The sequence below is a fragment of the Eptesicus fuscus genome, chromosome 14, assembly GCF_027574615.1.
Source record: "Eptesicus fuscus isolate TK198812 chromosome 14, DD_ASM_mEF_20220401, whole genome shotgun sequence".
Classification (NCBI taxonomy): domain Eukaryota; kingdom Metazoa; phylum Chordata; class Mammalia; order Chiroptera; family Vespertilionidae; genus Eptesicus; species Eptesicus fuscus.
This window is the reverse complement of record NC_072486.1, coordinates 77,208,587-77,270,661: the sequence shown is the minus strand read 5'-3', so window position 1 is coordinate 77,270,661 and position 62,075 is coordinate 77,208,587. Positions and strand designations below refer to the sequence as shown.

Sequence of the window (62,075 nt, the reverse complement as noted above, 5' to 3'; positions counted from 1 at the left end):
AGAGATATCAGGGGAGATATTCTGGTATCAGAAACACTAGAGGAAATTTTTAAAAGAAACAATAATAAAGATCAGGGCATTTCTGAAAGACAAAAGAGAGTGATTATCATTAAGATTTCTCAATCAGGATTCTAGCAGCAGAGATGGCCCACTCTAATTCGGTAATTGGGGGAGAGTCGAGTATATGGTTTCCTACAAGCTGCAGACTCAGGGATGCAAATGACAAGGGAGACTACTGGCAACAGTGAGGAAATTACACGCTAACCCTAAGGGGGTGAGCCCTGGAACCCACACCTTAGAGAAGGTGTGATCTTCAATTTAGCGTTGCAGCTGGTCAGAGATTAACTTGCAGGGAGAGAGGCAAGAGAACAAATACCCCAACCTTGATTTTCTACCCAGAAGAGATCTCCTGCTTGAACTTCCCGTGGGCAGAAGTCAAGAATAAATCAGAGATCCAGAGATTCCACTGATGTTGTTAGATAGGACATGGGTCTCGATGTATGGGCCATTCTTACTAAATGCTACTCTTGTTAAACGTTAAATTTATGATACCAACTGGAAACAAGATGAGCTTGACAAGAACTCAACAGGACAAAAGTAGCCAACAGAAAAAGAAAGAAATGTGTAATTGACCAAATAGTGTAAAGAATGGCTAAGCCTTTCCCTCTGGGGAGACAGAGCTTTTTATATGAATCCCCTGTTTCCTTAACTTGCTACAAGTAAATAAAACTACCCTGTGACAACCATGTCTCCTTCTGGAATAGGACACCCCAAGTGGAGAAGCTCTTGAGTTTGGTAACAATATGATCCACATCGATCAGCCTCCTGGGACAAAGAGCCAGGCTAAAGGAGGGCAAAGTCTGGATCTACAGATGCAAGTGAAAAATATTTAGAACATTAGATATTTTTAAGTTACAGTCAAGGACATTTTAGGACCGTACCAAAAAAAGAAGAGAGAACATCAAGAAGAGAATTTAGCAACTTACAAACATCCATGTATTACCAGACAGGGACTGGCCCATAGTGTGTGAGTTCTTGACTTGGTGCAGGAAAGAGGATGTTCATTAAAGCTGGGGACAGTGAAATAAAAGAAAGGTTTAGGGTAGAAGAAACAACAGCAGAGAGCCTAGGTGGGGCTGCTTTGGCTCTAGAAATGTTATAGGAAAGAAGTGAGCCAAGGTGGGACTGCTTCAGCTCAGTGGGAAGTCAGGGAAAAGGGGGCCTTGGAGACAGGGTCAGGGGCTGAGGCTGGGTGCCACTGCCCACTGCTCTCCTGGTTGCAAGTCCCTCATGGGGATCCACAGAGTTTAGGGAGAAATAAAAAGTTCATGCCTGGTATAGGGCATGGCCCTGTGCTAGAGCGAGTTTTTGTCTTGAGGACGTTTTACCTTTTTCTTCCAATCAGATTTCCAGGTGCATTTTTAATATGCTGATGCATCAAGATAAGTGTATAGGGGAGTTTTGGATTATTCCTTTGTCTGTTTCACTGTTTTATTTTATCTTAATTATGCCTGTTTTTGATGTGGTTTTTGATATTTTTCCCTGACTTCATCTGCCTTTGGGTTTAGCTGGCACAAATGGCATGAATTGGGTCTTTGTGCTCTACTTCCCAGACCAGACTGATTTAAGCTATGTATTCTTTGGTTAGGGATGAGACGTATAAACCATTTGCTCCCAAGTGCCCCTGGTTGGAGAAGATAAGATTTTGTGATTAACAAACTGGCTATAATCTGCCCATCTTCTCATCTCAGTTTTCTTATTCCATTCATCCAGGAATTTTCCTAGCTTCTTACTATCCTGCCTCACATGGACCACAGAATCATCTTGCTGGAGAAACCAACTGCTTCACTAACAAGGTGCTCAGAGGCGTGGCCTGAAGAAATGTGCGTGTTAACACTTGACACATGAAGGATTTCTCATTTGAATTTTCCTAAATTGAGTCTGTGAACTCTTCATTATATATTATTGCCTGATTATGCCAATTCTGTAACTTCTTCCATTTGTTAGCATTGTGGGTATTGGTGGTGAGTGAGCAGGGAAGGTGCTGGTGGTTACTATCACAGCATAACAAACCATCCCAAAGCCTAGTAGTTTAAATCAACAAACTTTATTTTTCTCATGAATCTGCAATCGGGGCAGGATGCAGTGGGGGTGACCCATCTTTGCTCTTTGTAGCTTCACCAGAGGTGGCTCAGTTGGAAGCTGGAGAATCTGCTTCCATATTGCCTCACTTGCATGGCTGGCAAGTTGGTCCTGCTGGCAGATGAAAGACCAGCCAGGGAAGTGGGCCAGTGACTTCAAATCCTCTTCACATGGTCTCTCAATAAGCACCTTGGGCTTCCTCACCACATGGTGCCCACTTGCCAAGCCCACAAACCCTAGGGAACAAAGAGGCATTTTTCCTATCTCACTTTTGAAGTCACAACCACACACTGGTTGTCAAAACAGTCACAAAGTCCATTGAATTTCAAGGTAGGGGACAAAGCCTATAGTTCAACAGAAGGAAAAATAAATTCAGATTACAAGAAGAATGGGTGGGATAGAATACATTGTTGTAGTCATCTTTGGAAAATACAATTAACCACATTAACAAATCATACTATATTAAGAAATAAAATGTACATTATTTCCAAAACATATTCCATACTTTTGAAAGTGAATTCCAAATCCCACTTACAACATCTTTAAATATATTTCTTCCAGCTTCTTCCCTAATATTTTTAATTTTTTCATTATAGTTCTCCAATATTTTTATTTTCCTCTCCTTCATTGCTTGCTCTGTTATTTTTCCCTGAGCACATTGCTCTTCAAGTAGTTTAGTTTCCTTCTCAAATTGATCAGCATAGATTATCTTCAAGGCCTCTTCCTGACTTTTCAGCTTTTCCCCTATGTCCTTGTAGATGGCATCAGAAAAGTAACCCCCTCCGTTCTTCCGTACCATTTCCTCTATCAGCTTCATCAGCTCCTGCAGTTGAGCTTCCTTCTCAGCCTCATCTGCACTTTGCTTGTTATTGAAGGCACAGTAGCGGTTCCCACACTCCTTGATGATGCTTTGCAGGTTTACATCTGATGCTGCTATAAACTCAGCCAGTGGCTGATCACCCAAATCATCTTTGCGAGTGAACAAGACGATCATGTGCTTCATGGCTGGCTCCCCAAAGAGGGTCTTGATCAATGCAACTGTTTTCTGCTCCTCCTCCGTGTAGCGGCCCAGCTGTAGAACCAGGATGATAGCGTGGGGCCCCGGGTAGGAGAAGAGGACACACCTACTGATTTCCTCACAGGTGGTCATCAGTGTCTCCTTGGTGTCAAAGAGCCCTGGGGTGTCCACAAGAATAAGTTTCCTCCCCTTCCAGTGTTGCGTTGCTATATTACATTTCTTGGTAACAGCATGGTCAGCAAGTTTAGATTCAAATGCTTCTCTCCCAAGGATGGTGTTTCCTGTTGCACTTTTTCCACTTCCGGTTTTCCCCACCAGAACAATCCTCAGAGTGTTGTCCTGAAGGCCAGCCATCTTCTTTCAAGAGGCTCTGGGGTGTAGGCACCAACAAGACCTCAACAAAGGGAAGGAGAAGGAAAAAGGATACTTAGGTAAGTGGGGACCATTCTCAAACCTATTTTCTTTGTTCTTGTCCTCCATGAAAATTTGTAATCATCTATTACTCATCTGGAGGAATTAATAAAGCAGAGTTTTCCCCACAAAAGAGTACAGTGTCCAGGTGCGTTCACAGGAGAATTCACTTAAACCTCTACAAACTGATCATCTCAATATTATGCGAGATATTCCTGATCATATAAAAAAGGAGGAAAATCTTTCAATTCTTTTAAGAATCAAGTGTGATGTTGATTCTAAAGGCTAACAGAGATTTGACCAATAAATAAAGCTATAGACCTATCTCATTTGGAAATATTCATACCAAAATTTGTTGTTAAAACACATCTTATTAATAGATGAAGTAGAAAATTACCTAGTGCAGTCAAGACATTTGACCGAATTAAAAACTGATTCATGTTTAAAACATTTTATACATTGGAATTATAGATAAGTATATAACATGATCTTATATAACTATAAATTTAAATTTTTTACCATAACTTTTTCCCCTAGTTGAGAAAGAGTGGGTTATAAAGTTTAAAATAATGAGTTATAAAGTTTTCAGATGAAGAAAAGTAGATATTTCTCTAACATAATTTTATAGTAGAGGCCTGGCGCACAAAATTTGTGCACTGAGGGGGGGATCTCTCAGCCCAGCCTGCACCCTCTCGCAGTCTGTGGGCCCTTGGGGGATGTCTGCCCACCTGCCCACTGCTCCTTATCACTTGGTGTGTTGGTCCTTAGCACTGCCATGGAGGCAGGAGAGGCTCCCACCACTGCTGCTGTGCTCTCCAGCCAAGAGTCCAGCTTCTGGCTGAGCGGCACTCCCCCTGTGGGAGCACAGTGACCACCAAGTGGCAGCTCCTATATTAAGCATCTGCCTCCTGGTGGTCAGTGCACATCATAGCAACCAGTCATTCCACTGATAGTTCCACTGTTTGGTTGATTTACATATTAGGCTTTTATTATATAGGACTAGAGGCCCAGTGCATGAAATTCATACAAGGCAGGGTATGGCCCTCAGCCCAGCCTGCACTCTCTCCAATCTGGGACCCCTCGAGGGATGTCTGACTGCCCGTCAGACATCCCTCTCACAATCCAGGACTGCTGGCTCCCAACTGCTCACCTGCCTGCCTTCCTGATTGCCCCTAACCACTTCTGCCTGCCAGCCTGATCATACACTAACCACTCCCCTGCCAGCCTGATTGATACCTAACTGCTCTCCTGCCAGCCTGTTTGCCCCTAACTGCCCTCTCCTGCAGGCCTGGTCCCCACAACTGCTCTCCCCTGCAGGCCTGGGTCCCTCCCAACTGCCCTTCCCTGCAGGCCCAGTCACCCCCAACTTTCCTCCTCTGCCAGCCTGGTCACCCCTAACTGCCCTCCCCTGCAGGCTTGATCGCCCCCAACTGCCCTCCCTTGCAGGCCTGGTCCTTCCAAACTGTCCTCCCCTGCTGGCCATCAGCCATATTGTGTCCACATGGGGGCAGGATCTTTGACCACTTGGGGTCAGCCATCTTGTGTGTTGGAGTGATTGTCAATTTGCATATTACCCTTTTATTAAATAGGATAGAGGCCTGGTACATGGGTGGGGGCCAGCTGGTTTTCCCTGAAGGGTGTCCCGGATCAGGGTGGGGTTCCTTTGGGGAGTGGGGCAGCCTGGACAAGGTGCCTGTGGTGGTTTGCAGGCCACCCATACCCCCTGGCAACCCAAGCAGAGACCCTGGTATCTGGAATTTATTTATCTTCTACAATTGAAACTTTGTAGCCTGTAGAGAAGGCCTGGGCCAGCCAAGATGTGTGGGAAGCTTGGCTTCCTCCATTGCTGGGGGCAACCCTAGCCTTCTGCTCTTTCCAGCTCCGTGGCCACCATTTCTGTTTGGATTTATGTATCTTCTATCATTGAAACTTTGTAGACTTGAGAGGAGGCCTAGGCCGGCAAGGGCAGGTGGAAAGCTTGGCTTCCTCCATTGCCAGGTTAACCCAAACCTCCCTCCTGCTCTCTGTGGCTGTAGCCATCTTGGTTGGGTTTATTTGCATAATTGCTCCTGATAGGCTAGGTGGCATAGCTGGTGGGTGTGGCTTGTGGGTGTAGCGGAGTGATGGTTAATTTGCATATTACTCTTTTATTAGATAGGATAACCGTAAAGTTAAAATTTTTGTCATCATCATTGTTTTAGGCAGGGAAAAAATAATGGATTATAAAGTTAAATGGTGGATTATAAAGTTCATTCAGATGAAGAATAAAAGAAAGTTATTCAGCACCATGAAGGAAAAGAACAAGGAGGAAGGGCTAGCTCTGCCAGGAGCCAAGCATTATAATTTCTATGATTAAAGAAGTGTGATATTGTTGTACCAATAGAGAAACCAATGAACCAAAAACAGAAAATTCAGAAACAGACCAAATTAATCATTCCTTATTCATTTATATTCAATTCAATTACACTATATTACAGTTAGATTTAATAAGACAGCATACCACATCAAGGGGGCTAACGATGTTATAATAAAGCAACTTTGGGATAACTGTATAACAATACAGAAAAAATATATAAAATTGCATCCATTGCCTCATGCCATTCAAATTACAAGCAGATTAGAAGTTTGAATGTAAAAAAGGGGGGGAAATCCTATCTAATAAAAGAGTAATATGCAGATTGACCATCACTCCAACACACAATATGTCTGCCCCCATGTGGTCAAATATCTTGCCCCCATATGGACACAAGATGGCCACTACAAGATGGCCAACAGGAGAGGGCAGTTGGGAGGCACCCGGCCTGCAAGGGAGGGCAGTTGTGAGGGACCAGGCCTGCAAGGGAGGGAAGTTGAGAGGGGCCAGGCTTGCAAGGGAGGGCAGTTGGAGGTGATCAACCCTGCAGGAGAGGGAAGTTAGGGGTGACCAGGCCAGCAGAGGAGGGAAGTTGGGGGCAAACAGGCTGGCAGGGGAGCAGTTAAGCATCAACCAGGTTGGCAGCGGAGTGGTTAGGGGGTGATCAGGCTGGCAGGCAGAAGCGGTTAGGGGCAATCAGGAAGGCAGGCAGGCAAGCAGTTGGGAGCCAGTAGTCCTGGATTGTGAGAAGGATGTCCAACTGCCCATAAACGAGCAGTCAGACATCCCTCCAGGAGTCCCAGATTGGAAAGGGTACAGGCTGGGCTGAGGGACAACCCCCCTCCATGCACGAATTTCGTGCACCAGGCTTCTAGTCATATAAAAAAAAAATACATGGGAAACTTACTGTATTTGTAACCTAGAGGTAAGGAAAATATTTCTGAGACTTGAAATAGAGTAAAGAAAAGGATGAGTAAAGTGATAACATAAAAAAATGACAGATAATGTGGGATAAAAAACACCTTTGAAAAATTAAAGCAAAAATGTCAAATTAGGGGCAGTAATATTTTTCAGCTTACAAAAAAGGGAGTAAATGTTCCTGTTATACACAGAAAATTAAAAGGTACAGAACCAAATACCAATAACTTGATAGAAAATGGAGCAAGAGATGGGAATAAACATTCAGAGAAAAATGAATTTAAATGTACTTTGAATATATCAAAAGACACTAACATACACTCGGAGAAAAATAAATCAAAACAAAAATAAAAAATAAAAATATTAATTAAAGTACACCTCTATTTCTGAAATGAGATACTATTTAACACCTCCATGTTTGGAAAAAATTCAACATTTGCTAGCATAATCTGTTGGCAAAGGTATGAGGGAAACAGGTCCACTCCTGCATGGCTGGTGAGAATGGAAAAACAGTCCAAACCCTACAGAAGGGCAGTCAGCACTATGCTGCCAACGTACATATGCATTTTCTCATTCATTGTCAATTTCCCATTTTAATATCTATTCCTTAACTACACTGATAAAGATGCAGAAAAATGACACATCAGGCTATTTATTGCATCATTATTTGTATTAGCAAAAGAACAAAAACCTATCAAATGGCTATCAGTAGGGACTGGTTGTTTACCTAAGATACAGTCACACAGTGAAGGACTATCCAACTGTGAAAAGGAATGTGTCTCTCTATAAAAGCATGGAGAGGTCTCCAGGATACATCATTAAGTGGGGAAAAAATACTCCCAAAACAGTGAATAAAATAATGAGAAAATAATGTAGAGTTTACCTACCATTTCTCTAATAAGAAAGAATGTGCACTGCATCTATAAAATATAAAACATATCTTTTTCATATATATGAAAAGGCAATAGCAGGATACTCTGAAATATAAACCAACAGAAATTTACTTACATGGGGATGGGAGAAGCAGGGTGGAGGGAACAAGGACAGAAGCTAGAAACTGGTTACACTAAGATTTCAAATATTTGATCTTGTACATAATTATACAAAAAAATATATATTTTAAAATTCTAAAACCAAAATGAAATGGCAAACTAATTGTATATTATGGGGTGGATGAATTGATCTAAGACACTTAAAAAAGCAATAATTTCATTGTCCATCTTTAGTGTTATTAACTTAAGTTTTAAAAAATAAAATAGTTTTCAAAAATCCTATTCTTGTGTGTGCGTGTGTGTGTGTGTGTGTGTGTGTGTGTGCAGTTTTGAAGTCCATTGAAAAGGAATAGAGATAATAATGAGCCCAGGGCCAATGACCACCCTTAGTGCCTAGAGTGTGGTTTTCAAATGCTATTTTCCACCAAAATTAGAGTTTTATAAATAAACTACTTATTCTAGGAATAAGTAGAAAATGCTTCAGTTGAGCCTTCACTCTCTTGTCAACAAGAAAGCAAAGATGCTCTCAAAAATCACTGGGATCTTATGGAAAGGACTTAAGAGCCAACCTCAAGAGAATGCACCTGGACATTGATGGGGCAATGTGAGCATCGATAATAACTCAAATGAATCAAAATATATCAAGTAAATCAAATAAATGAGTTCATAACATAGTCAATCGCCCCCTTGGAAGTGTGCTAGGAAAGCATCTTCTTGTTATGAACATTGACAAAAAAAAAAAAAAAGGAAAGAATTGAGCATTTATCTTGTCTTTCAGATACAACTGTACTTTGTGGAAATGAGAGAATGGTTGGAGGGAACTTTTTTTTTAATAAGACTTTTTCCATCTAATAAATAAGGTAAGAATGATAGAATTTGATATAATCACTTTTAGTTTTAATTGAGTAATTAAATCAATACTCCTCCCCTGGGAACTGGCTTTTCAAGCTATTTCACTATGGAAATTCCCTTTGCTGAGACCACATTTCACTTGTGGTGACCACATTCCATTCTCTCCCCTCTGGGTATACATAAAGAAGTCTCTGCCCAGAAAATGCCTGCCAAAAATCCTTTAAAAGCCTCTGACTCCAGTCACTGGGGGCTGGAGCCATCAAGGCTCAGCCACTTCCTGTGCGGATGATCGAATAAATTCATAATCCCTCACCACTCTGGCCTCGTGCATTCCTCCTTTGGCAACATAACAATCACTTCTGACCCTCAATGAAATATAGGCCATCGTTAATGTCGATTAATGTCAAAGAAAGTGAGACAACTAAACATTATATGTCTTCTGAGGGAAGTTTACAGCTGAATCTATGATGTATTTCCACCAAATAGTCAAACCTGAGTCAGATCAAGCCTCTCCTTAAATATAACTTCACCCAAAACACTGGAACTAGAAGAGTGGGTGAAATGACACCATGAGAATGTTAATCAACAAAATGTAAACTGTCCAGTTCTTTTGGGAAAAAGACTTCCTCCTTCTTACACAGAGAAATTTTCGAGAAGGAAACAGGAAAGATTAGAAAGCCATATATTAAATTAAATATAAGAGAAACCAAACAATTGCAATTTATGAATCTTAATCGGATCCAACTTCAAAAAGTATTTTAAATTATGAGACAATCAGGGAAATCTGAAGGCAACAGTTAACTTTGTAAAAAAAGTCTATTTGCTTTTTGAAGTCTGATTATGATCATATTTTTAAATGGCTTCAAATATTTACTGATAAAATGAAACAATGATATTTGCTTCAAAATAATGTGGTGTGGCTTGGGAGTAGTGATTATATAAAATCTATATATTATATTATAGATGAAATAAGATTGGCATCACTTAATAATTGTGGAAGCTTGGTCTAGGTACATGAAGGTTCCTTGTAATGTTCATTTATCTTTGAATAAATTAACATTTTTCAACAATAAAAATTTGATATGTGTGTAATATAACCACTGCTAACATTCTAAAACAAGCACTCTGATAATTTTTTGTACATTATCTCACCTACTCCTCTGTAATAGCCTGCAAAAAGCTAATTTTATTATTCTAACTTTTTAAATAAAGACATTGATGTGGCTTGAAAATGCTGAAACACTTGCCCAAGGTCACAGTGCTAACAGGTATTGGGCAGAGCAGAGATCAAATTCAAAGTCTGTCTGACTACCACCTTCCCTCCTAACCACTGCACACAATGGCCTCCTTCAGTGTCTTCTCAGGATTCTAAAATTACATCGAATCAGAGCTAGATCAAGAAAGGGCAGGGAGGAGAGTCCACACTCTTTCCAGAACAGAACACTTTTAGGAAACTTATAACTAGGGCCATTAAGTGGAGGGTTTCATATGCATTGTTCTTGCAGAATAGCCAAACCTTTATCAATGAAACCCCCTCCTCATCTCACATGTCACATTACTCAGGTTAGAGTTTCTCTCTGCTGAATGATGAAAATGATACAGCAAACTACAGTCCAGATTTCCTCTGCCCTTAGTGATGTGGGCAACCCCTCGAGTCACCACACTCTCCAGGATCCTGCTTCTTTTTCAGTAAAAAGAGGGAGTTGGACAGGTCAGTCTCTAAATTGCCTTCAAGCTCTAAAGACCTGCCTTGGGGACACTCATTTCCTATCCAGGGAAAAGGCAGGCTTGTCAGGCAGCCCTCGGTGTTTTTCAGAGCAGCAAATGCATGAAGGTTCACCAGTCAGCACAAATGTGTTCTGTTCAATACGAGACATGTAACATCTATAATAATAAAAGGGTAATATACTAATTAGACCAGACGTCCTTCCTGACCAAGCCGGGGCCTGAGGGAAGCCAGCCCAAGTCCCAGATGCCTGCCCAGCAGCCAGAGGAGGGAAGCCAGGGTCCCAGGTGCTGGAGGGAAGCTGGTGCTGGCAGCCCAGGGAAGGAAGGCCTACTCTTGCAGAAATTTTCATGCACAAAACCTCTAGTTGTACTAATAAAGCTCCTGACCCCCTCCTTACCCTCCTTCACTACCCTCTGACAGCAACCCCCTGCTCTGCTTCTGGCACAGAACCTGATCCTTCCTGCAACCAGAACTCACACCATGTACACTCCATGGACCTACTGCCCAAACAACTCTAGTGCTGAGAAGCAGTGAGTCTGCTTCTCAGCCAGACTCACCTTCTTTTCAACCAGTTGATGAGTTCTCAAATTTTCTCCAAAGACACTCTGCCAGCTGGTGCTTTCCTTTTAACTGTGAAGAAAAATTGTTCACACCCTCTGAAACCACTGAGTCAGAAAGCATAGATTGGGTGGAGCCAGTGGAGGAACTGTTTGCTTTTAAAGAGACAGCAGTATTTCCCCTAATTTGGTGGGTGCTCTCATTTTGCCAAGTTGAAAACTTTTCCTCCATGTATTTGCTCTTGTATCAAAATTACCAAAGCTATATTTGTGATTTGGGTTATAGTAATGGATCCAAAGACCCTTATTAAATGACATAAATATTTCCCAAAAAAGCCAGGCACAGTGTCTGCCACCTTCCTTGGTGCAGTGGGATACTGTGGGGTCATCTGGAAGAAGAAAGTTGGACATGGGACTTGGTGTATCCTCGGGTCTTGCTAGTGATGGTACAATATGGGTTTTGAGTCTGTTCTCTCAGGAAGGTCTCGAGTTACTCATTCAGAAATTATCAAAACTCAGGTACAAAGCCAAAGGGGCATAAACCATTGGGAGCCAAGTGGAAAAGAGAAAGGAGAGGCCTGGGAAAAGTCTTCCAATGATCATAATCTCTCTGTGTTAGTTTTGTTTTTGTTTTTTTGTTTTTTTTTAGTGTGGTTCTTGCATGGTTGAAAGTCTACATTACGTGACATATAAAGATGTACCCAGGGAGTAAATGCAACCTCCCTCTCACCCTTCCTACCTTCTCCCTCTCTAGGCCCAGACAGAGGCAGCTTATCCTAGATTTACCATGGATGGATCCCAAAGGATCTATAACTTGTTTTAAGGTGAGAGGCAGGCTGTTGAATCTCTCATGGTTGACAAGATGTTCTAGTTGTCTGTTGCATCACCACAAATGGATTAAATTTTGATTACACATTTTGCTTCACTAGATTGAGAAAGTGGGTTAGTCAATGCTTAAACTTGAGGGTAGGTACTAAAAGGGCCAAATGTGACAGAAGTGACAATAGGGTTGCTACCCATGGAGGGAAGCAGATATATTTGGAAATGATGGTGTAAATGGTCATATTATTGGACCAATTATTGGTATTGATGATTTCGGTAACCTTGAAGGAACCCAGGTAATAGTTTTTCTATTTACAATAAAGACACAGATCAGGGCCAGCTATCTAATTCACAAGGTCTGGCACAAAAGGAAAACACCAAGCCCATTGTTTGAAATCATGATTAAAAATTATACACTCTAAGCACAGGTCCTTGGGCAACCCTATAAGTCACACATAGAGGAAGCTCACCTTCACAGGCTGCATATATATGAGTCCAGAGCAGAGCCAGAACTGCATCTCCTGCTCAAAATATCTCCACCACTGCCCCAGTTTCACTTCATTCTCCATATTCCCTGAATGAAACTTGTCCATCCAGAAGCTGCCTTTTATGTTTTTTGGACAACTAATTGCCTCTCCAGGCACACTCATAGGTTCCCAAAAGGGAAGAGGGATGTGGGCGAAATAGAATCCATAGATGCTATAGGGAATAGGATGTGGTCTTGAATGGTCATAGCCCTGAGGTCCATGGCCATGGAGGAGCATCTGGAACACAGCTCCCATCCCTGTACCCTCTCTTAGAAGTGACCTCCCTCTAGGAGACTTTTGATAGAAGGAATTTTGCCTCATGTCTCTCCTGTGCTGTTCAGTTGGCCATGCTTCTCATCCTTAGGAGCTTCTTTTCACATCTAGCTCTGCTGTGAGCCACCTGTCTCTCTGCTGCTGGTCCCCACCTGCAACTTCATGAAGGTGCTCTCCCCACTCCCAGGATGCTGCTCCTTCCACATAGTCAGAACGAAAGAGATGAATGTAGAGAAAGACATGGCTTCCTATTTTAAATTTTCCTATTATTCCTTTTGCCTTTATACTTTACATCATAGACATACATGTCAAATATGTGTGTGTGTTTTTAAAGATTGGGGTTATAAAATACATTTCTGTAACTTCTATCAGAGTATGCCTTGTGGAGTTCAAGGCTCTTTCTTCTGCTCAAAATTATTACAACTTTGCAAAAATAATAACAGGAGATAAAAGGAATGGTTTCTTGAACTGTCCTGACACTTCCATAATGAACAATTAACTTGGTATATCAGTTGCCTATTGTTGCCATAACAAATTACCAAAAAATTAGTTTTCTGAAACAATGCAAATTAATTTTCTTAGTGTTCTAAAGGTCAGGAGCCTGAAATTAGTCTTATGCAGATAAAATGAAGGTATCCTCAGGGCTGAGGGTATCTCTAGGAGAGAATCTATCACTTGCTTCTTCCAGCTTCTAGAAGCTTCCAGAATCACTTGTTTTGTGATCACATCACTCCAATCTCTGCTGCCATCATCACATTGTCTTTTTCCTCCTTTGATCTTGCCTCCCTCTTCTGAGGGCCTTTGTGATTACATGTAGGACCCACTTAGATAATCCAAGACAATCTCCCATCTCAAAATCATTAACTTCATCACTTCTGCAATGAGGTAACATTTATATGTTCTGGATTAGGACATGATTATCCTGGGTTTAGGGAGGGTGTAATTTTCAGCCTACCACATGTGGATAAGTTAACCTCTCTGTAACTCCCTTTAGTGATCTTTAAAAAGGAGTATTGACTTCATAGTGTCAGTGTGTATACCAGGAAGTGGGGTTCTGCTGTAAAAGAAATGCTTAATAAGGACACATATGTAACAGCTTAATCAATAAAGAAATTTAAAAGTGCTTAAAATATGATTGTGGTTGGGGAATTGGGAAATGCACAGATACTAGGAGCATTCTGGGGCACTTGATAGGAAATGCCTAGATATCCTTGATGAGTCTGTTGCTGGGAATTTGAATATTAAAGGTGAGATCTCAGTTCAAATTGAGGACTGTGGTATTGGACACTGGAAGAAAGGTGATTCTTGTTACAAAGTGGGGGAGAAGTCGCTGAGTTATGTTCTCCTACTGGGTGCAAAGAAAAGCTTGAAAGCAATACACTTGAGTTTCCAAAGACAGTTTGGGGGGTACAGCCTGGGTTCTCCTTTTAAAATGCAACAGTCAAGAAAAGAGAGCAATGCATCTGTCAGCCAAGGACTTCCAAGGGTTGTCAGCAGCCACAAGGAGCTGGGAACCAGCAAGGATCCTCCCCAGCACCTTCAGAGAGACCATGGCTCTGCCAACCTTTTGATCCTGGACCCCTAGAACTATGGGACCATAAGTTTCTGTGGCTTTAAGCTACACAGTTTGGGATACTGTGTTACATCAGCCCTAGGAATCTCACACAACACCTTTCTCCTTCCCTGTTCATGTTTCCTAAGCTCAGCATCCCAGAGATTTCCCCTTCTGCATGAGCTTGTGTTTACTACAGTAGTCTTTCCCACCCCCACGTGCATATCTGGCCCAGGTGGACCACAGAGGCTGCTGGTGAGTGAAGTGCTGGCTTTCTCAGAAAGGCCTTTAAACTCTGCCTGACTCTGTCTCTCAGCAACGCCTCACTGACCCTATAATCAGCACCACCCCATACTCCTTACTTTTACAGTGTCTGAACTCAGCCCTTTACTGCAGAATTTAGTAAATATATGCAGCACCAAAACAAAACCCCAAATTCTTTCTTTTTGAGAGAGAAAGTGGAAATGAAGGGCTCCTGGACTCTTACCAGAGTGGGCAGACTACCAAACTGGTGTGAGCACAGCAGGTCCTGAGATCACCTCTGCCTGAGAGCATGCTCCAGGCCCACTGGCAAGAGCCGACCTCACACTCCAACAGTACAACCAAGTCACACAAAAGAATAAATAGTTTCACAAAAAGTCAGAGACAAAGACAACAATATGGTGGTTACTAGCATAAAGGAGGATGGGTATTTGTAAGGGGTAAATGGAGTCAAATATATGGAGAGGAAAGAGACCAGAATTCTGGTGGTGGGTACACCATGTAATATACAAATAATGACCATAGGATTTCACACTAGAAATATGCATATTATTAATAACCAATGTCACCCCAATAAATTTTAATTTTAAAAATTATAAATAGTTTCACCTAAAAAAACATAGTAGCGCCTCATTCTTTGCAAAGTAAAACAAAAAGTGTGTCCGTGCATTTAAATACACAGGAGCCACCTTGCTCGGCTGGCAGCACACAATGCTAATGTATCTGACAGTGTGTCCCCTTCTGTTAACATCAGTGACACTGGTTTTGTTCCATGAGCGACAGAGCAGATTGTCATATGAACACATCAGCACTAGTGTCTGCCTTTAACACATGAAATGCAGTCAGGAAAGCTGTATTGTTCTGGTTCTGCCACTAGCAGAATCTATAGCTTTGGACAAAATGATAACCTCTCTGAGGCCTGGAATCTCTACAGAGAAGAAGATAGATTAAGTGTCAGATCATCTAAGTCTGATGCCTTCCAAGGAATTACACCATACACCAATATCTGGGCCTTGCCCCATGAGAACAAGTCCTCAGACTCTCCCACTAGTTTGAATCCTGAGCCATGACTGTTTACTCACACTTCTCGGATGTTGGTTGGTTGTAGTGATAAACATGTGACAGCGAACAGGGTTCCTCATGGAAGACCATTGGAGGGACCGTCCTGGGACTCTTGGCTTGAGGGTCTGTGTGAAGGAGCAATATCACTGCGGGCCTCGGCTCCCATGCTTTGAGTGCCTGCAGTCATCAGAGTCATGTGTAGTTACAGACAGTGACAGATCCTAGCCCCATTACCATGTGGCACCAATAGCTAAGAAGGCTGGAAGCAGGGAAGCAAGTCTGCTTCTCCCACAATTCTCTGCCACTCTCAGCACACCTTCCACTCCCTTCATTACTCATCTGCCAAAACTTTTTAGTCACCTTACTTCATAACCCTTTGTTTGCTTGGACAACCCTGAATTCTTAGCCCTTCCATGACCATAGGGGCAGAAGAATAGGCTGCTTAGAACAGGAACCCAGAAAGAATTCAGAGGCTGCTGGATCGATCTGTTAACATTCAGTCATTTGCCTCCTTTCTGGGATTTTCATTTTGGTTTGCATAATTTCTGCTGTTATCTATATTTCTTCATTTTGGGTTTAAATTGACTTTTTTTTTTTTTTTCTTCACTCCAGTTCTCCCATAAACATATGTCCTTAGGTGCTTTATTACTACTGATAAATGCTGTAAGTACATCTTTACCAAGGGACAAAGGTGTAATTTTAATGTGTATCCAAGTGTATCACAGCACAGAATGTTTTATTGTTTCTCATAATCCACTCTATTTCCAAAAAATGAGCTACAGGATGATTTATTGTAAATTCACTTGTGCAGAGGAAAGCATGCATCCTGCCTCCACCGCAGCACTTTACAGCCCTTACTTCCTCCTTGTTCTGTTTAACTCATCACTTGAAGTTTTGGTCACAGCACAGGCTAGAAAGGCTAGGTTACAGGGCCCATGCCCTCTTATCTGTACCTGCTGAAGTGTTCAGAGGGGTGAGAGGAGAAACCTGGGCCAAGAAAAAACTTCACCATAAAGATCACCCTGAACTGTGTTCAGGGTCACTTTGGACCCCTCCTAGGTTGGTGCTGTCCTGAGCATGAAATGGAGGAGTTTTCCTGTGAGTCTCCAAACCTTCACCTGCTCCTCCTTCAGAGCAGGCACAACACTTAGCACTTTGACTCTGACATGAGCCAAACAAAATAAATTCTACTCTGAATTGAACCAGTGCTCATGAATGTTGCCATCTTTCAAATTCTAACAATTATATTCTCAAAGCTTAACTGGTGAATAAACAGCTGATGCAGCCTCATCGTTTTGGAATATTTCTTGAAGAAATATCACTTGAAAATATCACTTAAAATTAGAATTAGGGAACTTATTTATGAGCTGTGAAAGACCACAAATAAGTATTTGGAAATATAAGGAGATACCAGCATTTCTCCTATCCTTTGCAAGTATAATGCATCTGCATTGATTGGAAAGCCAAGGACCCCAGATAAACATAGCAATCTGGAAGGCAAGGGAGCTTTCACCTAGGCCCCATTTAGCAATAGTTCATTCTACTCCACTAAAGAACAACAAAAATGGAACACTAAATTATACAAAATCCATGCACTCAACAGGAAGGAAGATGAGGGGAGCTAGCAGAGTAACCAACATTGAATCTGAAACTACTGACTGGGTTTCCATTTTCAGACAGGATTTTGAGGGGCCCTGCAGAGTTATAGCTGGTGGAACAACCATATATGGTGACATTTTTTACAATTAAAGTCTCTAAAACTGCCCTAAGGTAACATAGCAAATGAAGAAATGTTAATTTTTTATAATGTACCAAATTTTAATAACAAGAGTGAGAATCTTAACTACCTTCTCTGCAGGCCTGGTCCTCCCCAACTGCCCTCCCCTGAAGGCCTGGGTGCTCCCACAGCTGCCCTTCCCTGCAGGCCTGGTTGCCCCCAACTGCCCTCCCTTGTAGACCTGGTCCCTCCCAACTGCCCTCTCCTGCTGGCGTGATTGCCCACAACTGCCCTCCCTTGCAAACCTGGTCTTTCCCAACTCCCCTCCCTTGCTGGCCATCTTGTGGCAGCCATCTTGTGTCCATATAGGGGCAGCCATCTTTGACCACATGGCGTCAGCCATCTTGTGTGTTGGAGTAATGGTCAATTTGCATATTACTCTTTTATTAGATAGAATAGAGGCCTGGTGCATGGGTGGGGGCCAGCTGGTTTGCCTTGAAGATTGTCCCGGATCAGGGTGGGGGGTTCCCTTGGGGCATGGGGCAGCCTGGGTGAGGGGCCTGTGATGGTTTGCAGGCCATCCACGGCCCCTGGCATCCCACGCGGAGGCCCTGGGATCTGGAATTTATTTATCTTCTATAATTGAAACTTTGTAGCCTTTGAGCAGAGGCCAGGGCCAGCCAGGAAGCTTGGCTTCCTCTATCACCAGGGAAACCCAAGCCTCCTGCTTGGTCCATCTTGGTTGGGTTAATTTGCATACTCACTCCTGATTGACTTGTGAGCATGGCTTGTGGGTGTAGGGCAAGTACGGTCAATTTGCATGTTTCTCTTTTATTAGTGTAGATCAGTGATGGCGAACCTATGACACGCGTGTCAGCACTGACACGCATAGCCATTTCTGATAACACGCGGCCACATGCCGAGGATGAAACATTTGCTGCTCCTGAGGATGAAACATTTGCGACTAGAGTCTTGGAGTTAGTTTTTTCCTCAAAGTGACACACTACCCTAGTTATGCTCAGTTTTTTGGCACAGTTTCACACACCAAGATCAAAAGGTTGCCCATCACTGGTGTAGATGAATGTGGGAGAAAACTAGGTGGAGTTAGTGGGAGTTGCATTCTTCACTAGAGATAAGGAGCTGGCAAGAATGTGTGAAAATCAGACCCCAGCCCATTAGTCACATTAAGTAAAACCCCTCACTATATATAGGAAAAGTCAACTCAGAGAGTGTGAGTTAGACTTGGTCACATCCTGGTTAATGACCTAATCTGGTCAGGCCCCCTATCAGCATAATCCTGTTATAGCTTCCCACTCTCCCACTACTCAGTAACTGGCTATTTTCCTCAACTTTCTCAGGACCCTCTGGGGAAAGAGACCTTCAGAGATGGCTAGAGTAAGCCCTGAATGACAGTTTTCATCCTCTCCCTATTCTCCCATTTTTAATAGTGAAAACACCTTCATTTCCTATGAGAACCAGGAGACTTTGCAGGTGATTCCTGGCACCAGGACCACCTTGGTGGCACTGTCCGAGGGAAGAGGCTCTCAAGAGGACATTTTATAGGAAAATATTAAAGACAAAAGGAGTTAAAATTTGTCATCAAGTCTAGAAGTGAAAACAGGCCTCACAAACCTAAAATGCTCTTCTATCCTGAGGCTATAGCCCCTGAGGGGACAAGTGCTAGTGTGACAGAGAGCTTCTGAGAACATCACTGCAGTCCAAAGCTGTGTTTCCCAGTGGAAAGTGCCCATCCCACTGCCTCAGTGGTGAATGTTCCTTTCTTTTTAAGATGTCACCTTTGGGCGCCCCTCCCTGGGCTTCCTGCCTCCGAGTTCTGAGAGTCGGGACACTTCCCCATGTGCTGGGAGGAAAAGCATGCTGCACTCACAACTGGAGAACAGCAGTAGGTCAGGGCCTTCTGGGCCAGCCTCAGAGCCTGTCACTGATTCTGTAGGAAAGGTGAATGCCAGCAGAGGAAGAGAGCAGGCCAGCGAGTAGGATCTTTGAGGACGTGGAAGAATGCAGTGCCTGCAAGAAGCTCACTGAGTGAGCACCTCTATTCTAGTAGATACCAGGAAGGGGCATGTGATCTAGAAAGAGTAACTTCACACTCCCGGGTGCATAAAGATGCCTGAGTTTCACACAGCAGCTTCAGGAGCAGTGGCAAGAATCTCCTCCAGCCTAGATGCACAGGCTCTTGCTTGGGCTAAGCCCTCTCCTAACCTACTCCCCTAACAAGGAAGGAAGGGGTCTACTCACTCTCCTACAAGGATCAAAACATGCTTTAGAAGGCAGAAAAGACTCCCCATGTGCATATCAAGTAAGGCAAAGAGATTTCTGAGGACATATAACTGAGTCTAAACTCAGAACATGTTAAATTGAAAATCCTCTGTATATCTGGGCTGAACCGCCTAAAACACTCCACTCTCCTCCAAGTGCCCAGAAAGCAACATGCTAGAGACTGCAAAGGTCATGACCATGGTCTTCCAACACTTGCCCTACTTGTGTCCTTAAACACTGCTCCCCAACACAAGCTGCCCAGGACTGTGTGGGTGGCTGTGCCCTCTGAACTCCCTCCCCTTCTCTGCATGATGAGGGGCTGGACTAGGAAATCTGATTCAGACACTGAGATCAGCACTGAGTGCATCACAATCACTAGCTGGGGTGTGGGGGTGCTTATATTCTGAAATTATAGGTATGTGAACAAAAATCTTTGAGAAATACACATTTGACAGAATCCCCTAGATAATTCTCAGAGAAAGGTGGTTCAGGAAGCCCTGGACTAGGTGAATAGACTCAGTTCCTTGGAGGTTTAACATATAAAATTCCCCATGGTTTCCATTCCTCTATGACAGAATGTGTATGTAACCCCAGATTTCAGCTCTCTGGATCTGTTCAGGAACTTTTGAAATCCCAGCTTACCCACGGTACTGTCAGTTCCCTGAACCTTCTCATCTCCACCTTTGGCCAGGATTCCTTGCATTAGCAAAATTCCTGGCCTTTGCATCTCTGGCTCTTTCTCCATTTCAGCTCTGGTGTCAGTCATGGGAGTGTATTGATTTCCATGGGGGTGAACAGTATGAAGGTTTTGGGTGTGGGGGGAGTTCCTGCAGAAATATGAACACCTTTATATTGAGGACCAGGCCAGCCCATCATCTAAGTCCTTTGGTGAGAGACAAGTTATTCAGCTAGCCTCTCCCTTGGCTTCTCATTGTGTGGTGCCAACTGGAGAGAAGAGTCACCTGTGGTAACCAGGACAACATGAAGAGGTGGAAATAGAAATGGAAGCTGAAGCACAGACAGGACTCAGGCAGAGTGTGGTGGAGGCTGGAACAGTCACAGGCCTGAGGGCACAAGGAAGCTGGGAAAGCCCCAACATCTGCTCTCTGGGGATCATGTGAGTGAGGGGCTTCCTTGTCCTGAGGCTGGAGAGGCAGACTGAGGACAGACTGTCCTGTGCACAGGGACTTGGTGAGCACAGAATGTTAGATTGTATTAAATACTGACTGATTGGGTGGAGCCTCTTTACTTGGAGAAGCCTCAGCTTTGGGGCAGGATGTCAGGAGTTGGAGGGGAGTGTCCCAGTCTCTCCAGGACACTGAACATATTTAGAAACATTGAGACAGGACAGTGATTTTACTCCCAGAGCAGAGTCAGAGGCTGCAGATCACCTGGGACATAGGTTTCTTCTTCAATTTCCAAAACCAAAGCTCCATTTCTCTTCTTGTTTGTCTCCAAGGCCAACTACCCTAAGTGTTTCCATTGGCCCTGCCAAATTTTCTAGTTCTCATGGTTTTTCAAAGTCGCCCCTGGCTGCTGAATCTCCTGGGAAAACTTAGTATCTACAGCTTTGTTCACTAACATAGAATTACCTCTAAAATTTAATATCTAAATCTTAAATCCATAAGTGGTAGTAAGTATTACAATCTCCTGTCTGCCCTTCGCATTTGAAATCCCTGAAAATACAAAGCAAAGTCAACAAACCCCCTCACAGTACCATTTCAAATCCAGCCCAGACCTTTCCAATGTTCTTTCCTCTATTCTGACATTCTGGGGAACCTGGAAGCATGGCTGTGTCTGTGTGGTGTCAATAGTTTTTTGGATTTGGCCCAATACATTATAGGTAGTTAAACCTATTTAATGAATGAATGAATGAAATTGTGTTTGGGACTCTTTTGTGTAAGAATGGGAGCACAGAAGAGATGAAGAGAATGCCTGTGATAAGAATATGTGCATACTTGCCCCTTGTGTGAGCTCTGTGAGGGGAATGGGCAAACTCTGGACTAATAAGATGAACCCAAATGTGTCTGGAGTGAAACAGTAAGAGCCCTGTATGTGCATTTAACTAGGTAATGCCCCTGCCCAGCTGGAAGATATGTACTTGATTATCTTACTGATTATCAGTCCCCAATGAACATTGATTGAGCTGGTAGAAATCTAGGAAAGGGCAGCCAGGATTTCCAGGGGACATGCACACCCCACAATGGCTGTAATCCAGGCCACTAGGGAAGAGAGTATTTTTGCTGTCTACACATCAATTAAAAGAAAGAGATTGGCAGAGTAGATTAAAACTCATGACCCAACCATATGGTAGAAACAGGCTGAAAATTAAAGGATTGAAAATATCAGTGTTGCAAGTATTACTCATGTAAAAGGAAGAAATGTCTGTATTGATAGCAAATAAATTAGACCTCAGAACAAAGAAAATTACCAGAAACAGAGAGGAACATTACATAATGATAAATAGGTGACTCCACTAAGAAGACAGAGCAATCCTAAATGTGTTTTCCCAAACAACAGAGATGTGAAATATGTGAAGCAGAAACTGACAACTGAAAGGAAAAACAGACAAATCTACAATTAGAGATAGAAACTTCACCGCCCCCTCAACAATTGACAGAACAGCTACATAGAACCAGGATTAGAAGAATTCCATAACACCCTCAATGAATGGATTTATTGAGGATTGTAGAAGTTCATATTTGCTAAGGACATATTTTTTATGGTGTACGTGGAACATATATCAAGACAGGCCATATCCTGAGCCATAAAAAATCTTACAACATTTAAGAGAACTGGAATCATATGGGATATGTTATGGGACCACAATGGAATTGAGCTGGAACTCCATAATGGAAAGGTAGCAGAAATATCATCTGTTCTGCTTTATCAGCAGTGTCATGAATTCCTAAATGGTCATCAGCATCTAGAAAAAGGCCTTGATGATGGTCCTACAAGGTCAAATTCTACCTCTGAGTATGGAGTTTTCTGAACGTGGAAGACACACACCATATTATCACTGAAGGATGGAATGTAAGGGGTAAATGGTCATTTCCCCCTGTTTTTGCTACCCATTGCTGAAGCAAATCTCCTTTGTTCAAAAGAGTGGATAATGTTCCCCACCCCACATCCATCTCCTGGTCCCAACACTCACTCACCCCCTTTACACTAAGAGAAAAGATGACCTTTCTCAGAAGGGACAACAGCCTCTGCTCACCCTTGGACAGACCTTGCCCATAAGTTATGGCATGCTAGCTCTGTGACCTTGATCATCCTGGTGTAATTTAGCCTCTTCATAGAGGATCTGAGAGCAGCAGCTTGGTCAGGAAAGACATGTTCCCAGCTGAGTTGACGATCATCCTCACAGAACACTATCAACAGCACCACTGTGAACAATCTCCTCCTCAGTCCACTCACAGTGTTTTCAGGAGATCTTTAAACAGGAGAGACTGCTGTCTATTTCTGACAAAGGAGGAAACAGTGGCCTAGAAAGAGTAGATGGCACACACCAAGCCACACACTGCCCAGAGATCAGGAAGCAAATCTAAGTCTTAGAGTTTCTCTGACCCTCAGGAACCCCTTCAGATAAGACTGGGAAATGTGGCAATGAAATCACAAATCAGAGTTGGGTGGGTAGATATCTGAACTAGAAAACACAGTTTCTCTTCCCTTGTCTGTGCTCAATTTAGGAAAAAAGGAAGATACTTCCAATATTGAGAGAGGAATGTTGAAATCTCCAACTATAAATGTGCATTTGAATATTTCTCCATTTGTTTTTGTCAGCATTTACTTCTTGAATTTTGAAGCTCTCTTGTGTGTTTTTTTTTTTTTTTTGGCTTGGTTTGTTGTTGTTGTTGTTGTTGTTGTTGTTGTTTTGAAGCTCAGTTATCTATGATGTACATGAAAATTCAGTATTATTATCTTACTAGAGACCCGGTGCACTAAATTCGTGCATGGGGAGGTGTGCCCCAGCCTAGACTGCACCATATTCAATCTGGGACCCCTCAAGGGATGTCCGACTGCCCATTAAGGCCCAATCCCAGGGATGGGGCCTAAACCAGCAGTCAGATATCCCTCTCATAACCTGGGACCTCTGGCTCCTAACTACTAGCCTGCCTACTGGAATGATTGCCACTTAACTGCTCCCCTGCTGGCCTGATGGCACCCAAATGCCTTCCCAGCCGGCCTCATGGCCCCCAACTGCCCTCCACTGCTGGCCTCATGGCCCCCATCTGCCCTCCCCTGCCAGCCTCATGGCCCCCAACTGCCATCCCCTGCTGGCCTCATGGCACCCAACTGCCCTCCCCACCGGGATCAGGTCTAAACAAGCAGTCGGACATCCCTCTCACAATCCAGGACTGCTGGCTCCCACTATTCGCCTGGCTGCCTTCCTGATTTCCCCTAACTGCTTCTGCCTGCCAGGCTGATCACCCCCTAACCACTCCCCTGCCAGCCTGATTGATGCCTAACTTCTCTCCTGCACTCCTAATCACCCCTAACTGCCCTTCCCTGCAAGCCTGGTACCTCCCAACTGCCCTCGCCTGCAAGCCATCTTATGGTGGCCATCTTGTGTCCACATGGGGGCAGGATCTTTGACCACATGGGGGTAGCCATCTTGTGTATTGGAGTGATGGTCAATTTGCATATTATTCTTTTATTAGATAGACTTAGATAGGATAGAGGCCTTGTTCATGGGTGTGGGCCAGCTGGTTTGCCCTGAAGGGTGTCCCGGATCAGGGTGGGAGTTCCCTTGGGGCATGGGGCAGCCTGGGCGAGGAGCCTATGGTCGTTTGCAGGCTGGCCACGCCTCCCAGCGACCCAAGGGGAGGCCCTGGTATCTGGGATTTATTTATCTTCTACAATTGAAATTTTGTAGCCTTAAGCAGAGGCCAAGGCAGACCAGGGCTGCAGAAGCTTGGCTTCCTCCATCGCTGGGGGCAATCCTAGCCTACTGCTCTCTCCAGCTCCATGGCTGCTGCCATTTTTATTGGGATTTATTTATCTTCTATAACTGAAATTTTATAGCCAGGAGTGGAATTTTATAGCCAGGGCTGGCCAGGGTGTGTGGAACACTTGGCTTCCTCCATCGCCCGAGAGCCTCCCTTCTGCTCTCTCCATGGCCGCAGCCATCTTGGTTGGGTTAATTTGCATATTTGCTCCTGATTGGATGGTGGGGGTGGCTTGTGGTGTAATGAAGTGATGGTTAATTTGCATATTTTATTAGATAAGATTGAAGAAGTAACCTATTTATCATTATGGAATGTACTTCCTTATCCAGGGTGTAAAAATGGTATCATTCTGAAGCCTGCTTTGTCTGATAATAATACAGCCCCTGCAGATTTCATGTGCCTAATCTGTGCATGTTGTATCTCTTTCATGGTATATCTTTTTTAATTCTTTCCCTTTAACCTGTCTCTGTTCTAATATTTAAAGTGAAATTTCCTTTAGACAGCATGTAGCTTGGTCTTGCTTTTTCAAAATCCAATGTGACTGTCCAATTAGATCATTAGGATAATTTACATCTAATATGATTATTGATAGGGTTGTGTTTAAATTCATCCTCTTGCTATTTGTTTTAGTTTGTCCCATCTATTTTTTTTTTGACTTTTTCTGCTTTTTTTGTGAATATTTAAAATTCTGTTTTATTTCAACTCTTGTGTTATTCTATATTTCATTTGATTTTCTTATTGGTTGCTCCATGGTTTGCAATATGCACCTTTAACTTATCATATTCTACTTTCAGCGAATGTTATATCACATCACATATGCTGTAAGGTCTCTTCCTACCTTCTGCATTACTGTTATACATTACTAGAGGCCTGGTGCATGAAATTCATGCACAGTGGGGTGGAGGGGGAACCCTCCATCTAGCCTGCACCCTCGATAATCTGGGACCCCTCAGGAAATGTCTGACTGCCAGTTTGTGCCCACACTTTTAACAGATGACAGTTCCATTGTTGTTTCTTTCTTTTTATGCTTAAACCCATTAGAATTATTAGGTATTCAAAGTGTGTATACATTTGTGGGGACACCATTCCTTTCATCTCTATTCAGCAGTGAAAGGAATCAACAGCGGATTTGGAATCCCCAGATGGGGAACCTCACTCACTCCCCACATGTCTCCCCATTCCACTTTCCACCTTCAGGAGCAGAGGGAGAATCAATGTTTTCTCTCATTAACTTGAAAAAGCACCTCCTGTCACCCACTATTTGGCAGAAGTGCACTAGGGTCCAAGCAAGCAAGGCTCAGTATGGGCAGCCTTTGCTCAGGGGTGCCGGCACCCAAAGTACACATTCCTCCTCTGCAGTCACCCTGACTATCCCACCATTTCACTGAAAAGACAGAACTTCTTGCCTCCTCTGGGTTCCTAATCTTGAAAGCTGACCGAAGGCACCTCAGTGAGGGCCGCCTGGGCCCACCAGGTGTGACTGTCCCTACCTGTTCCTGCTTCAGCACCTGCATTAGCCCCACAGAGGTGATCTCATGGCTGCACTGGCCTCTGCAGGAACAGGGCATCACCACTCGGCCCTCTCACTTTCATCTCACAGGCACCAACCCTCAGAACCCAGAATACCCAAACACTCTCCAAAGGATGTGAGCATGCTGGAAGGGACATGCACACATCCTATGGGGGACATAGGCATGCTGGGGTGGATGGAAGTGCTGCAGAGGGGCAGGGGGGAGAGGGAGTAGGTGGGAACTTGCTCACCCCATGGTCCGGGACTGTTGCAGGTGCACGTGGGTGACAGTACACTGGGGGATGTTCGCATGCCAGGGGGAAGAGGAGAGGATTCATGCACTGAAGGCCTGCAGCTGTGCAGATCCGAAAACCCTGTGGCACAGCCAGGAGGACTTCAGTCTGGCCCACCACAGTGGCTGTCCCTGAGATCACGCACCTTCTGGGCCAGGAAGCGGGACTTGCGCAGCCATTCCTCTCTGCTGATGACCTGCAGGAGCTACTTCAGCTGGGCCAGCAGGCTCCACATGTGCACTCACAGCTGCCACCACCGCCATGTGGTGAGTACAGGCCGTCCTCCACTGGCCCATCTCCCCCGCCTAGCAGCTTTCCATGCCTGCTGTCCACACGCCTGGAGCAGCCTGGGCAGGGCAGGATGCCTGCATGCTCTGCCCACTGGCCCAAAGTGGGCTGCCAACCTGCTGTTCTACAACTGCCTGTGCTGCCCACCCACCCGGAGTGCACTGCCCAATGCGATGAAAGCAGACATTTTGCTCTCCCCTGCTCACCAGCCTCTCTGTGCACACTGACCCTTGTTTCCTTGCCTTGGGCAACACTCTCCAGGCAGGTGGGAAGGTATCCCTCCCATCCCACTGTCTGCTCTGCTTCTTTGCACACTGCCCATTGGCTTCTCCGCACCTGCACACTTTGCCCACAGGCCCAGAGCAGGGCCCCTGGCTTTGTCGCCTTTGGTAGCCCTCTGGGCAGGTGGTTAGGTGCCCTACCCAACCCACCCCCTTCCACTCGGTGCCTGTGCACATGCTTGCTGCCCACAGGCCCGCCATCTTTGTCGGGTTAATATGCCTACTAACTCCTGATTGGCTGTGGGTGTTGCGGAGGTAAAAAAATTTACATGTTTGTCTATTATTAGTATAAATACATTTACAGAAAATATAAACTAAATCATATATTATTATTTTGCTTCCAAGTATCAATTGGCTTTTGCAGAGATTTTTAATTGATAAAAATATTTTCTATTTATCCACCTCTTCACTATTTTAGGTGGCTCAATCCTTTTTTGAGGTGCCAGTTGTCACCCATTTTCATTTTCTACACACCTGACCACTGTCTGAATCAGTCCTGAGCAGCCTGTTGTTCAGTGACTGGACATAGTCCTACCTAATATTAGACAAATATGCAAATTGACCATACCTCTGACACACCCACAAGCCACACCACAAGCCACGCCCACCATCCAATCAGAGCGAGTATACAAATTAACCCAACCAAGATGTTAAAGCCACAGAGAGCAAGGTTTCCTAGGTAACAGAGGAAGCCAAGCTTTCCGCCTGCCCTTGCCAGGCCTAAGCCTCCACTCAAGCTACAAAGTTTCAATTTAGAAGGTAAACAAATTCAAACAGAAATGGTGGCAGAATGGAGCTTGAGAGAGCAGGCCAGGGTTGCCCCCGGCAACAGGGGAAGCAAAGCTTTTCGCACACCCTGTCTGGGTCCAACCGCTTAAGGCAACAAAGTTTCAATTATAACCCCAACAGAAATGGCTGCTGGCCGCTGAGAGAGCCCCAGACTACAAAGTTTCAATTATAGAAGGAAAATAAATTCCAGATACCAGGGCCTCCGCTTGGGTTGCCAGGGGGCATGGCTGGCCTGCAAACCACCACAGGCCCCTGCTTCAGGCCACCCCACACCCCAAGGGAACCCCACCCTGATCAGGGACACCCTTCAGGGAAAACCAGCTTGCCCCCACCCCTGTACCAGGCCTCTATTCTATCTAATAAAAGAGTAATATGCAGATTGATCATCACTGCAACACACAATATAGCTGCCCCCATGTGGTCAAAGATCCTGCCCCCATGTGGACACAAGATGGCCACCACAAGATGGCCAGCAGGAGAGGGCAGTTGGTAGGCACCCGGCCTGCAAGGGAGGGCAGTTGAGAAGGACCAGGCCTGCAAGGGAGGGCAGTTGGAGGTGATCAACCCTGCAGGAGAGGGCAGTTAAGGCTGACCAGGCCGGCAGAGGAGGGAAGTTGGGGGCAAACAGGCTGGCAGCGGAGTAGTTAGGAGGTGATCAGGCTGGCAGGCAGAAGCGGTTAGGGGCAATCAGGAAGGCAGGCAGGCAGGCAAGCAGTTGGGAGCCAGCAGTTCTGGATTGTGAGAGGGATGTCCAAGTGCCTGTTTCCAGGATCGGGCCTAAACAGGCAGTCGGACATCCCTCAAGGGGTATCAGATTGGAGAGGGTACAGGCTGGGCTGAGGGACAACCCCCCTCCATGCATGAATTTAGTGCATCGGGCCTCTAGTATATATATAAACGAGTCTTAGCAAATTTAAAAATATTGAAAAAAACACTAAATATCTTTTCTGACTACAATATTATTCAACTATAGAAGTCACTAACAGCAGAAAAATGAAAAAAAAACTCACACAAAAAACATGAAAATTAAACAATACACTCCTTAATAATGAATGGATGCAAGAAAGAAGTCATAAAGGAAATAAAAATATTTTGAAATAAATAAAAATGGAAACACACATACAAAAACATGAAATTCAGCAGAAGCAATTCTAAGAGGAAGGGTGTAATGTTAGATACAACATTAAGAAAGAAGAAAGATCTCAAATAAACAACTTAACTTTACATAGAGAACTCAGTAAAAAAAGAGAACAAACCAACCCAAAGTCTGCAGAGGAAGGAAACAGAGATCAGAAAAACAACAAAAAAGATTTTTTAAAAATCAAAACAAACAAGCAAACAAAAAAACAAAAACCTGGGAGATGTATTTTGAAAAGATAATAAAAATGTACAAACATTTAACTAGACTAAAATTTCCAAAAAAGAAGGCTCAAATAAATAAAATAATAAATGAAAAAGGAGACATTACAACTGATATAACAAAAATACAAGGATCATAAGAGACTACTGTGAACAGTCATGTGCCAAGAAATGTATAAACTAGATGAAATGGATAAAATTCCTAGAAGCATAAAACCTACCAAGACTGAGACATAAAGAAAAAAAAAAATATGAACTGGCAAGTAATGAGTAAGGAGATTGAAGCAGGAATAAAAAAATCTCCCAACAAAGAAAAGCCAACACCAAACAGTTTCACAACTGAATTGTAGCAAACATTTGAAGGAAAATTATTACCCATCTTTCACAAACTCTCCTAAAAAGGGCAAAGGAAGGAAAACTTTCAACCTCATTTTATGAGGCCAGAATAACTCTGATATCAAAACCAGACAAGGGCACCTCAAGAGAAAAAACAAAACAAACAAAAAACTACAGGCCAATCTCCCTGATAAACATAAATGCAAAAACCCTCTGCAAAAGATTAGCAATCTGAACTCAATGGCACATTAAGAGGATCATAGGCTACCATCAAGTGGGATTTCAATAAGGGTGAACTTCCTGTTATTAACGTAAATCTGTACCATACTATGGTGGATATCATTGTTAGTTAGGACAAGAATCTTAAGGTCTGGGCAGCTCTTACAAAATGCATCTTGCTAAGTATTTAAATGTAGCACAGTATTTGGTAGGCATAGCGGGAAGCAAGATGAGCTTGCCAGGAACCCAACCCAACCTCACAATAGTAGCCAACTGCAAAGAAAAAATCAATGTTTGGATTTGCATCTCTCAGATGATTAATGACTTTGAGTATGTTTTCATATGTCTCTTGGCCTTCCTTATGTATTCTTTCAAAATGTATCTATTTAGGTCCATTGCCTGTTTTTTTTTATTGGATTGTTTATCTTACTTTTGTTAAGTTGTATGAGTTCCCTGTACATGTTAGTAATTAAATGCTTATCGTTTATAACATTGGCAAGTATGTTCTCCCATGCAGTGGGCTTTCTTGTTGTTTTGTTAATGGTTTCTTTTGCTGTGCAAAAGCTTTTTATTTCTATATAGTCCCATTTGTGTATTTTCTCTTTAGTTTCCATTGCTCTAGGAGCTGTGTCAGTGAAGAAATTGCTTTGGCATATGTCTGAGATTTTGCTGCTTGTGGATTCCTCTAGTATTTTTATGGTTTTCCATCTTATGTCTAAGTTCTTTATCCATTTTGAGTTTATTTTTGTGTATGGTGTAAGGTTGGTATGGAGTTTCCTCAAAAAACTAAAAATGGAACTCCCATTTGACCCAGTGATCCCTATTCTAGGAATATATCCCAAGAAACAAGAAACACCAATCAGAAAGAATATATGCACCCCTATGTTCCTAGCAGCACAATTTGGCATAGCTAAGATTTGGAAAGAGCCTAAATGCCCATCAGCAGATGAGTGGATTAAAATCTGTGGTACATCTACACAGTGGAATACTACGCTGCTTTAAAAAAGAAGGAATCCTTACCATTTGCAACAGCATAGATGGAACTGGAGATCATTATGCTAAGTGAAATAACCCACTCAGAGAAAGATAAATATCACATGATCTCACTCATTTAGGGAATATAATGAACAACATAAACTGATGAACAAAAACAGATCCAGAGACAGAGAAGCTTTGATAAGATCATCAAACCTCAGAGGGCAGATAGGGGAGAGTGGTGGTAACGGCAGAGATCAACCAAAGGATTTGTATGCTTGCATATAAGCCTAACCAATGGACACAGACACCAGGGGGGTAAGGGCATGAATGGGGGTGGGGGCAATGGGGTGATAAGGACACATATGTAATACTTTAATCAATAATGAAAAAAAAAACAAAAAAAGAAAAAAAAGAAATGTTTAATTAACAAGACAGTGTATAAAAGCACTCCCTTTGGGGAGACAGAGCTTTGTCTATGAATCCTCCATCTCCTTTACTTGCTGCAGGAACTAAAACTACCTTAACAACCACGTCTTGTGCTTAAATAGAGCATCCAAAGTGTGAAAGCCTTGAGTAACATCATGAAACTTTAGCCACAAACTGTTTAAGGCCAAGACAGATTCGGAGATATAGGATCTAAGAGTTGCTGGTGAGTTAACAATAGCTAGTACAGATATCAACCAAACAATAGTTTCCTGCTGTGGATAACAAATATTCTTCTACTTGCAAAAAATGAAGACAATGCTATAGTGCAATGACTAAAATGATCCCATTTTTGATGTGTTTGACCTTGTACCCAAACTCTTATCAAAGTAACATTTTTCCTGTTGCTTTTTACTATGTGATCCTAAATTTAAGACAAAGATTGGTGTGAAGTGTTAAAAAACACCAACTTATTTCCAAAACAGTGGCCTCTAGTTTTACATACTTTTCTTGGTGCCCAGAATCGAGGAGCTCAATGTAACTATTACAGCTGGTGTCAGAATATGTGTGAATAACAGGTACAAGGTTCTGCATTATGGTGGCTTTGCCTGCAGAAATTTTCTAAGTATTTCCAAAGGACTTGGCCACTTTTCCAGCAGTTGTTAGTGAAGTGCCCAGCAAGGAACCCGTATTGGAATGACCTTTTGAACCCTAGCTGTGAGCAACAAACAAGTGTCTGGTCTCAAGCTGCACCAGAAGCCACCCAGAGTGTGAAACCACAAGGGCAGAGTATAAGCCAATCTCAAACCCAGTCACCTAGAAAACAAAGAACGATGAGGCCAAAAGCTGCAAAACAGGAAACACACCACAAAACCGCTTTTCTCAGCCAACATGGGAGACTGTGAGATAAAGAAAGAAAATCAAGAAAGAAAAAGAAACAGAAAGCAATCGAACAACTGAAATAACAGGCAGCAGCCAGCAAACAGGTAGGGAAACCAGTTGGAGAAAATTCAAAGGAGACAGCTCTTTTCCAGAGCTAGGACGTTTGAATGGAGTCTTCTAAAAGTCCAAGAAAAGAAATAGATACTAGAAATAACCACACATATGTCTTCTTTTAAATGGGATGGGAGTAACCTGAGTGTTTTTTGGTCCACACTTGATATTTGTCTATACTTTATCCAGTATTTCTAATATGTGGAAAAATTTTAAATGTTTGTTAAATTGACTATTCCTGCCTTTCAATATAAAGTGGGAGCAGGGAGAGTAAGGTGTTTTGGTTTGTTGCTTTTTAAACCAAAGCTGGAGTGTCTAAAAGAGACATGCTTTTTATCCACTAAGGAACAGAGTCTCATATACACAAATAAAAGCATCTTAAAAATTAGAGGAGAAAAAAGAGGGAAGAGCAAAGAGAAAAGAAATGAGAAAGTCTGTGTGCTGATTCTTGTACTCTGTAGCATTTCCAGTAAAGTTTCTAAAACGGAAAAAGAAATAGCTGGATATGAATAGTTCTGCATAAACACCGGTGTGTTTTTAAGAAACAGTAAAAATGGTGCCTTTGGGGCTTTCAGAGTCACAGGCTGAAGTAGAAACAGTGCACACTGTCACAGGAGTGAGGAGACAGGAGAGGCTGAGGGAAAGGAAGGGGAACCCTTAGAAACAGAGGGGAGGACTGTGAAGTCTTCCATGCTGTGTAATGATAGTTTGCTCCAATTTCACCAAGTCACCAAGGAGTGGGGGATACTCAACTGACATACGACTGACAAATTATACATTGAAGGCCTTGCACATATCAGATATTGGGATATAATTCAATAAGTAAACTATAGTATAAATCCCAGAAAGCTATACTTACATATGGTACATACTTCTCACGTATGTACTTGTATTTATAAGTCGCCACATTCAATTTGCTACTATTTTGGTGAGGATTTTTATGTCTAAATTCATAAAGGATATTGGTCTGTAGTTTTTTTTCTTGTAATATCTTTGAAGGATACTGAACTCATGGAATGAATGGTGATGTGCTTCCTCCTTTCCTGGTTTTTTAAAGTGTCTGCAATGCATTGGTGTTAATTCCTTAAATATTTAATTAATTCACCAGTGAAGCCATCTGGTACTGGGCTTTTCTTTGGTTGTAGGTTTTTATTTTAATTTAACCTCTTTAGATTTTATTTAGGTTTGAGTCACCTTCAGTAGTTTGTGTCCTTCTAGGAATCCAATGTGCAGCACACAAAAAAGCAAAAGAAGGAAAGAAAATTTAGTTAGCAGTTAGCTGAAAGATTCCAATTGCCAGAACCCACCTTAGGTTTACCTATTGAGGGCCAAAAAAAAAAAAAAAAAAAAAATCCCACTAAATTAATAGAAAAGTGTGCAAACATTTCTATATAACAGAAGCAACCTGAATAGCAAACAAACTATTAAAACCATTTTTAAATTCAATGGTAATCAGTAACATGGATGTGTAAATGTACGAAGACATCACTATGTATGTCCTTAAGGTGATAAAAAATTAACAGTGGAATATCACCAAGTGCAAGTGCAGATTTGGGGACTTCTCACACAGGGCTTGCATCAATGAGAATTGGCATAGTGGTCTCCAGTCATATTGATAATATCTAGTCAGATGAAAGCCATCCATTAATTGTTGCACAGAGATATGCAGAATATGGGGATTATTTTGCAGAAGTATATATTTTGGAACATCTTAAAAGTTTGTTAATAAATGCCGAAACCGGTTTGGCTCAGTGGATAGAGCGTCGGCCTGCGGACTCAAAGGTCCCGGGTTCAATTCCGGTCAAGGGCATGTACCTTGGTTGCGGGCACATCCCCAGTAGTGGGTGTGCAGGAGGCAGCTGGTCGATGTTTCTCTCTCATCGATGTTTCTAACTCTCTATCCCTCTCTCTTCCTCTCTGTAAAAAATCAATAAAATGTATTTTAAAAAAAAGTTTGTTAATAAATAATTGGATATATTTTATACAAATAATGTCATTTATGAAAAAGCTTAAAATATAAAATCAGTATTAGACATTACCTATAGATACATGTGTAGGTAAAAGTGTAAATACACACATGAGATGATACATAAAAAGCTCAGAGTATTGGTTGCCCCTGAAAGGCAGAGGGAGGGAGAAAAGCATAAATGAAATTCATGTGTAATGTGATAACTTTTTAATCAAATAGAATATCTGCAGTAAAAAAATGTCAAAATACTTACATTTGTTCATTGCAAATTGTGGATTTTTGTTTCATAAGTTCACCTACAAACTTGTTTCATAACTACATAATATTTAAGACTGAATAAGTAAATATAACCTCATCTTAGGTATGTAACATCTAGTCTTTTCTAACAACAAAATGAGTGACACAATATTATGCCTCATTTGAATGAGACATTTACGCTAATTCATGCCAATGGTTGTGCCAATTTCTGTTTAAATCTACTGAAATACAAAATGGTGATCACTGGGAGACAAGAACCACAGAGCCAGCCAGGAAAAACATTTGATTAAACACTGAGCAGGAAGTGAGTGTTTCTTTAATTTGCCCTCAGTGTTGATTCTTTCTCTTTGGATAAGGCACCCCCTTCTCTCCACCAACTGTTCAGAGGGCTAATCACAAACTTGCTAGAACAGAGAGAAAATCACATTGCTGTAAATGGCAGTGGCTTGTTTGAAGTACTGAGAATTTCTGGTGCCTGAAACTCTTTGTGTCACATGGGTATCCAGTGGCCAAGAGGAAAAGTACAGTGCACCTTCCCAGGGGAAGGTTGGATCTGGGACATGACTTCTTCAAGGACTGACATGAGAGGGAAGCACTTTTCCCAGAAAGTTGGCCTACTTTGATTCCAAAACATAAAATAAAATAATATTCCCCTCCTCATTCCATAAAGAATGCTTTTTTTTTTTTTCTCATTTCATGCCTTATCCAGTTGGAGAAACATAAGTAATGGATTGGTTTTAAAACACTTCCTGCTTTCCTGTATGCTGCCACAGAAAGAAATAGACCAAGTAATGTGTTCCCAGTCTATTGTATTAGCTTAACCAGGTTCTATTAAAGTTATGTATAGACTTTTGAGGGGGCATAATGTGAGTTAGAAAATTAGCAATGGAAATTGTTCCTCAATGGAGAATTATTCTTAGTAGTCTGAACTGGAGGTGACCTCAGCCCTTACCACTCCATGTGGACACTTACTTTTTATCCTTTTCCTGTTTTTATTCCAGAAGATGATGGAAGGACTTCCAAAGAGCAAATATGGAGCTGAGGCTGAAGGAAAGAAAGGCTTCAAGTCCTCAAGAGGCATCGTTTCCTCACCTCAAACACAGTGACGGAAACCAGTGATTTTAAACTGAAGAATAAAAAGTCAGTGCTCATTTTTTCTTTAACTTCCCCACCATCTTCATCCCCACCTCCATCTGACCTCTTCAGTGTGATGCTCCCCGTTCACAGGATGTGTGGGAAATGTGAAAATGAAACTTCAAGTCAGAAGTTGCAGGGTTTTGAACTGAACTGTGAATAAATTTTATCTTTTTGTGTCCACTTTGAGCAGAAAATATAAATACATCCCAGAAAAATTTACTAATCATGCATGCTACAAAAAAACACAGAACACTGCAGAAAAGGAAGATCCAACAAAGAGTAGAAGAAATAAAATAATAGATTTTAGGAGACTGCAATAAACTTGGCATTCATTTGGGCTCATAGAACTCTAGACGTCCCCGAGTTCTCACCCTGGAAGGTTATAGCTCTTGGCTCAGTGTTACTCTCTCCAACACCACTTTTGCTAACTTCCTGTAATTCAATCAGCCAAGTAGGAGATATTTCCATCACATATATTACTAATCGTCTTAAATTCCAATCCTCTTCAGTCACCCATCCTGAGTCATCTCCCAGATTTTCCCTTTGACATTAACTATGACTTTTCTGTTGTCTCAATTTCAAGCAGAGAACTCCCCACCCAAAGAACAGAGACCCAGGGACCCTCAGCTGGTCCTTGGGGGAAGGTCATAGCTGACACTTCCTTTTCTCCCAAGGTTTAGGTGAATATGTTGAGCACTTCTACACAAGTGTTCCTGGGAATTTGTGGGTGAAAAGAGGTGGTAATATTTTCCCTTGTGTGACTTCTTATCTTTTGCCTCCTTCTAACTTCACATTTATTTAAAATGAAACTGGGCTAGGCACCATCCCTGGAGAAACACAGGGACCACTTTACTTTCAGAAAAACTATCTTCCCTGGTCTTGATGAAGGATGTGGAACAACCTTCTCAGTGTAACTTACTTGTTGGCTATGGGTCCAAAGTGGGCTTCCTATGTAGACTTCCTATGACCTGAGAACCTCCTAAAGTTGAAAACCTTTGTATGTATTTAGATATGACACTTTCTTCGGAGGGAGGTCCACAGCTTTAATGCGATACCCTGTGGGTCCAGGACTGAAAAATCAGATGCAACCCTAGTTTAAAAAGACACACAATTTTTCTCCTTCAGGAAGTGAAGAAGATAACCAGTTTCCATCATCTTCCTCACTGAAGTTCAACCTGGTGGGAAAATCTGGTTGCAGAAAAAGTGCCACTGAGAACAGTATCTTCTGTCAACCTGTGTTGGAGTCCAGGCTGGGGGTTCAGGCCATGGCAAAGATGTGCCAGTTGGCCATAGGCACATGGAATGGAAGGAACATCCTAGTAGTTGACATGCTCTCCATCTTTGAGGCTAAGGCCAGGACCAAGAGTTGTATAAGGACATCATTGACTGTTATTTTCTCTCAGCCCCAGGGCCCCATGTGCTTCTGCTGGTGATGCAGCTGGGTAGCTTTACTGCCCAGGACACAGTGGCAGTGAGGAGGGCGAAGGAGGTCTTTGGGGCAGGAGCCATGAGGCACGTGGTGGTAATATTCACCCACAAGGAAAACTTAGGGGGAGAGTTCTTAGATGAGTATGTAGCCAAAACAGACAACTATAGCCTGCAGATCCTGGTCCAGTAGTGTGGGAAGAGATACTGTGGCCTCAAGAACCCGGTGACTGGGGAGGAACAGAGGGAGCAGCTGGAGAAGCTGATGGCTGTGGTCAAGAACTTGGAGAGGGGTAACTAGGGTAACTTCTACACAAACAACCGCTTCTGCAATACACAGATGCCCTAGGGAGATAGGGACGGCACCCCAGAAGACCACAGGTCCTATCTGGCCAAAATTCAAGTGCACACTGAAGAACAAAAGTGATACCTGAAGGATACTGGGAGTCACTGGGCATCCAAGCCAGCACACAGTCAAAAAGTGTGTTTTGCCTTATATAAGTATGCTATTTTAGCTTTTTTTTTTCTTTTTTCATTTCATGAAATATATTTTCTACCCCTTTATTTTCAGGCTCTATGTGTCTTTCATTCTGTGGGGAATGTCTTGTATAGAGCATATATATTGGTCTTGTTTTATCATCTATTCAGGTACCCTTTGACCTTGGATTGAAGCATTTCATCTATTTCCATTTAAATTGATTATTAATAATATATTCCTTTTTTTTAATTGTTACTTCTTCTTAGAGAAGTTCCTTAAAAATATTTTGTAATACTGGTTTGGTAGTAATGAACTCCTTAAACTTTTTCTTGCCTTGGAAGCTTTTTATCTCTCCTTCAATTTTAAATGATAACCTTCCTAGGTAGAGTAATCTTACTTTTTATGATGTTGCATATTTCATACCAATCTCTTCGGGCCTGAAAAGTTTCTATTGAGAAATTAACTGGCAGTGTTATGGCAGCTCCTTTTTGTTGCTATTTTTATGATTCACTCTTTGTTTCTAGGCTTTTCCATTTAAATGATAATGCACTTTGGTGTGGACCTTTTAGAGTTCATCTTGTTAGGGACTCTCAGTACTTCCTGGACTTATGTGTCTTTTTCCTTCAGCAGATTAGAAAGTTTTCCATCATTATTTTAAAAAATAGGTTATCAATCTCTTGCTCTCTCTTTTCTCCTTCTGGTATCCCTATGATGGGAATGGTTTTATGCTTTATATTGTTCCAGAAGTACCTAAAATTATTGTCACTTTTAAAAATTATTTTTCTTTTTGCTGCTTTAATTGAATGTTTTTCACTACCTTGTCTTCTAAATCATTGATTTGATTATTTGCTAAACCAAATCTCCTGTTGATTCATTCTAGTGTATTCTTTATTATAGATATTTTATTTTTCTTTTATGACTGATTCAGAGAGGAAGGGATATGGAAAGAAAGATAGAAACATCAATTATGAGAGAGCACCATTGACTGGCTCCCTCCTGCACAATCAAACTGGGGACTATCCCATAACCCAGATATGGGTCCTGACCAGGAATTGAACTGAGAATTCCTGGTTCATATGTCGACACTGAGCCATACCAATCGGGTTCAGCGTGGATTTCTCATTTTTGCTATTTCATATCTCTGATGATTTTAGGCTGTAATCCATTTTAAAGACTGAGCCCTACAAAATAGTAGTTTTTTCAGAGATTGCTGCTCTGAGGATATTTGTATAAGTAAATGAATTCTTTTACCACTCATGTAATTTATAAATAAACTAGAAGCTTTCAGGGATAGAGTTGGGTGAGCAGGCAGAACTAGCTCTGAGGAAAGCTGGTGGGCGAAGAGCACTGGGAAGTGTAAAGAGTACAGCTCAACATATTATCTCTCTGAACACCCATCACCAACATCAACTTTATGGACAAAGCTGAATTGTAAACATTTCTCTGCTTAGTTTATAAGAAACTGTTTTCTACTCCCTATCCTTAAGGTATTAAGACATAACTCTTGATTGCTGTGGCTATTCAGGGTCTTTTTTTATTCCAGATGAATTTTTGGAGAGTTCTTTCTAGGTCTGTGAAATATGCCATTGGTATTTTAATGGGGAGTGCATAGAATCTATAGATTGCTTTGGGTAGTAGCATCAGCAATCCTGAGAAAGAAGAATAAAGTAAGTGGGATCTCAATACCAGATTTCAAGCTGTATTACAAAGCCACTGTTCTCTAAACAGCCTGGTACTGGCACAAGAACAGACATGTAGACCAATGGAATAGAATAGAGAATCCAGATATCAACCCAAACCACTATGCTCAATTAATATTTGACAAAGGAAGCATGAACATACAATGGAGTCAAAACAGTCTCTTCAACAAATGGTGTTGGGAAAATTGGACATATACATGCAAAAAAATGAAACTAGATCACCAACTTACACCATGCACAAAATAAACTCAAAATGGATACAGGACATAAACATAAGACAGGAAACCATAAAAATACTAGAGGAATTCACATGCAGCAAAATCTCAGACATATGCAGAAAGAACTACTTCACTGATACTGCTCTAGGGCAATGGAAGCTAAAGAGAAAATGAACAAATGGGACTACATCAAAATATAAAGCTTTTCATAGCAAAAGAACCCATCAACAAAACAACAAGAAAGCCCACTGAATGGGAGAACATATTTGCAAATGTTATCACTGTTAAAGGAATAATCTCCAACATATACAGACAACTTATACAACTTAATTAAAGGAAGATAAATGATCCAATAAAAAAATGGGCAATGGACCTAAATAGAATCTTTTCAAAAGAAGACAGAAGGAAGGCCAAGAGACACGTGAAAACATGCTCAAAGTCACTAGTTATCCGATAGATGCAAATCAAAACGACAATGCGGTACCATCTCACACCTGTCAGAATGGCTATCATCAACAAATCAACAAGCAACAAATGTTGGCGAGGATGCGGAGAAAAAGGAACCCTCGTTCACTGCTGGTGGGAATGCAGACTGGTGCAGCCACTGTGGAGAACAGTATGGAGTTTCCTCAAAAAACTAAAAATGGAACTCCCATTTGACCCAGTAATCCCACTCGTAGGAATATATCTTAAGAAACTAGAAACATCAATCAGAAAAGATAAATGCATCCCTATGTTTATAGCAGCACAATTTACAATAGCTAAGATTTGGAAACAGCCTAGGTGCCCATCAGCAGATGACTGGATGAAAAAACCATGGTACATTTACACAATGGAATACTATGCTGCCATAAAAAAAGAAAGAACTCTTACCATTTGCAGCAACCTTGATGGAACTGGAGAGCATTATGCTAAATGAAATAAGCCAGTCAATGAAAGAAAAATACCACATGATCTCACTCATTTGTGGATAATAAAGAACATTATAAACTTATGAACAAAAAGATAGATATAGAGACAGTAAAGCATCAAACAGACTGTCAAATTACAGTGGGAAGGTTAGGGAGAGGTGGAGGAGATAAGAGATCAACAGAAGGACTTGTATGCATGCATATAAGCATAACCAATGGACGCAAAACACTGGGGGGTGAATGCATGTATGGGAGTGGGGTGGGGGGGCAATGGTAAGATATGTACACATATAATACCTTATTAAAAAATATGGGGAAAGAAAAGACATAACTCTTCCTTCTAAAGGAGTATTATGGGAGAAGAAGATGGCGACTAGTAGGAAGGTAGGAGGGAGAGAGTGTGAGAGATTTAGGGAGTGATAGAGGAGTGTGTGGATGTGTGTGGTGTGTGTGTATGAGCTTGGGACAGTTAGATTCTGCAGGTCTTCCAAGGGGCTGTCAAACCAGGCAGTCTTAGATGGCGGAGCCCCCTCCCACCGCGTACACTCTGGGGCAGCCAGCGTGGGCACTGTGAACATGCTATCTTGAGAAACAGAGCTGCTTGAGCCTAGGATCCTGGCCTCATTACCACCCATTCTGGTGTCAGATGCAAAACAGAACCCTGCAGCCACTGGAGACAGAGACCTGTGACCACAGCTGCAGACCCACAGACACCAAGAATCCAGACATCCCAGCTTCAGATTTATGTGAGTCACAGAGCCTATCTCTCTCCCTTAAGGATCTCGGGCAGTGCCATAGTAACTGATAGACCAGCCCCTCGCACAGACTGCAGTGCCTCTACAGGAATTTGAGCCTGGGAGCACATGGACACTGGGATTCTGTTCCCAGCAATGCAATCGGGCGACCAAACCCAAAGAGCACGCAGGGCGGCAGTGCCACCTGACTTTGATTCTGGGAAAGCATACACGGAAGTCTGTTTTCCACAGTGTAGAAGTGGACCTCTTGCGGACACAGTGATACCATGCAACCCAGTCCCCCAAGCTGACCGGGACCCCAATTCTCTGGGCAGGAGGCAGCACTGAGCACTGGTGACTTGACTCTGTTTATCATGCACCAGGGATCCCTGACTCCCACTTCATTCACACTAATAGCCAGTGACTCCAATTCTTGGTGCATGAAAACCCAGGGACCCTGATTCTTAGTGTGAGGCCACATGAAGCAACAGAGACTCTGATACAAGATTATTGGTGCAAGCACAGGGAACTCTGACTCCTGAAGCATGCTAGGGGTCTTTGATTTTCGGTACATGCCAGCGAGGTCTCTCTTTCAGTGTGGGGAAGGCGGGGTCCCTGATTCTAGGTACACACACAAGGTCACACTGAGCACTGGTAACGCTGACCCTGGTTCCCACCAACCCATGGCAGTCACAAGTCTTGGTGTCAGAGCTCTTGAGACACTCGGATGGTGCGAAACTCCCACTGCACATGGCCCAGGATCACACAAGGAAAGAAAATGAGGAGTCACCAAGAAAGGAAATTAGTGAAACTGAAGCATGCAATATGACAGAAAAATAACTCAGAGTAATGGTCTTACAATTCATACACCAGATGGATGAGAAAATCAACAACCTATGCAAGAATCAGGAAGAAATCAAAAATGATATAGCTAAAATTAAAAAAAAAAAAACATCATGGAAGGTTTTAAGAGTAGACAAGAAGAAGCAGAGGACCGGATTAGTGAGTTGGAATATAAGGTAGAGAAACAAGCAATCTGATAAGCAATTGGAGAAAAAAAATTAAAAAGCAGGAGGAGAGCCTAAGGGAGCTTTGGGACAACATGAAATGAAATAACATACATATAATAGGGCTTCCAGAAGGACAAGAATAGCAGCAAGAATAAGAAAATCTATTTGAAGGAATAATGTCAGAAAACTTCCCAGATTTGGGGAAGAAAAAAGTTACACAAGTACAAAGAGTCCCAAGCAAGATGAATCCCAAAAGACCCACACCAAGACACATCATAATTATGGTGGCAAATGTTAACGACAAAGAGAGAATCTTAAAGGCTGTGATAGACAGAGAGCTACCTTCAAAGGATCCCACATCAGATTATCAAATGATTCCTCAACAGAAACACATCAAGTTAGAAGGGAATGGAAGGATGCATACAAAGTGTTGCAAAGCAAAGGACTGAATCCAAGAATACTCTATCTAGCAAGACAATCAATCAAAATTGAAGGGGAAATCAGGAGCTTTGCAGACAAAAAAAGGCTAAAGGAGTTTTCACTACCAAGCCAGCAATGCAAGAAATGTTAAAGGGACTGGTGTAAAAGAAGAAATAAAAAGGGAAGAAGGAACACAGGCACAAAAAATGAATATGACTACAAACAAGTACCTATCAATAATAACTTTAAACATAAATGGACTAAATTCTCCAATCAAAAGACATGGAGTGGCTGAATAGATAAAAACAACCGTGACCCATATATATGCTTTCTACAAGAGACCTCAGAACAAGGGATTCACACAGACTTAAAGTGAAGGGATGGAAAAATATCTTTCATGCAAATGGAAATGAAAAAAGAGATGGGGCAGCAATACTTATAACTGGCAAAATAGACCTCAAAGTTAAAGGCCATAACAAGAGATAAGGAAGGTCACTTCATAATACTAAAGGGATCAATACAACAAGAGGATATAATCCTGATAAACATATATGCACCCAAATACATAAAAAACTCCTGAAATATATCAGGTATAGATACAAAATAATAAAATCATAGCAGGGGACTTTAATACAACTACTGACATCATTGGATAAATCCTCTAGACAAAAAATCAGCAAAGAAACAGCAATGCTAAATGACACATTAGATCAGATGGACTTAATTGACATCTTCAGAGCATTTCACCCCAAAGCCACAGAATATATGTGCTTCTTAAGTGCACATGGGACATTTTCAAAAATAGACCACATATGGGGTCACAAGCAAAGTCTTCCCAAATTCAAGAAGATTGAAATCGTACGTAGCATCTTCTCAGACCACAATGGCATAATATTAGAAATAAACTACAATAAAAACTCAAACACTTGGAATCTGAATAGCATGCTATTAAATAATGATTGGATTACCAATTAGATCAAAGAAGAAATTAAAAATATCCTGGAAACTAATGACACTAAAAACAAAACAATCCAAAATCTATGGGACACAATGAAAGCAGTCCTGAGAAGGAAGTTCATATCTCTACAGGCCTACCTTAAAAAAACAAGAAATAATGGTAGTAAATCATCTAATTCTACAATTCAAAGATGTAGAAAGAGAGCAATAAGAAAAGCCCAGAGTGAGCAGAAAGAAGGAGATAATAAAGATCAGAGCAGAAATAAATGACATAGAGACAAAAAATAATAATAATAATACAAAAGATCAATGAAACCAAGAACTGGTTCTTTGAAAGGATAAACAAGATTAGTAAACCTCTAGCCAGGCTCACCAAGAATATTGTACCAGCCTTGCATCCCAGAAATAAATGCCACTTGAACATGGTTTATGACCTTTTTAATATATTGCTGGATCAGATTTGCTAATATTTTGTTGAGGATTTTAGCATCTGTGTTCATCAGGGATATTGTCCTGGAATTTTCTTTCTTTGTAGTGTCTTTATCTGGTTGTGGAAATAGGATAATGCTGGCTTCATAAAAAGAGATTTCTCTTGACTTTTTTGGAATAGTTTGAGGAGGATAGGTGCTAATTCTTTGAGTGTTTGGTAAAATTATTTTACACAACCATCTGGTCCGGGACTTTTATTTCCTGGAAATTTATTTCTGTGGTGTTCATTATATATCGCCTCTTTCATTTCTGATTTCATTTATCTGGGTCCTCTCTCTTTGTTTCTTGATGAATCTGGCTAGGGGTTAATCAATCTTGTTTGGCTTTTCAAAGAAACAGTTCTTAGATTTATTGAACTTTTGTACTGTTTTTTTGTTTTTTGTTTTTGTCTCTATGTCACTTATTTCCTGATCTTTATTATTTCCTTCCTTCTAATTCCTATGGATTCTTCTTGCTGTTCTATTTCTAATTAATTTAGTTTTAGGGATAGATAGTTTATTAGTGCTTTTTATTGTTTCTTGAAGAAAGCCTGTAGTACTATGAACTTCACTCTTAGGACTGCTTTCACTGTGTTCCATTGCTTTTGGGTGGTTGTGTGTTCATTTTCATTTGTTTCCAGGAAGTTTTTAATTTTTGGTTTTTTCTCATTGGTAAACCATTCATTGATTAATAATATGCTATTTAGCCTCCATGTATTTTAGTGTTTTGGGTGTGTTTTTTTTTTTTTATTGTAGTTGGTTTCTAACTTCATGCCATTTGATCTGAGAAGATGCTTTGTATTACAGCAGTCTTCTTGAATTTGTGCAGACTTGTTTTGTGCCCCAACATGTGGTCTATCTTTAAGATTGTTCCATGTGCACTTGAGGAGAATATATATTCTGTTGCTTTGGGGAGAAATGTTCTATAAATATCCGATATATCCCTCTGATATAGTGTGTCATTTATAGCCTCTGTTTCCTTGTTAATTTTTTTTTGTATATAAGACATATACAGTGATATCTGGGAGTCTAAAATTACCATACTATGGCTGCATTGCTGTCAATATCTCCCTTAAAGTCCATCAAGAGTTTTTTATATATTTGGGTGCTCCTATATTGAGGAATCACTGCTGAAAGGGTTTTTCTTCTGGGAGAAACAGACTCTCAGATGTGGTTGTTGGTTGTCTTCCATGGTCCAGGCCTGTGCTTAACAAATTCTGAAGACTTCAACTTTATAGGAACATTAAAAATATAAGCAGATAATTATTGAATAGAAATAGGAAAAGAGCTATATAGATGATTTGGTGTTTGACTTAAGATAGTGATCTTTAAAACATTGTTCAGGTTGTAGCCTAAGTTGTTTTGTTATCAACTTTTCAGTGTCCTAGGAAGTAGACATGACCACAGAAGTGAAACTAAGAAAGTAAAACTCTACCCATGTTACTCTGTATGAGTTATTATTATTATTTATGTATCAAGAGACTTTAGAGTAACTCCAGAGAATTGTAAATACTTTCTGTCTATACATCTTGAACTTATTAGTTTATAATAGAAAAACTTCATTGATTTCTATGGTAAGGTGGTAACATTAAAATAAGGCATTTTATTCTCCTGTGGTTCAGAAACCCTGAGAAGATTGCTGCATAAGTGAAATCTAAAGCAAAACTTTGCCTTCTTGATCATGTTCCCTTTTCTCTCCCACAAGGATGAGATGGCTTGAATCACCCATCTACTTGGCTTCTTTTATTTATTTTTATTTTTCTTATATATATTTTTATTGATTTCAGGGAGGAAGGAAGAGGGAGTTAGAAACATCAATGATGAGAGAGAATCATTGATTGGCTGCCTCCTGCCCATCCCCACTGGGGATCAAGACAGCAACCTGGGATCTCAGAAAAACCAATATGGCGGCATAGGTAAACACCTAAACTGCTGCCTCGCACAACAATTTCAAAACTACAACTAAAAGACAAAAAGTCTATCACCCAGAACCACAGGAAAGCTGGCTGAGTGGAAGTTCTACAACTAGAAGGAAAGAGGAAAGAGCATTGAGATGTGCACAAGCGCTGAAAAGCTGAGGTATGGAGGCATGCAAATCGGGCTGGTGGCTGGTGACTGGGTGTGTTGCTTTTTTCAAACCAAAGGGAGACAAGCTCCCAATTTCTCTGAACTCAAGTTTCTGGGGAGACTCTGGACTCCCAAACTCCTACAGGGAGAAGCAGGACTGTGTGCCATCGGGTCGGAAAGTGAGGGCAGCTTACTTGCAGATGTGTGCGCAGCAATCATTGTTTACTGCACTGGGGCTCTGGACATGGGACCTTGGAAACGTGGAGACGCAGAGACAGCTGACTGGAAGCCATCGCTGTTTGCCACGCCCTAGCCTAGTCACTCCCTGAGACCCCGCCCCACACAATCTACAAACCCACTCAAGTTCCACGTAGCAGCTTTTGCATATGAATGGCCTCCCGTATCACAGATTAACCTAACAAACTGCAGCTCTGGTCAGACAGCTCCAATACCTCCAAACCACAAGCAAAGAGGAGAAAACTGTAGTTCTCGCTGTAGCTCTTGCTGGGTGGCCTCAGACAGTAGCTAACCTGTACCCCATTGGAGATCCAGAAGCTAGTGTATCTAGTGGTCAGTGTGAGATGACATCATATTTCAACTACTCACATCCATAAGTGACACATTCAAGAGGCATACTCAGTGAGCACCAAAGCCCCACTGAAGCAAGTCCTGCCCCATAAGCGTGTCTCCAGCACAGCAGTTCTTCCATTATAGACGTAGCGAGTCCTCAGAGCCAATTGGCCTGGAGGTCAATTCCTCCCAGTGATACTAACAACAATCAAGACTTAACTACAACAAGGCTGTACACACAGTCCACAAAAGGGTGCACCAAGAGTGTCCACCTCAGGTAACTGGGAGGCTGACCCACTGGGCCATATAGGTCACCTAACACATAAAGCCACCCTACCAACTCAGGGAAGCAGCAAAAAAGTGGAGACAAAAAAAAACAGATCACAAACAAAAGAAATGGAGGAAAACAAATGACTGGATATAGAGTTCAAAACCATGGTTATAAGGTTTTTCAAGAATTTCCTAGAAAAGGCCAATAAATTTAATTAGACTCTCAAGGATATGAAAAAGGACCAACTAGAAATTAAACATACACTGACTGAAATAAAACATATTATACAGAGACCCAACAGTAGACTAGAGAAATGAAGAATCAAGTCAAAGATTTGAAACACAAAGAAGCAAAAAACGCTCAATCGGGAAAGCAAAAAGAAAAAGAATCCAAAAATTTGAAGATAGTGTAGGAAGCCTCTGGGACAACTTCAAGCATACCAACATCAGAATTATGGGGGTCCCAGAAGAAGAGAGAGAGCAAGATACTGAAAACCTATTTGAAGAAATGATGACCGAGAACTTCTTCCACCTGGTGAAAGAAATAGACTTACAAGTCCAGGAAGCGCACAGAAGCCCAAACAAAAGGAATCCCAAGAGGACCACACCAAGACACATCATAATCCAAATGCCAAGAGCAAAGACAAAGAGAGAATATTAAAAGTAGCAAGAGAAAAACAGTTAATTACCTACAAGGGAGCACCCATACGATTGTCAGCTGATTTCTCAACAGAAATTACGCAGGCCAGATGGGAGTGGCAAGAAATATTCAAACCGATGAATAGCAAGAACCTACAACTAAGATTACTCTACCCAGCAAAGTTATCATTCAGAATTGAAGGTCAGATAAAGAGCTTCACAGGTAAGAAAAAGCTAAAGGAGTTCATCACCACCAAACTAGTATTATAGGAAATGCTGAAAGGTATTCTCTAAGAAGAGGAAGAAGAAGAAAAAAATAAAGATAAAATTTATGAACAACAAATGCATATCTATCAACAAGTGAATCTAAAAATCAAGTGAATTACAAATCTGATGAACAGAATAAACTGGTGAATATAATAGAATCAGGGGCATAGAAAGGGAGTGGACTGACAATTCTCAGGGGGAAAGGGGTTTGGGTGGTGTGGGAAGAGACTGGACAAAAGTCTTACACCTATCGATGAGGACAGTGCAGGGGAGGTAAAGGCAGAGGGTGGGGTGGGAACTGGGTGGAGGGGAGCTCTGGAGGGGGGGAGGAGAAACAATTGTAATAATCTGAACAATAAAGATTTATTAAATTAAAAATAAAAAGACAGCCACCTGGGCCTGTGCCCTGAATAGAATTGAACTGTGACCTCCTGGTTCATAGGTCAATGCTCAACCAGTCGAGCTACTTAGCTTCTTAATGGGAAGAAGAAAAGTTCCATTTTGAATATTCATAGGGTGAGGGATGTTCCCACTGTGATGACCCAAAGTCAGATTTTGTGTTATTTCCTACATTAGTTTATGGGGAACAACTGCCAGCAGAAGCTCAGAGTTCTCACTTGAATCATTTTGCTCCCTCATCCCTGAGCACTTAGTTTCCAAAGGTCAGAGTGACTAGCCCAAGGGACTCCTGAGAAGTGCCCAGAGTTCCCCAAGTCCTTTAGGAGAGAGGTCAAGCCCAAGGATTCTATAGACCTCCTGTGAGTGCAGAGTTTGCTCACAGACAGGACAGTAGTGGGCAATAGAGAAGGACACGGTTGGGCAGAGTCACTGCAGTGGGAAAGGTTGGAAGTCAATCCTAATGGTATGGTTTTGTTTTGTGATGTCCCAGGGCTTGGAAATCAAGAACCCAGAGATTCCCAACTGCGACTTGTCTTAGAGGGTAAGACTGGAGCAGGAAAAAGTGCCACAGGGAACAGCATCCTTGGGGAAAAAAACAAAAACATTTCATTACAGAATTGCAGCAAAATCTGTCACCAAGGTCTGTCAGAAAGGCAACAGCACGTGGAATGGGAGAAAAAATGTCATTGTGGACACAGCTGGCATTTTTGACACTGTGGAACTGGATGCTGACACACAAAGTGAGGTTGCTAGTTGCATCCTCCTGACCTCCACCGCGCCTCACACTGTGCTCCTGGTGGTCCTGCTGGGCCGGTACAAAGGAAGAACAAAAGGCCATGAAGAAGATGCTATCAATGTTTGGACCCAAAGCTAGGAGATACATAATTCTCCGATTCACCTGGAAAGATGACTTGAATAGCATGATTGCTTAAAGGAAGCCCCAGAAGGCATTCAAGATCTGATGGAGCAGTTCAAGGATTGTCACAGTGAGTTCAACTATAAAGCAACAGGGGCTGAGCAGGTGGCTCAGAGGACACAGCTACTGGACCTTGTCCAGCTCATGGTGATGCAGAACAAGAGAGGATGCTACACTAATAAGATGTACCAAAGGACCGAGTTGGAGATTCAGAAACAGATTCAAGATATACAAGAAAAATACAGAGCTCAGATGAAGAGAGATAAAAGAAAATTAAGAGAGGAGTATGAAGAGAAAATCAGAAAGCTGGAAGATAAACTGGAGTTGGAAAAGACAAAGGCAGAAATGCAGAGCGAATTTGAAGAAAGGGAGAATTACTATTCCTTTGGGCAGCAAAATGCCAGAGGTGAAGTTGAGAATCAAGAAGGGATGCTTGATTCAATCTTGGGAAGTTTGAGAGTAATTTGGAGAGAAATAACATCTCTGTTCAAGGAAGATTAGGCTAATGAAAATCTGTCTATATTTCCTGTGTATTTTCAAGTGAATCTGCCCCATATAACTAATTCCCTAAAGACAAAACTCTCTGTTTTTGTCTCTAAAGCTCTCAGGACAGGGGAGTGTAGTAAAGTTCTGCCTTGGAAATCAGTAGAATTTTTTTTTTTTTTTTAATGTAAGAGTGAAGGAACACATTCTCAATGTGTAAAATTCCAAAGCAGAAAGTATGGATGATTCTTATCTTCTGAACTCTCAGAGACAGAGAGAAAATGAATGCAGGAGATCAAAAGATCATGACCCCAAGCCTTGTATATTTATCCTTAGTAAAGGTTCCTCTTCTAGATTATTTCTCAATTGGCGCATAATCTCCACCTGTGGCTTCTACTCTTTATTTTTATCTTTAGGATCACAATGCTCATTTAATACATGTGGTTAGAGAAATAAATTATTTGCCTTAGATAAATTATAGGTAGAGAAGCTTATGGAATTCTTTTTTTTTCAATTTTTTTATTAAGGTATTATATGTGTACATATCTTACCATTGCCACCCCCCACCCCACTCCCATATATGCCCTCACCCCCCAGAGTTTTGCATCCGTTCGTTATGCTTATATGCATGCATACAAGTCCTTTGATTGATCTCTTATATCCCCCACCTCTCCCAAACATTCCCCCTGTAATTTGACAGTCTGTTTGATGCTTTACTGTCTCTGTCTTTTTGTTCAAGTTTATAATGTTCTTTATTATCCATAAATGAGTGAGATCATGTGGTATTTTTCTTTCATTGACTGGCTTATTTCACTTAACATAATGTTCTCCAATTCCATCCAGGTTGCTGCAAATGATGAGAATTCCTTTTTTTATGGCAGCGTAGTATTCCATTGTGTAGATGTACCACAGTTTTCTGATCCAGTCATCTGCTGACGGGCACCTAGGTTGTTTCCAAATCTTAGCTATGGTGAATTGTGCTGCTATGAACATAGGGGTGCATATATCCTTTCTGATTGGTGTTTCTAGTTTCTTCGGGTATATTCCCAGGAGTGGGATTACTGGGTCAAATGGGAGTTCCATTTTCAGTTTTTTGAGGAAACTCCATACTGTTCTCCACAGTGGCTGCACCAGTCTGCATTCCCACCAGCAGTGCACGAGGGTTCCTTTTTCTCCGTATCCTCGCCAACACTTGTCGTTTGTTGATTTGTTGATGATAGCCATTCTGACAGGTGTAAGATGGTACCGCATTGTTGTTTTGATTTGCATCTCTCAGATAATTAGTGATGTTGAGCATGTTTTCATGTGTCTCTTGGCCTTCCTTCTGTCTTCTTTTGAAAATATTCTTTTTAGGTCTGTTGCCCATTTTTTTTATTGGATCGTTTATCTTCCTTTTATTAAGTTGTATAAGCTGCCTGTAGATGTTGGAGATTAAACCTTTATCAGTGATGACATTTGCAAATATGTTCTCCCATGCAGTAGGCCTTCTTGTTGTTTTGTTGATGGTTTCTTTTGCTGTGAAAAAGCTTTTTATTTTGATGTAGTCCCATTTGTTAATTTTCCCTTTAGCTTCTATTGCCCTAGGGGTAGTGTCAGTGAAGAATTTCTTTCGGCATATGTCTGAGATTTTGCTGCCTGTAGATTGCTCTAGTATTTTTATGGTTTCCTGTCTTATGTTTAAGTCCTGTATCCATTTTGAGTTTATTTTTGTGTATGGCGTAAGTTGGTGATCAAGCTTCATTTTTTTGCATGTATCTGTCCAATTTTCCCAACACCATTTATTGAAGAGACTGTCTTGACTCCATTGTATGTTCATGCTTCCTTTGTCAAATATTAATTGAGCATAGTGGTTTGGGTCAATATTTGGATTCTCTATTCTGTTCCATTGATCTATATGTCTGTTCTTGTGCCAGTACCAGGCTGTTTTGAGAACAGTGGCTTTGTAATACAGCTTGAAATCTGGTATTGAGATCCCTCCTACTTTATTCTTCTTTCTCAGGATTTCTGTGGCTATTCGGGGTCTTTTTTTATTCCAGATGAATTTTTGGAGAGTTCTTTCCAGGTCTGTGAAATATGCCATTGGTATTTTAATGGGGAGTGCATTGAATCTATAGATTGCTTTGGGTAGTATGGACATTTTAATGATGTTGATTCTACCAATCCATGAACATGGTATGTTCTTCCATCTGTTTAAGTCTTCCTCTAACTCTTTTTTCAGTGTCCTGTAGTTTTCCGTGTATAGGTCTTTTACCTCCTTAGTTAAGTTTATTCCTAGGTATCTTAATTTTTTTGGTGCGATGGTAAATGGGATTGCCTTTTTAGTCTCTCTGTCTGTAAGTTCACTATTGGTGTATAGAAAGGCCATAGATTTCTTGGCGTTAATTTTGTATCCTGCTACATTGCCGAATTCATTTATTAAGTCTATGAGTTTTTTGACGGAGTCTTTCGGATTTTCTACGTACAATATCATGTCGTCTGCAAATAAAGACAGCTTTACTTGTTCTTTTCCAATTTGGATGCCTTTTATTTCTTCTTCTTGTCTAATTGCAATGGCTAATACTTCCAGTACTATGTCAAACAGGAGTGGTGAGAGTGGGCATCCCTGTCTTGTTCCTGTTCTTAGGGGAAATGTTTTTAGTTTTTGTCCATTGAGTATGATGTTTGCTGTGGGTTTATCATATATAGCTTTTATTATGTTGAGGTATGAGCCTTCTATTCCCACCTTGTTGAGAGTTTTTATCAAGAAAGGGTGTTGGATTTTGTCAAATGCTTTTTCTGCATCAACTGATATGACTATGTGATTTTTATCTCTCAACTTGTTTATGTGATGTATCACGTTTATTGATTTGCGGATATTGTACCATCCTTGCATTCCTGGGATAAATCCTACTTGGTCATGGTGTATGATCTTTCTGATGTACTGCTGGAGCCGATTTGCTAGAATTTTGTTGAGGATTTTGGTATCTATGTTCATGAGGGATATTGGTCTGTAATTCTCTTTCATTGTGTTGTCTTTATCTGGTTTTGGTATTAGGGTGATGCTGGCTTCATAGAAGGAGCTTGGAAGTGTTCCTTCTTCTTGAATTTTTTGGAATAGTCTTCCTTGAATGTTTGGTAAAACTCTCCTGTGAAGCCATCAGGCCCCGGGCTTCTGTTTGCCGGAAGCTTTTTGATGACTGCTTCAATTTCGTCCATAGTTATTGGCCTATTGAGCTCTTTAGATTCTTCTTGGTTGATTTTTGGAAGGTTATATTTTTCTAGGAATATGTCCATTTCCTCCAGGCTGTCTAGTTTGTTGGAATAGAGTTGTTCGTAGTATTTTGTAACAATCCTTTGTATCTCAGCGGGGTCTGTTGTTATTTCACCTCTTTCATTTCTGATTTTGTTTATTTGGGTCCTCTCTCTTTGCTTCTTGGTGAGCCTGGCTAGAGGTCCATCAATCTTGTTTATCCTTTCAAAGAACCAGCTCTTGGTTTTGTTGATCTTTTGTATTGTTTATTTGGTCTCTATGTCATTTATCTCCGCTCTGATCTTTGTTATTTCCTTCCTTCTGGTTACACTGGGCTTTTCTTGCTGCTCTTTTTCTAGCTCTTTGAGTTGTAGGGTTAAGTAATTTATTACCATTGTTTTTTGTTTTTTGCAATAGGCTTGTAGAGCTATGAACTTCCCTCTCAAGACTGCTTTCGCTGTGTCCCATAGATTTTGGATTGTTGTGTTTTCATTGTCATTTGTTGCCATGATGTTTTTTATTTCCTCCTTGATCTCTCTGGTGACCCAGTCCATGTTTAATAGCATGCTGTTTAGTCTCCATGTGTTTGATTTCTTTGGATTGTATTTATTGTAGTTGATTTCCAGTTTTATGCCACTGTGATCTGAGAAGATGCTTGATATAATTTCTATCTTCTTGAATTTGAAGAGACTTTGCCTGTGACCCAGCATATGGTCTATCTTTGAAAATGACCCATGTGCACTTGAGAAGAATGTATATTCTGTGGCTTTGGGGTGAAATGTTCTGAATATGTCAATTAATTCCATCTGGTCTAGTGATTCATTTAGGATTGCTGTTTCTTTTCTGATTTTTTGTTTAGAGGATTTGTCCAGTGGTGATAGTGGGGTATTAAAATCTCCTACTATGATTGTATTGCTATTAATCTCTCCCTTGAAATCCTCCAGGAGTTTTTTTATGTATTTGGGTGCTCCTATATTGGGAGCATATATGTTTACCAGAATTATTTCTTCTTGTTGGATTTCTCCCTTTAGTATTATGAAGTGGCCTTCTTTATCTCTTGTTATGGCATTTACTTTGAGGTCTATTTTGTCAGATATAAGTATTGCTACCCCAGCTTTTTTTTTTCATTTCCATTTGCCTGAAAGATATTTTTCCATCCTTTCACTTTCAATCTGTGTGAGTCTCTTGTTCTGAGGTGGGTCTCTTGTAGACAGCATATATATGGGTCATGTTTTTTTATCCATTCAGCTACTCGATATCTTTTGATTGGAGCATTTAGTCCGTTTACATTTAAAGTTATTACTGAAAGGTATTTGTTTGTAGTCATATCTATTTTTGTGTCTGTATTCCTTCTTACCTGTTTATTTCTTCTTTTTACAGTATTCCCTTTAGCAATTCTTGCATTGCTAGTTTGGTGGTGATAAACTCCTTGAGCCTTTTTTTGTCTGCAAAGCTCCTGATTTCCCCTTCAATTTTGATTGATAGTCTTGCTGGATATAGTATTCTTGGATTCAGTCCTTTGCTTTGCAATACTTTGTATACCTCCTTCCATTCACTTCTAGCTTATTGTGTTTCTGTTGGGTAATCATTTGACAATCTGATGGATGTTCCTTTGTAGGAAACTCTCTGTCTCTCTCTTGCCGCCTTTAAGATTCTCTCTTTATCATTTATATTTGCCATTGAAATTATGGCATGTCTTGGTGTGGGTCTTTTGGGGTTGATCTTGCTTGGGACTCTCTGTACTTGCGTAACTTTTATCTTTCCCATATCCGGGAAGTTTTCTGTCATTATTTCTTCAAATAGATTTTCTAATCCCTGCTGCTCTTCTTGTCCTTCTGGAAGCCCTATTACACGTATGTTACTTCGTTTCATGTTGTCCCGAAGCTCCCTTAGGCTTTCCTCCTGCTTTTTAATTCTTTTCTCCAATTGCTGTTCAGATTGAGCTTGTTTCTGTACCTGATCTTCTAACTCACTAATTCGGTCCTCTGCTTCTTGTAGTCTGCTGTTGAAACTTTCCATGGTGTTTTTTATTGTAGCTATATCACTTTTTATTTCTTCCTGATTCTTGCATAAGTTGTTGATTTTCTCATCCATCTGTTGTATAAATTCCATGACCATTACTCTAAACTCCCTTTCTGTCATGTCGCAAGCTTCAGTTTCACTGATTTCCTTTCTTGGTGACTTCATATTTTCTTTCCTCTGTGAGTTATTTCGTTTCCCCATTCTGGCTATCACCAGAAAGCTCAAGCTTCCGTTTGCGTGGACCTGGGTCGTGTGCTGTGGGGACTTCGCTCCACCCGAGTTTCACTGAAGTGCTCTGACACTAGGACGTGTGGCTGCCTTTGGTTGGTGGGAACCAGACTTGCCCAGGGTCAGTGTTCCCAGTGTTCTATGTGGTCTCGTGTGCACACTTAGAATCAGGGGCCCTGTCTGCACCACACTGTTGGTATGTGCCGAAAATGAGATCCTTAGCATGTGTCAGGAGTCAGAGTTTCCCTGTTTCTGCACCAAGACTCGAGTGTCAGAGTCTCTGTTGCCTTGTGCAGTTTCTTGTTGAGAATCAGGGTCCCTGTGTGTGCATGCACCAACAATTTGGGTCGCTGGATCTTAGTGTGAATGCGCTGTGAGTCAGGGATCCCAGGCAGCTGCGTCTGGCGTGCCAAATTCCCTGAAGTGGAGCTGCATCCTGTGTGTGCTCTCTCTACTGAGCCAAATCGGCTAGGGCACACACTCTTAATTTCCTGAAGGTGAGCTGGCTCCGTGCACTCTACTGGAGTCCTGGAAGGGGGGCGGAGTCCGTCCTGCGAGCCTAATTCCCCAAAGGGGATGCCCCTCTGTGCAAGCACTAAGATTCCCCGAAGGGGGAGCTGTGACCCGCAAGCCAAATTCCACCTAATTCTCTGAAGGGGAGCCCTCTGTGCGCACTGACAGATTTCCCCAACAGGGAGCTGCTTCTGGCCCGCGTGCGCGCGCGTGTCAAATTCCCTGAGGGGGAGCGAGTCCCTGCGCAAAGTTCTGTGGTTTGGGCGAGGGGCAGGTCTATCAGTTAAAATGGCGTTGTCTGTGCGCCTGCGGAAAGGGGGATAGGCTCTTTGACTCACGGAATTCTGCCGGGAAGTCTGGATTCTTGTTGTTTGTTGGTCTGAAGCTGTGATAGCAGTTCTCTGTCCCCAGTGGCTGCAGGGTCCTGGTTTGTGTCAGAAGCCAGGATCCGAGTCTCAGGCAGCTCTGTTTCTCAAGATGGCATGGTCTCCGCGTCCACAACAGCCTCGGAGATGTGTCCACTTTGTGCGCGGGGCCCCGCCATCTAGGACTGCCCGGTTAGGCAGCCCCTTGGAAGACCTGCAGAATCTAACTGACCCTAGCTCATACACACACACACCACACACGTCTACACTCTCCTCCTGGAATTCTTTATATATGTATGTAAATTTGTTGAATTTAATTTTTATGGAAGGACTGAAATTGTTTCTTATCATCTTCCCACTAGAGAACAAAGATGTGTCTGGAAAATGTTTCTCAGAACTCAACTAAGTAAAATACCAGAAAGAGCAAAAGACAAGAGATTCAACAGTTAACAAAACAATGTTTGGTATATTCAGATGTTTCTGTAGAAAGTTGTTGACCAACCTCAATGTAACCACCTTGATGAAGAACTAGTTCTCTTCTTTTCTTGTGAAACTAACTGTTGCCACTGCACATCAATCACCCCACAACTTGATTACTTACTGCTAGTGGGTCATCCCCACACTCCTGCCTCCACACATTTGAATTGTTTACTCATTGTTACTATAATAAAAATTTTCTCTTCTCTCATATTTGTGAAAAACTGTAATCTCTTTTACCTTATAAAATATCACCAATACTTCTAAGAGTATAGGGATTAATATTATGTTTTGATAACAATTCAAGATTATTTTGGAGCTTGCTTTGGTCTACACCCTACTATGTATCTCCTCCATTCTCCATTTGAACCAGATTCTTAATTTCTCTGCCCACTGGAAACCACTTTCTCCTTGGATTCATTCATTGTGTGCTGATGTAATTTATGTGTAGCAAAGCTTTCTTAGATCTTTGTGAGATTCCTGGGTTGGGAGGCGGGGGAGAGGGAAGATTCCTCTAATATATGGATAACAGTTTTTGAAGTTTATCCTTTTTATAATAGGTACTCTTACCCTAATAATTCATAGGCTTTCACAAAGCACATTGCCATGTTCTACCAGTATGTCCTAGAGGTCATATGCCACTGTCCTTTTTCTACCATCTTGAAAGTGGCTTTTCCATGTCGCATCCCATTTTGTCCCCAATATGCCTATCTCTTACTTCCCCCAAACACAAATGAATTTAGGTTGTACATTTAACAAAACTTAGAAAAGATTCAAGAATATGAGATACATGATTCTCTTATTTACCTGGAAAGATGACTTGGATGACATGGAGTTCCACGATTACTTACAAGGAAGCACCAGTGACTGATTCTTTCAGAAATAGTCACTCACAGTGATACACATTTGATTTCACTCTGGAGAATATGGAGTGCACTGTGTCTATTAAAATTCATTGGAGTTTTACACAAAATTCTGAGGTTGGAAGTTAACATCCTCTTGTATCAGTAGCTTCTAGAAGCACATATTGAACCAAAGAGCCACACATACCTAGCATGAAAAATATATATATAGGCTTAATATGAAAAAAGTCTTTAAGTGCTCTGTGGTACTTTCTGTGTAAATTCATTACCTTATTCTTAACCTTGCATTCAGGTTAATGCTTTAGATGAGGCAAAGTAAAAGGTTCTGCTCTTGATAAGATGTGAGAAGATGAGTAGTCCATGTACAAAACCCTGAGAGCAGTGTTGCACATTTGTTTCTCAGGGCAGAAGAAAGATATTAGGTCTTGATAAATACCATGCATTGTGGATAATATGAAGGAAGAATGAGGCATGTTTCCTTCTCTGAAAAGTGTTTTGATAGTTTAAAGTATTCATGCATTCATTAGCAATCAGTGATTGTTTGAACTTGGTGAAAGATTTCATACCAGACATTGAGAATATGGAGAAAGTAAAATGAAGTCCTTTTTGAGACTGGCTTCCTTCACTTAGCATAATGATTTTGAGAATTATTCAACTTGCTTGTGAATAGATATTCTCTTTTACTGATGAATGGTATACCACCTTATGGATGCACCACAGTTCCTTTATCACTTCTTTATTTATCCTTATGCCCCTAATTGATTTATCTTGTCAAATTGCATTGGATAAAACCTCCACTATAACATTGAATAGAAGTGTAAGGGCATGCTTGCTTTGTTCCATGATATGCCTTTAGTGTTTCCCTGTTAAGTGAGTGAGATACTGGAAAACAGGAGTATATGGTGTGTGTGTGTGTGTGTGTGTGTGTGCACGCGAGCGCGCGTGTGTGTGTAATCATATTGAGCAAACATCCCCCAATCACTATTTTCTTGAGAGTTTTTATCATTCACAGCAATTAATTTTGTCAAAGGCTTTTAAAATTCATCTATATGGTACTTGGGCAGCAGCCTGTGCAACCAAACTCTGGAAAAGATCTCTCTGATGCAGAAGCTGGGTACTGAGGAATCCACACACAGTGATTGAGTCCATAGGTAAAATAACCACTGAGTAGGGCAGGAGAGAAACTTATGTCCTCATGCGATAACCAGTATTTTGGGAGCTGACAAAATGAAGTAGAGAGACAAATGGTCGCTGAATAGACAGCAGTGTCATGGACCTCCTCCTAGGGCCAGAAAAGCAACTAAATCCAAGAATATCCACCTTGAGTTAACAAATTAATCACAGATGAGGACACAATCCCAATATAATAAAAGCCTAAGCAACCTTTATGATGGAACAACTAGAACTACTTGTCACTATGGTGTGCACTGATCACAAGGGGGCAGGCACTCAATGTAGGAGCTGCCCCCTGATGGTCAGTGTGCTCCCACAGGCAGAGCAATGCTCAGCCAGAAGCCAGATTAATGTCTGATGAGTGCAACTGCCATGGCGTCAAGAGCCTCTCCCAACTCCATGGCAGCACTACCAAGCAGTGGCAGCAGGCACAGTGTGAGCAGCGTGGTGCTCAGCCTTGATTCGGGCTCCTACCTGGCTGCCTGCCATTTGGCACACTGCTACATCTCCCAAGTGGTTCTGGACTGATAGAGAGTGCAGGCTGGGTTGAGGGACCCACCCAAGTGTGCAAATTTCATGCAGTGGACCTCTAGTTTTCAATAAGAAAGGGCAGAGGATGCATAGAGAATGTTGCTTGCCAGGCATAACCCATGTGGAACCACCACTAGGCTCCAGCAGTGAGTGGCACAGTACCTTCCACCAGGCTCTCCGACGTCTTCAGGGATCATGCCATGCCAGAGTGAGCTCCCTCACCAGGCCTTCTCACCAGCCCACTGGAACCCATGTCCTAGATCTGGCTCCAAGACTCCACAGTGTTTGCAAGCCAGGGAGAACCCTGGGCCCCACCCCTGCCACAGACCCCGAAACCATGCTGCTAGCCTGACCTGAAGCTACTCAGCACCTACACTATCCTCAGCACAGGGACCTGCTGTCAGGGTGACCCGGGGCACCTAGAGCTTGCCACAGGGGATCTCTGACTGTGCTATCCAGAGAAACCCATGCCCACTCCATGCCATCCCCAAGGTCAGTCCAGCCAGGGACATCTGGAGCAAGCCAATGCACCCCTCACTCTGAGTGAAAGGGGAGCACAGACTGAGTGACCCAGGGGAACCAGCCTCCACTGCACACTGATGAGGGGTAAACTGGAGCAACATAACACATGTCTCACTACAGCTATAAGAAAACAGGACTGTGCAACCCAGAGCAACCCCTACCCTCTCTACCCAGCACTTGCGGCAGTCCTGCATGAGATACCAGGAGCAACACAGCACACATCTCACTCTGGGCCATAGGAAAGCACTGAGGAGGCAACATGGAACAAGCTGATATGCCCAGCCAGGGGACACAGGACCACCCTGCAAGTGCACTGCCAGAAGGACCTATGTTGCCACCCTGCCATGGGTGCCAGGGCTGCAGAGCAAATTGCATGCCAGAGGGCTCAGGGTCCTCAATGGCATCACACATTAAAGGAACTGTGCACACGCTCCCACCACCCTGAGCTTCTGAAGAAGACAACTGAAGGACCAGATCCATTGGACAAGTGGAAACGACTCAGAGCAGAGACAATAAAAGTGTGAGACTCAAGGCAGACCCAGGCTTTGGGCTAACAATTTCTGGACAATTTCTCTGATAGGGTCTACAACCACTCAAACCCCAAGCAGGGTGCACAGCGACAGAAAAAGACAGCAAAAATGGGGAGACAATAAAACAACCCCCCAAGGAAAGAAAAGGCAGAATCTCCATAAAATTAACTAAATGAAACAGAGGCATGCAATATGTTAGGAAAATAATTCAGAATAGGATCATAGAGTTCATAAACCAGATTAATGAGAAAATCAACAACTTATGTAAGAATAAAGCAGAAATAAAAAGTGATATAGCTACAGTAAAAAACATGATGGAAGGTTTCAACAGTATACTAAAAGAAGTGGAGGACCAAATTAGTGAGTTAGAAGATAGGGTAGTTAAACACACCCTGAACAGCAACTGGAGAAAACTGGACAGCAACTGGAGAAAGAAATTAGAAATCAGGAGGAGAGCCTAAAGGAGCATTGGGACAACTGAAACAAAGTAACATACATAAAATAGGGGTGCTAGAAGGGCAAGAAGAGTAGCAAGAATAAAAAAAAAACTAATTGAAAAAGTAATGGCAGAAAACTTCCCTGATTGGGGGAAGAAAAAAAAATCACACAAGGACAGAGAGTCACAAACAAAATGAACCCAAAAAGACTCACACCAAGACAATGGCAAACATCAATGACAAAGAAAGAATATTAAAGGCTTCAAGAGAGAGACAGAACATTACCTACAAAGGATTTCCCATTAGATTATCAAATGATTTCTCAACTGAAACACATCAGGCCAGAAGGGAACAGAATGAAGTACTAGTATACAAAGTGATGCAAAGCAAGGGACTGAATCCAAGAATACTCTATCCAGCAAGGCTATCATTAAAAATTGAAGGGGAAATCAGGAGCTTCAAAGGAAAAAAAAAATTGCAAAGAAAGTTTATCACTTTCAAGCCAGCAATGCAAGAAATGTTAAAGGGACTGTTGTAAAAACAAGAATTAGAAATGGAAGAAGGAGCATAGGCATCAAGAATAGAAATAGCTACAAATAAGTACCTGTCAATAATAACTTTAAAGATAAATGGAATAAATGCTCCAATCAAAAGACATAGAGTGTTTAATGGATAAGAAAGTATGATACATATTTATGTTGTCTACATGAGACCCACCTGAGAATAAAGGACTCATACAGAGTGAAAGTTAAGGGATGAAAAAAAAAATGTTCAGGCAAATGGAAATGAAAGAAAACTTGGGGTAGCAATGCTTATATCTGACAAAATAGACCTCAAAGTGAAGGTCATAACAAGAGATAAGGAAGACCAATTCATAATACTAAAGGAATTGATACAGCAAGAGGATATAATTCTGGTAAACATATATTCACTCAATACAGAAGCACCCAAATACATAAAAATACTTCTGGAAAATATCAACAAAGAGATCAACAGCAATACAATCAGAGTAGGGGACTTTAATACCCCAATGACATCACTGGATGAATTCTTTGGACAAAAAAAATCTGTAAAGAAACAACAATCCTAAATGACTCACTAGCTCAAATGGACTTAATCAACATCTTCAGATCATTTCACCCCAAAGCTACAGAATATACATTCTTCTTAAGTGCACATGGGACATTTTCTAAGATAGACAACAGATTGGGACACAGGCAAAGTCTCTTCAAATTCAAGAAGATAGAAATTATATCAAGCATCTTCTCAGATCACAGTGGCATAATATTCGAAACTAGAGGCCCAGTGCATGAAATTCATGCACGGGGGGAAGGTGATCTTCAGCCCAGCCTGTAACATCTCCAATTTGATTGCCCCCAACTGCCCTCCCATGAAGGCCTGGTACCCTCCAACTGTCCTCCCCTGCAGGCCTTGTCACCCCTAACTGCCCTCCCCTGCTGGCCTGGTTGCCTTTAACTGCTCTCCCCTGCTGGCCTGGCCACCTCCAACTGCCCTCACCTGCAGGCCTGGTCCCCACAACTGCCCTCCACTGCAGGCATGGGTCCCCCCTGCAACTGCCCTCCCTTGCTGGCCTGGTCCTTCCCCAACTGCCTGCCTCTGCAGGCCTGGTCACCCCCATCTGTCCCCCTCTGCCGGCCTGGTCACCCCTGCAGGCCTGATTGCCCCCAACTGTCCTCCCTTGCAGGCCTGGTCCCTCCCAACTTCTTTCCCCTCCTGGCCTGATCACCCACAACTGCCCTACCCTGCTGACCATCTTATGGTGGCCATCTTGTGTCAACATGGGGAAGCCATCTTTGACCACATGGTGGCAGCCATCTTGTGTGTTGGAATGATAGTCAATTTGCATATTACCCTTTTATTAGATAGGATAAACTACAACAAAAACAATCACAAAAATCCAAACACTTGAAGGCTGTGTAGCATGTTATTAAACAACATTTGAATTACCAAAGAGACCAAAGAAGAAATAAAAAACATCCTGGAAA

At 41.8% G+C, this 62,075-nt stretch overlaps 1 protein-coding gene and 2 pseudogenes across 2 annotated transcripts; 2 read left to right on the top strand and 1 right to left on the bottom strand.

The window, feature by feature from the left end:
- Positions 1–2,130: 2,130 nt before the first annotated feature.
- On the bottom strand, positions 2,131–11,039 carry LOC103304973 (GTPase IMAP family member 7-like). 2 transcript variants are annotated; one of them, XR_008558117.1, is made up of 2 exons: positions 10,973–11,039; positions 2,131–2,486 (listed from the first exon to the last, which is right to left on the bottom strand). XR_008558117.1 is itself a non-coding variant. In XM_054726335.1 (2 exons), the coding sequence occupies exon 2, from the start codon at positions 3,512–3,514 to the stop codon at positions 2,624–2,626; it is 891 nt and encodes a 296-aa protein (XP_054582310.1). In that variant the 5' UTR covers positions 3,515–3,554; positions 10,973–11,039; the 3' UTR covers positions 2,131–2,623. The 2 variants fall into 2 exon arrangements, 1 of the variants encoding a protein (XP_054582310.1); XM_054726335.1 differs by having other exon boundaries at positions 2,131–3,554.
- Positions 11,040–13,370: 2,331 nt separating this feature from the next.
- Positions 13,371–37,100, top strand: LOC103304573 (GTPase IMAP family member 5-like; annotated as a pseudogene).
- An 11,145-nt stretch (positions 37,101–48,245) lies between these two features.
- Positions 48,246–49,197, top strand: LOC129151404 (GTPase IMAP family member 4-like; annotated as a pseudogene).
- Positions 49,198–62,075: the final 12,878 nt, after the last annotated feature.

Bases quoted from the DNA above. Each gene is read 5' to 3' on its own strand.
- LOC103304973 (XM_054726335.1), bottom strand. From the start codon at position 3,514: ATGGCTGGCCTTCAGGACAACACTCTGAGGATTGTTCTGGTGGGGAAA.